General features: G+C 39.3%; 4 protein-coding genes across 4 annotated transcripts; 2 read left to right on the top strand and 2 right to left on the bottom strand.

Annotated features, from left to right (window-relative positions):
* The first annotated feature begins 20569 nt into the window (after positions 1-20569).
* LOC131292867 (nardilysin-like) lies at positions 20570-33164 on the top strand. The gene is made up of 11 exons (XM_058320959.1): positions 20570-20789; positions 28591-28846; positions 28947-29337; positions 29411-29995; positions 30081-30166; positions 30238-30704; positions 30798-30925; positions 31370-31506; positions 31575-31859; positions 31929-32148; positions 32222-33164. The coding sequence occupies exons 1-11, from the start codon at positions 20570-20572 to the stop codon at positions 33014-33016; spliced, it is 3570 nt and encodes a 1189-aa protein (XP_058176942.1). The 3' UTR covers positions 33017-33164.
* On the bottom strand, positions 31940-34585 carry LOC131292892 (GPN-loop GTPase 1). The gene is made up of 4 exons (XM_058320986.1): positions 34307-34585; positions 33645-34239; positions 33327-33553; positions 31940-33156 (listed from the first exon to the last, which is right to left on the bottom strand). Exons 1-4 carry the CDS (start codon positions 34509-34511, stop codon positions 33065-33067), a joined length of 1119 nt encoding a protein of 372 aa, XP_058176969.1. The 5' UTR covers positions 34512-34585; the 3' UTR covers positions 31940-33064.
* Positions 34586-47597: 13012 nt separating this feature from the next.
* LOC131292874 (calumenin-B) lies at positions 47598-48823 on the top strand. The gene is made up of 3 exons (XM_058320967.1): positions 47598-47877; positions 47940-48461; positions 48528-48823. Exons 1-3 carry the CDS (start codon positions 47654-47656, stop codon positions 48751-48753), a joined length of 972 nt encoding a protein of 323 aa, XP_058176950.1. The 5' UTR covers positions 47598-47653; the 3' UTR covers positions 48754-48823.
* Positions 48824-50350: 1527 nt separating this feature from the next.
* LOC131292866 (rhombotin-2-like) lies at positions 50351-60673 on the bottom strand. The gene is made up of 4 exons (XM_058320958.1): positions 60662-60673; positions 57569-58026; positions 57348-57489; positions 50351-50574 (listed from the first exon to the last, which is right to left on the bottom strand). The coding sequence occupies exons 1-4, from the start codon at positions 60671-60673 to the stop codon at positions 50362-50364; spliced, it is 825 nt and encodes a 274-aa protein (XP_058176941.1). The 3' UTR covers positions 50351-50361.
* Between the last annotated feature and the right edge of the window lie 5780 nt (positions 60674-66453).

Here is a 66453-nt window from a genome sequence, read left to right as displayed (position 1 = left end):
CCATGGTTTATTATACTGCTCGAAACTTTTACCCGCAGAACCCTAGGGTGCGTGACAATCGTTTGTTTAGTTTTAAACCCCGCTAGGCAATTTCGAGCAAATCGTCCTCAAAAACGTCCTCCATGACACAAACATCGAGCAGTTTTGTATGGTGAGGAGGACAAGGAGGACGATTGCTCGAAAAACGTCCTCCTTTTGTTTCATCCCCATACAAAAATGGAGGACGTTTGTTCGCGCGGAGGACGTTTTGAGAACGATATTTCGAGCTGCCTAGCGGGACCATGGTTTAATTTGACACAAATGAATGACAAATGAACGCGGTTCATCCAAAATGAACGCTAGACGGCAGATTAAACCATGGTTAAATAAACAAATCCGTATGCGATTCCACCTATTATTTGATCGTATCGTTGATCAATATTTTTATTTATTGATGATGAAATAATGGTAAAATAAAATTTAATCGTTATTGTGTACTTGTGTGAGTGATCTAGTTACCGGCAAGTACTTGCCTGCAGTGCGAACGGCTACTTGCCACTTGCCTGCTTACTTGCCACTTGCACTTGCCGACGTGCGAATCAGCCTTAATGCTAACAATAATATGATAATAATGATACAATAATGATTACACTAAAACATTTGCAATTCCTAAATTATGTTTCCTACTCCCTATTATAATGCTAACTAATACTGACTATACTAATGCTAACACTAATAATAACACAAAAACAAAAAATATTAACCTATCTTACCTATCTCTAACCTCATAAAAATAAACCTTTCTTACTTCTATACCCTTATCTTTCTATAATTTATCCTAAAACATTATCTAACTTTACTACACTATTCTACACATTTATTAAAAAACAAATCTGCCTCTTCCTCAATGACTTCAAAAATACGTCTTATAACTCTAGTTCGATGTTGGAACGGAAAATTTTCCAAATCCCTGGCAATATGCCTTCCAATGTCTGTACAATTGTTTTGTGGTGGAGCTTCAGGTGGTTTGTCAAGTTTTTCTATCATGTTCACCGACATTTTGTCCACTTCTGATAGACCCTGTGCCTGGGATTTGCGTTTTTTTCGTCGTGGCTCCACGCTTTCTTCATTTTCTACATCTGGCATAGATATAGCTTGCGATGGTTCCAAGGAAGATGATGGCAACAATTCATCCACATCTTTTATAACTTCTTCCAGGGACTGTTCGATTTGGACAGTCTGATTTTCTTCCGGAAGCTTAAATACACAAAATATTAATGTTGATAAGCTAACACTAAAATTTATTTCATTTTCTTATATTTAGCTTCCCAACACTGCGGCAGAGTGGCGAAAGATTGCAGAACAGTTCGAAACAAGATGGAACTTTCCCCATGTTATCGGGGCGATAGACGGAAAGCATGTGCAAATTATAGCTCCACGACACAGTGGCACAGAATACTATAACTATAAAGGAACATATAGCATTGTACTTCTGGCTATAGTGGATGCAAACTATAATTTCATATTTGCGGACGTTGGCTGCCAAGGAAAAGTGTCAGATGGTGGTGTTTTCATAAACAGTCCCATTAAACAAAAGTTTGAGAGCCGTGCTCTTAATATACCTGAACCGGCGATATTAAGGCCTCCTTATTCCATGAGGGTTCCATATGCCCTTCTTGGTGATAAAGCATTTCCTCTGACAGAATACTGTCTGAGGCCATTTGGGGGGTATCCAGCCGAAAGATCCCATCAAAGAATATTTAACGCCAGACACTCGAGAGCACGACGAGTAGTCGAAAATGTGTTTGGCATACTCAGTAATAGATTTAGAGTGCTGAGAAAGCCAATGGAGTTAAGGCCAGAAAAGGGTGAAAAAGTTGTGATGGCAGCAGTTTGCCTACATAACTTTTTGAGAACACGTTCTTCGGCAGAATCATATTCTCCTTCGAATATGACGGACCGAATGGAAAACAACAGCATAATAACTGGTTCGTGGGGATCCAACCATCCCACATCTGCTATGCTGCCATTACGTGAGATACGATCACGATCCACAAGATATATGCAAGAAGTTCGGTTACATTTGGCCAAAGATTTTGCAATAAACAATCATCTCTACTAAATTTGTTTTTACTATTATTGTGTTATTAATAACTACCGAATTTATACCGAATTAAAAATTAATATTTACCGAATTTAATGTTTTTCTTGGTTTATTAATATTTTTCATGAACTCCATCGATTTATATGCGAACCACGATGGTCGGCTAGTATCGGTTGCACCTGTTAAAAAATCCAATACTTTTATATTTAAAAATAAAAATATACAAATCTAGCCTTACATGATCCAGTAGATTTGCTTTTCGACACATCATCACGCAATTTGCTATAATATGTTTTAAGGCATTTCCATTTTTTTATAGCCACCGTAGAGGTGGTGCCGAATTGTTTTGAAATTTCTGCCCAGCAATCGTTTTTAATTACATTATTCTTATATGCCTTGTCCCTTTCGTTCCACAAGCATGAATGCGATTGGACAAGGTCAATAAAAATTAGAACATCTTCATCATCATCTATTGGCTGCAAAAAAAAAAAACAAAACAAAATATGACAATAGAACCACATACTAGTTGTCGAATCCCCATAAATCGACGAATGGAGTTGTGCCAGGACAGTGCCAGCCGAGTGATCCGATGCCAGTATAACACTGTTTTGCATTCCGATAAACAACAGAATAGATGTTCGGAGTAGCAATGCTTTTAAAATGTAATTGTTCAAACATTTTTTCTATTTAAATAATAGAATGTTTGAAGATACGCAAAATAAGACAGTAACACGTTAAGTGCTACGTCGGCTCCGTAATTGTACAAACATTTTTCTATTCAAATAATAGAATGTTTGAACACGTTAAGCGCTACGTCGGTCCCGTGGGATCGACATCGTTCTTTCGCGTATCCCGGCGTTGGTCCGCTCGGACAGACCGAGCCCGTTAGGTAGGCCGGCGTTTCTACGAATCGCCGGCAGAACGGAAAGCATAGCGCTTAACGTGTTAAACAGCATCTCACAACACAAGCCACTGCACTATTTTCGAAAAAACATCCATTTCTGATGCACACGCATAAAACGGTGATTTCAAAATGACCGGATGTATGAATACTTACTTTACTCTTGTTAATTTGAGAGCTCATCCTGCTTGAAATGAAAAAAAATTCGAGTATTCGATTTCCTGGTTTTTCGAATAATATTCGTCCAATTCGACGGTACGGTGCCAGCTATCGCAATAAAACTGACGATGTTTTCAGTTTGCTTTGATTGTTTCGTGAACAAGTTGTCAAGTGTTGGCGACAATATTTTCTCAACGAGCAACTTTTGGTTGCGCTAGCCATCACTAGTAGTCGCTAGTGTAGAATCGCTAGCGAGTAGCGTATTGGCGGTAAGTACTTGGCGGTAATATTGGCGTAGTCTGTAGTGCACTTAAGACACCAACACTTCTTTTTTTTCTTCTACCACTTTCGCGAGGATTTACTACCGGACGGTTCTTGAATCCAACGTCCTGGGCTTTCGTAAGCCAACCTGGAGATGGCCATATGTCCGTTTTTCTGAAAACACTACACAAAATCACAATTTTTACTGTTCAAAACGCGCGACCGAACTGTAAGTTCACAGACTGCACAAGTTAGAAAATTAGATTGCGCTGCAAAGCCTGCTTTGGCAGTTTTTTACTCGCGCCGATCGACCCAAAGTACGCGGTTCTTCTGTATTTGTCCCGCAGAATTCAACTCATCGTTCGATTCTCTCTCGTGCAGGCAAACTTTTGCTCACCTCACCGCGCTTCCCCACGTTTCAGCCTACCGCAACGTACCCTTCGCCTAAGAAAGTACACTCTCTTTGCTTGCCGGGATGTTTTGCTGCGCTAGCGATCGCTAACGATCCATGTCCATGTAGTCCATACAAAAGTGTACTAGATATATATTATACCTTTAGCGCGCCTTTTTCAATCAAGAGCTCCGGTCTAGTGGTTAGCGTACACAGACCGGAGTTAGAGAGGTTGGGTTCGAAACCTGCTGTGTGCTCGAGGCGTGAGAGTGTAGAAAACAGAAGAGAAGAGAGGGCCCAACAGGGTTCCCTCCTCTTTTTCGTTTTTGCTGGTTTTGTTTCGAATGAATTCAATCGTTTAGAAAACCGGCTTCCATTTTGTATGGAGAAATGTTCATCTTGTGTTGGTCTAGGTAAAACGGCCCGGTTACACGGCCCAGTTACAGGACCCATTTTACAGGACCCATTTTACAGGACCCGGTAAGTGGGCCAGTTTACAGAGCCTAGTAACACGGCCCGTTTAAAGGGCCCGTTTACAGGACCCGGTTACATGGCCGGGTAACACGGTCAATTTACAGGGCCCGGTTAATGGACCCGTTTACAGGGCCCTGTAACACGATCCGTTTATAGGGCCCGGTTACAGTGGCCGTTTACAGGACCCAGTTTATAGGGCCCGTTGACAGATCCCGGTTACAGGGCCCGGTAACACGGCCCGCTTGCAGGGTCTAACCTTGTAGATGAAGTTTTACTGTTAATTTTTTTCTGCGTTGGTTCATCACGTTGAAGCACCACCTTTTTCCCAAGAGTCAATGCAATGTTCGATTCGAAATTGTCCCCAAAATTACGAAAACGTTTCATTTCCCTCCTATTACAAACTTTGAATGACACTGTGTCTGCAGATTTCCGCTTTGTTTTGTTTTATTTTCTGCCATAGTAACCATCGATAATCAATGTAACCATCGACTACCAAAATCTCGCTCATCAAATCGTTCAGCCGATCAGAGCGCAACAAAAATTTTCCCTTCATCCTTAGTATCCTTAGCAAAAGCAGAACGCGTGGGATAACCGGTATGCTGTAGTGCATCTTACTTTCGCGCTCGCTTCGCTCGTTCGTTGCTATATTGCTATCTAAGCGTAAGAAAAGCGTGAGATCAGTGCATCTCGCTCGCTTCACTCAACCGTACTGTCTAATGGAACCACTCACCCAAGCGCCACAAGCTTCGGGTTGAGGCTGGAAATCAATGGGCAAGAGCGAGATGGTGATATCCTTGTCTCTTTTACACCAACGCAGAAATTTCCCCGTCCCGCCAGCGCCAGAAATCTCTCCTTACCGCACCCATCTGTTGCCGCGGCAGCCGATCCGAACTAAAAAATCGAGGTTTGTGATTGGCTAGCCGTACCCTCATGTGTGAAGTCGCAAAGTGCGCATGCGCAATGCAATACAGTACGAAGTTTAAATGCCCTGCGCGATCGGGTCTTCGAAAACCCAGCGCGAGCGATCGAAAACCCAGCGCGAGCAATCGTTGACCAGTCGAATACCCAGCGCGGACGTACGGGTACCCGTACGGGTATACCCAGCGCGAGCGGTCATTCATTCATACGTACGCAGCGCAAGCGATCGCTAAATGAAGAGCAAAAACCGAAACGCGGTGGCCATATGAATTCGCTCCGCGAGAGGTTTAAATGGCTAGAGCGGGTTGAGCGTATACCGATGCATTCCCATACAGTCCATACAAACGACTACACAGTAGATATATATTGGGCCTTTAGCACACCGTTCTCAACAAAGAGCGACGGTCTTGCGGTAGGTGCGCAGAGACCGGAGTGGAAACAACGCGGTTCAATTCCGCGTAACAGCTCGAGACATGAGAATGTGTAGAAGGAAGAGAAGAGAAAAAGAGCGAGGGCCCCGAAAGGGGCCTCCATTTTTCGTTTTTGTCGTGGCAACTTCGGTTTTGCTTCGGCAATTTCCAACCCTACCAGCCATAGCTTCGGGTGGAGATAGGGAATTCAATGGGCCAGAGCGAGATGGTGATATTCTTGTCTCTTTTACACCAACGCAGAAATTCCCCCGTCCCGCCACTGCCAGAAATCTCTCCTTACCACGCCCATCTGTTGCCGCGGCAGCTGATCCGAACTGAAAAATCGAGGTTTGTGCATCAAAGTGCGCATGCGCAATGCAATACGGTACGAAGTTTAAATGCCCTGCGCGATCGGGTCTTCGAAGACCCAGCGCGAGCAATCGAAAACCCAGCGCGAGCAATCGTACCGGGGATGCAGACGACGTGTGCGCGTTCTTCGGGCCCGACGGACGCGCAGACGAAGTGTGCGGGCTAGCGAAACTCCTCCCCGAAAGAAATTCCTGCAGCGAGAGTGAACAGCAATATACTGCCTTTCTTTGCAACCTTACAGGAACCAACGAAAAATCCGAGCTGCGCGTCGGACTTCATTATATTTACCCACACAATCTTAAAAATGCCGTACATCCCTAGATATGCAACTTTGGTTTTTCTCTGGAACAAATTAACTGCCAAGCCTATTTTGTGACATTATTAGTTAACGATGCACGTACCGACGTAATTTATGCATTTGTTCGTTGTCAGTTCCTACGAGCTGACGCAGCGTGATCGGAAAGTTTACTGTTAGTCCTTACGGACTGACATGCCGGGAAATGTGTTAGCCATAAAGAAAATTTAGAAATTATGGTAGTCGTTTTTCTTGTAGATCCAACAGAAGAAAGAACAAGCATTGGGTGACTGTCCAAACCAAAAACTTCCGAAAGGAAGTTTTGAAACGAACTGAATTTCAATTTGTTGCTTTCTCTGGTCTCTTCACGATGCTCTCTTGATGGTAGTTTCCTACGGTGTTTTCTTTCCTTCGAAAGAAAAACTTTATTTATATCCAAACTAGAGGAGTTAGACTTTTAGTACCATAAATGAGTAACACTCAAAACATCTTATGGAAAGGAAATACCAAATTAAAAGTTGGTACCCTTATAACACGTTGGTTGAAGGACAACACAATCCATGGCAATCATTACGTTGGACTTAAGACTCATCAGATTACGAACGGTTGAGCAAACACTTTCTCTATACCGTGAGAAGAACACAGCAGCTTTCAACAGAGGTTTGCGAATTTTGTGCTTCTAATACTCATTCCTTGCCTGATCCACCAACAGTAACACAAAATCTTGACAGCAGCGAGATTGGGAGGTCCGAAAAGCCGAACATATTCCTATCCTGTCCAACTTATGATAAACAATGGACTACACGAAGGATTCCGAAACCAGGCCGAAAATTTCCGAGCGATTTTTCTCACTACCACTGCTTTGATTTGTGTACGTACACGAAACGACAAAATCGTTACTTCTCCCTTTTTCCCACAAAAATTTTTGTTCTTCCTTCTCTCTCGAAACTGTTAAATCGGCTGATGTTTCAGTACTTCGTGTTTTTTGCATGTGCCGAACATACATCGGAGAGGGAAGGAAGAACCAAAATTTTCGGTGGAAAAAAGGAGAAGTAATGAGTTTTACGTTTTGTGTACGTACACAAATCAAAGCAGTGGTAGTGAGAAAAACCCCTCGGAAATGTTCGGCCCGCTTTCGGAAACCATCGTGTCGTCCATTGTTTACCATAGGTTCGACAGGATAGGAATATGTTCGGCTTTTCGGCACTCTCACTCCCACTGCCACCAAGATTTCATGTTACTTTTGGCAACAGAGATGTGGAAAAAGTATGGAAATTGGTTAAGTACTTGTTTCTCAATGTTGCGACCTTTATAGCTAAAACCACTGTTGGGTGATCGTCGGAACTGAGATGAATCGCATGTGCAGAGCTACGGAGCTGAACGGTAAAGTAGGCAAAATAATTTCGTGGTGGAAGTTCTGAAAAGAACTGATTTTACTTTTGCTGCTTTCTCTGAATAACGTTGTTCTCTCGTTGGTGGTTTCCTTCGTTGTGTTTCCTTCTTCCGAAGGAAACACTCATTTTATACAAAACTAGGCGAGTTACGCTTTTTTTCTACCCTAAATTTGGCGAGTTAGACCAATCTACTATGAGTACCCTATCATTCTCCCTTTCCAGGCGAGTTATTATTTCTAGACGAGCTACGAGTGTCATCTCTCGTGTCACTCAATAACAACTATTTTGTTTGAGAATGATTTATACTTTATCCTATGTTTTATTAGTTTCAGTATGTACATGTAGATTCTAGATAGTTATCATTGTTGGAAATAGACACAAAAATTGTCCCTTACTTCAGATGCTTTTGGTGAATCTTCAAATTCCTCATACACTGAATTTAAGGGAATGTCTTGTTCCTCAACTGAGTCAAAATCACTGCATGTCGAGGTCCTTCTTAAAAAGTTGTGTATGTAACATGCAGCTAAAACTATCTGCGAAGCCTTTTCCGGTTGAAGTTTCATGGGCTGCTGAAGTACTCCAAATCGGCTAGCGATGATACCAAATGCGTTTTCGACAACCACTCGAGCCTTGGACAACCGATAGTTGAAGTGACTCTTTTCGGGGGTTATTGAAGCTACGCTATATGGCTTCAACATGTTAGGATGTAGCGCAAAAGCTTCATCTCCAACAAATACAAATGGCGCCATAATGTTGCTTCCTGGTAAGCATTGGGCGGGTGGCAAGTCCAGCATTCCTTCGTAAAACTCTCTGCCAAATTGGGATCTACGAAGAACTCCTCCGTCTGAAATCCGTCCATTTGTGCCTACCGAAACCATGAGAAACTCATAGTTAAAATTTACAACGGCCAGAAGTACGATGCTGTATCTCCCCTTATAGTTGATGAAGTTTGACTCGGAGTTCGCTGGTTTTCTAATCAGGATGTGCTTCCCGTCAATAGCACCGAGACAATGCGGAAAGTTGCACTTCACGTTGAACCCATCGGACACTGTTTTCCACTCTTCACCCGTTTGAGGAAGCTGGAAGAAAAAAATATGTTTGTATTATAGCTCAATAAGCTATTTATAGGTCTGAACAATAAAAAAACATTATATACTTACAGAAATATATTCAGCTAACGAATCATTTATTGCCAAACACGTTTCGTGAACTATTTCAGCAATGCAACGTTCAGATATTCTCATTGTAGAAGATAGATCTTTGAATGATCTGCCAGTAGCCATGTATCGTAGAAACACTATTAAGCGATCCCTGGAAGAAACACTTAAGCGCATATTTGTGTCTTTTTTCTCGATTAAGAGTTTCACTTTTTCATGCAAAAGTTCAAAACACTCAATGTTCATTCGCACCAATTGTTGAAACCGTACTTCTTCTCCTCTGATTATCCCCAATTGTTGAATCATTGTTATTTCTGAATCTGCAAATCCTCTTTGTAGTAAATAATCTGAGGACCAAATACGAGGTTTTCGATGCACCTGCTGCACTTCTGAGGTTGTAGTGGCATTTGAATCATCCATTTCAATAAAACTATGAAACGATACTTTCAGTAGGCAACAAACACACACCAATAACTTAAGACACCACTATGACGTTGGAGAAAATGAAATAATTTTTAGTTTAGCTCTGAAAAGAGCAGTTTTTTTTGCTATTTTATCAAGATCGTTGTTCTCTCGTTGTGAGCTGCCTACGTAATAACAAGGCTCGTCAAGAAACGCTCTTTTTATACCCTTTTAAGGCGAGTTCCCCAATTACTTTTAATGTACCTGTATTTTGGTGAGTTCTCTTAAAAATTTGTCAAGCATATTTTAAAACGTTATAAATACGCATGTTTTTTTTGCAGAGCTATCAGTTCCACAGTGCCCGTAAAGCTTGGTGTACGCTAAAGGTGTTCTATGAAAATGACAGAAATCGATGATTCTGAACAAGCTTTTGTAGAAGCTGTGAGTAACTATCCAGAAATATGGGATCCGCAGTGTGCAAACTACAAAAATAAATACGCAAGAAAGCGAGCATTTGAAAAATTGGCAGATATTCTTAAAACATCGGACGTTAGTGCTAATGAAGTAGTAGCAAGAAAAAAATTTACCTCGATGCGCAGTAGATACTTAAGGGAATTAAATAGACATAAAAAATCCCTGCGATCAGGTGCTGCCACGAGTTCAGTTTACATTTCCAAGTTGTGGTATTATGACAGTTTTAGTTTCTTGGACGACAGTAAAAAAGTTATGAATGAAGTTAGCAGTATGCCGAAGAACCGAACAACATCTGTTAGAGACAATACCACAGAAAATGCCGTCAACTCTTCTAGTTCTGCTGATGAATGTTCGACTATAGGCTTGATGATAACCGGCATGCTGAGACAACTGGAACATAATGAAAGGAGGCAATTCGTTAGTAGCGTGTTGGCATTATTTCATCACCGCTACTCAACAGCTGCTCCTTTTTTGATTTCTGGCCCATTTGCAACATTATCAACCATTAGCCCTGGCGAACCATCACACATGAATACAGACGAAAGATTGCTTCAAAATTCACCCAGAAATACAACAGAAATAGTCCAGCCTTCATTTACTACTGAGGAGCTACATGTCAACGCAGATAGACAAGGCCAGGGTTCTTCATTATTAATAGATGCAGACAATTCAGCACAACCAGGGTCGAACCAAAAAAAGTCGCATAAACCTGTAATTGCAAGAGAAGAACAACTTCGGGAAAGTGATCATACAAATATACCTTTCGTGCCATCTAGCACTTCAACTCCGGCAAAATCCATGGAACCTCCACCATTGATTTATTTTTATGAAAAATAAAAATATGATTCGAACTATGCAACATATTTGTTGATTATTTCTTGCGGAAATTTTAAAGAAAGGCAACAGCAGCTCCTCTAGGGATGTACGACATTTGTTAAGCAGTGTGCGTAAATATTTGGGTTTTGCATTGCTTCCCGTAGGGTTGCAAAAGAAAGCAACATATTGCTAGTCAGTCTTGCTGCAGGATTTTTTTTCCGGTTTTGCCGAAGCTAACCCGCACACTTCGTCTGCGCGTTAGCCGCGCCCGAAGAACGCGCAGACGACGTGTGCACACCCCTGTAGACCAGTCGAATACCCAGCGCGGTCGAATACGGACGTACGGGTACCCGCACGGGTATACCCAGCGCGGTCGAATACGTACGTACGGGTACCCGTACGAGTATACCCAGCGCGAGCGGTCATTCATTCTTACGTACGCAGCGCAAGCGATCGCTAAATGAAGAGCAAAAACCGAAACGCGGTGGCCATATGAATTCGCTCCGCGAGAGGTTTAAATGGCTAGAGCGGGTTGAGCGCGAACGATGCATTCCCATACAGTCCATACAAACGACTACGCAGTAGATATATATTGGGCCTTTAGCACACCGTTCTCAACAAAGAGCGACGGTCTTGCGGTAGGTGCGCAGAGGCCGGAGTGGAAACAACGCGGTTCAATTCCGCGTAACAGCTCGAGACATGAGAATGTGTAGAAGGAAGAGAAGAGAAAAAGAGCGAGGGCCCCGAAAGGGGCCACCATTTTTCGTTTTTGCCGCGGCAACTTCGGTTTTGCTTCGGCAATTTCCAACCAAATCTTTCTGAATATTCGTGTCCCGATTTGGCCACAATTTGGCTGGCTTTACTTCGTGCAGTGTTTCGGGGGAACCAAATCTTTCTGAATATTCGTGTCCCGATTGAGCCACAATTTGGCTGGCTTTACTTCGTGCAGTGTTTCGGGGGGGATGATGATGTACCTCCTCGCTTCCTGTCGCATCTTGTCCCTCTTTGTTGTTGCGATCGTTTGTATGATAGTAAGAGAAATGCAATCAGGGCTAGCAAACATGTTGTGCTTAATGACACACCACCGAATAAACTCCATTTCCAGATATTGTGGTAGTACTGTTGTAGGTAAACGTGGCTCAATCGATCTCGGTTTTGTAACGTTACGTTGGTAATCTGTTCGATGTCGTGCAATTTCTGTAACTGCCTGTTGATTACCAGGTTGTGAAAAGCGCCTTCAATAATTTGGAGTTCAACGGAAATTTCGTTAGAAGTGAACTCTTGGCTTTTGAATATCACAGTGCAGTTTGAGAACGTTAACAGAAAATTGCCTGTCAATGGTCTATTATCTGGACCGCAGTTGGTTTCTAACAAATCACCTTTTGCATTCGTGATCAAAATTTGGTTATCATTGACCAGTTTTACCTCTGTTGTTGTATCTAGTCTTGTAGCGCATAGACTATGTCTGCCGTTGATTAGAGGGTTAATGCATCTGTCTTTAAACTCTTCTATGAAACTGCTTACTTGAATGTATTGTTCAGGGTGTAGCGTAGTAAACGTTTGCTCGCCGTTTTTTATCAAAAAGCCGGATGATCTGCTATAACGGTGTCGTTATGTGTGAGAGCAAAAATTCTTAGTATGATTGCTTCTATTTTGCTCAGTATAGGTACACTTAAAATGTACAGTATAGCATCATTGTTTCGAGCTATTTTTGGCGTTACGTAAGACATTGCTTCTTCTGGGATGTGAATTTCGAACCCTTGTGTCTTCAACAAGTCTATTATGTTGTTGATTTCCTTGAGGTCAAGCAACTTTCCGCTGGCTTTGCCCATTTTCGACAAGGTTATCGTTTCATCAATATCTAGTAGTACATCGTTCATGATATCTAAGTGCAATATCAGTGCCATTGTATCGATTTCGTTGAGAGCCATTTGATTCATGTTATAATTTTCTGTCAAGTGGTTTACCGTCTCGCTAAGCTGTTTCATTTTTTTGTTGAGGTTTTCGTTGATTGCATATTGGTAGTTGTTTTCGTCTATCAACCGATTCATTGTAGTATTTATAATTCGAAGGTCCTCAGCATCTGGATTCCCTGCTATGAATTTCCATGCAGTGCCTAACAGATCCCATCTCTTGACCCTAGCTAATGGTTTGATTTTGTATAGATTATTATACGCTGTTCTAACTTTATGCAACATTATACCTGTTATTGGGTTTACGATTTTTGAGTTTTCAACGTATGCTACATTTGCAATTGAATTGATTGCTATTTCTATCTCGGTCATATTAATAGGATGTATTACTTTAGTATACCCTGACTGTATTTTGCAGGTTCCTACTTTTAACATTATTATAGGATCATTGTTGAGATTTTTTATCCCTAAACTCTGACTCTGAGTGGGTCCTACAACCGCGAGTAATAATAATAATATTATGAACTGCATGCTTAGCATCTTTCCTGAAATGATGGAGGAAGAAAAACAGTAAAAGAATTATAATTCGTTTCTTTTCCTATTTTGTTTTCATTTGATCCGTTTTTTTTTAATTCCAGTTCCTTTTTAGAAAGTTCCTGTTCCTTTCTTCTGTTGATCCTTGAGACTTCTCTGATACCTTCTTGCTTTCCTGGAACGAGAAATAAAGTATTAGTATCTTATTGTTTAAAATTTCTTAACCGTTTAAGTTTGTTTTTATTTCTCTTCACGTTTCTATTGATCGTTACGGTACGATCGTTTGATTTTAGGCATTTAGATTCATTGTATCTTCGATCCAGTTTTTTTCTTGTACCTTTTTTTATATAGACATTCTCGTCTGGTTTTACTTCTGGGGGTTGCTCTTTACCCTTGTGGTGATTCACCATGTTTGTTTGAGCTTTAGTAAGGTTTTGTTGACCCTTTATGAAAATGTTCTGTGCTGCTTGTACTACATAATTTGGGTCTAGAACATTCATTTGATTGAAAACAATTTCTTTTGGCTTGTAGCAAGTTGCAGAATGAACGGTGTCATTGTATAACGCTACAACTATTGCCATTATTTCTGTAGATTCTAGGTCGGAAAATTTATGCTTGTTAGTGTTGTACATCTCGATGATTGTACAATGAGTTTATTCAATTTGACCATTGGATTCTGATGATGAAGCAAACTCTAGTTTTATGTTAAGATCAGATAGAAAACTCTTCAATTGTAGACTTGTAAATGAAGCTTCGTGATCACAAACAATAGTCTTGGGAGTGCAAAAGCTTAGAAAATATTGAGAGAGAGCTTTTTGTATATCGATAATATTCCTTGTTTTAATCTCTACAAGGTGTAAATGTTTGGAAAAGGCACAAATTAGTGACAAGTAATTGTGTTTGTCCATTCCAAAAATATCCATGTGCACTCTATCAAACGGTGCTTTTTCGATAGGTCTAGGAGATATTTTTATATTATATGGTTTTCTTTCGTATTTATGCTGTGCACAAATAGAACATGCATTTGTATATTTACGAATTTTCTTCACCATTCTAGGGAAAAAATACGATCTTTTTATTTGCCTTTCGACTTCTTGTATACCACGGTGGGCACGCTCATGTTCATTTTTAATGATTTGGTCTTGTCTTTCTTCAGCGGTTATATCTTTAACTATGTTTTGTGCTATCACAAAATGTATTTTCGAATCAACAAAATGTTCTTTGTAGACATCTTGTATTAATTGAAACATTTTTTCTGGAGCATGAATAGCAGTTTGGTTTCCATTGTGATAACGCTTTAAAGCATCACTAATGCTTTGCTTATCAAATGATTGTTGGCAAATAATAGTTCTTTTATAGTTTTGGAACGGGGGTCCGCGACAGCCGAGCGGTAGCGCCGGTTAGAAAATCGTCCCATGAGCGCCGGGGCTCACCACCTCGACGGCGTGGGTTCGAATCCCAACCGAGACCGGACCCTCCCTTGTACGAGAGGACTGACTATCCACGTACAACAGGGAAACAAGTCTCGTAAGCCCTTAAACGGGCAGGCATGACCAAGAGGTCGTTACGCCAAGAAGAAGAAGATAGTTTTGGAAAATCTCTTCAGAGCTTGTTGAACTAGTATTTGATTCACGGAATATAATTTGATTCCTAAAGTTATTTATGGGTCTTTTGGTAAAGTGTACGTAATAATCTTTGGATGTGTTCCCAGAGTGTATTGTTTCTGGCACAGTTTCATTAGGGTTATTGACCTGTGAATCTTTCGATGATGGTGGTCTACCTGTTTCGTTCACGTTAATATCAGCTTTTCTACTTAAAGCATTGGCTACAACGTTGATCTTGCCAGTTTTGTAAATGACGTCATAGTCATAGTTTTCCAAATCTAATCTCCATCGAATAATCTTCTGATTTTTATTTGAGCTTTTTATGAAGGTCAGAGGCTTATGATCAGTAATAAGCGTGAACTTACTTCCATAAAGATGAGGTTTAAATTTTTCCACATCCCACATTATTGCAAGGGCTTCTTTTTCAGATGTGGAATAATTGATTTCGTGTTTATTTAGTGTACGCGAAGCAAAAGCTATTGGGTGGTCTTTCGAGTCATGTATTTGAGACAAAACCGCTCCCAATGCATAATTTGAGGCGTCTGTTGTTAAAACGAAGGGTTTTGCAAAATCGGGGTATCTCAGAATAGGATCTGAGATAAGAATATGCTTACATTTTTCAAACGCTGCTATGTATTCTGGATCATTAATATTGATGCTTGTTTCTTTTTTTAAGAATCTTGTCATAGATTTGGTAAGTTTAGCGAAGTCTTTTATGAACTTCCTATAATAACCTAAGAACTTTTTGATTTGTTTTTCTGATGTTGGCAGTTTCCAATTTTGTATTTCCTTTATTTTGTCGGGATTCGGTTTTATGCCGTGTTGAGTAATGATATGGCCTAAAAATTCTGTTTCTTTTTTCATGAATTTACATTTGTCTAATTGAATTTTTAGATTAAAATTGGAAAGCCATTTTAGAATTTTATTGAGGTTTTTGGCATGAGTATTTAAACATTTTCCCAATACAATTATGTCATCCAAGTAGACGTAACAGATGGTACCAATGTACTCTGCCAAAATGTTGTTCATCGCTCGTTGAAATGTCGCTGGGGCATTTTTGAGTCCAAAAGGCATTCTAGTGAACTCAAAATGGCCTAGCGCCGAGGAGAACGCTGTTTTCGGTCTGTGATCGGGGTCCATTTCAATTTGGTGGAATCCTGCCTTGAGATCCAATGTGGTAAAATATTCGGATTTTCCTAAATTTGCAAGGATGTCTTCAATTTCAGGAATAGGGAATTTATCGTTTACAGTTTTATCATTTAATTTCCTGTAGTCGATTACTACTCTTATTTTACGCGTTCCTGAAGCGTCTACTTTTTTAGGCACGACCCAAATGGGTGAGGAGTAAGGACTTTTAGATGGCGAGATTATACCATTTTCTAACATTTCTTTTATCTCTTGCTCCACTTCATTCTTCAAGTGGTGTGGATACCTGTATGATTTGGTATAAACTGGTTCTTCATCTTTTGTAATGATTTTATGTTTGATTAAGCTAGTGCTTGTCAATTTTTCATTAGTTTTCAAAAGGACAGAGTGATTGTTAAGAATTGTTGTAATAAGAACTTCTCGCTCTAGTGGAGATAAATGGTCTGTTCTTATTAATTCCTGTATTAACGATTTACTGGGGGGTTCCCCTTCATTTATCGGTATCGGAGAGATAGTGTCGAAATTATTTACTACCAACTCTAACTTTGGTATGATTGGTGCCTGTTTGTTTGTAGAAATTATATTAAAGGTGGTCTTATTTTCAGACGATCGATAGAGTCCTGGTTGTATTACAGTATCTTCGATAAGGTTTTGAAATTCCGGTACAAACCAATCACCATTTTTGTCAGTTTCTACTGTTATTGTATGGTTGAAATACTTTTTGTTAGGGTAGTATTTATTATAATACGTTTTGATTCCCTGTATTGTAATAGAGTCATCAAAGTAATCAATCTTTGTGTTAGTTTCAGACATAAATTCTGACCCAATGCTTTATGTTTGGTCCGAGAAGTTTGCAGGTTACTATCTCATCAGCTTTATGCACACCAAACATGTTTCGCACTGTACATTCCTGTTTAATGTGTGAATGTTTTAGAATTCCGTTTGCTATAATGTTTTTGTTCGCACCCGTGTCTATCAACATACGGATGTGCCGTTTTTGCGACTCATCAAAAATCAACAAATACGGAAAATCACACTTCCCATTTATGTTAGATTTGGTTGTTTTTCGATTATCCGAAAATTTCCGTTGCTGTTGTCGTTGCTCGTTGCGTGCAGTTCGACATGATTTATTTGTTTTTTATTAAATGTATGACCGCTTGTAATTGAAGGGTCAACTTCCATAGGCGTATCCCGACTCATATTTTTTGCATATTTAGGATTGCCAAAATGGTTCTTTTTGGAGCCTTCCGCGTGTGGAGGTGAACGAATACTGTTTTCGTTTTTATTATGAAAGTTGAATTTGTTGCTGTGTGCTGGCTTAAATCGGTTTTGCTGCTGTGATAAGTCAGCTGATTTTGCCATGCTTACACTTTTCCTTTGAATAGTTGACGTTGTAGATTCCCTAGATTGGAATTTACAAATAAATGCATAAGCATCTTCAATATCTTTCGGGCGCGCTGCTTGGACGTGGCCAAAGTATGGTTCTTTCAGTCCAGCAATAAAAGCGGCAAGTCCATCCTCATCAATAAATTTATTGATGCCAACCCAATGTTGGTTGTAGATTTCGGACTGTTTGGCAAGAGTCTTGATTTTTTGAACAATTTCTTTTGTTCGTTGGTAATACTTATGGACGCCGTGATGCTCGGTCATCCTGTTCTCCCACAATTGGCACTTATAGGTAGACAATTCTTGTCTGTCACCTAAAGCATTTATTAGCACAATTTTCATATCTTCAAAACTCTGTGGGTTTCCAGCGAGGCATAAAATGTCTTTCGCTTTCCCTTCAATTTTGTTCGCGATTTCCTGCACATAAAAGGAAAACGCTTGCTCACTTACTAACGGTTCGAAAATTGACAATGTATTTTCGACCATCGTTAGCCATGAGTTAAGTTGTTTGCGGTTCCCATCGTATCTCGGTATACCCTTGATCGGGTCCGGAATGCGGAACGCATCAAGTTGCAACTTAGGTGTTTCTTGCGACGACAAAACTTGTGCGGCGGACTGTTCATGAGACGGGGGGGTACTCGGGTTTCCGATCTGAGCGGCAATGCTCGCGAGCGTCGCGTCATACTGCGCCTGCTTGGTAGTCATCGCATTTAATGCAAGAGTCAGCTTATTAAGCTGCTCTGACACTTGTTGGATAAAATTGTTGTTTTCGTGAGCCATTTGTTCCGAAAAATCTACGCTGTTCTCACTTGAGTCGTCTTCACTGCTAATCAGACGGTTTGAGAATAGGGCTTCAGCAAGTTTCCTACTCATTAAAAAAGTATATACACAGTACACTTTTTTTTTTTAACCCCAAAGGTTTGAATCTCCGGAAGGTAGTGCGGAATTAAATATTGGAAGCTCACACAAACGGTTGTACTTCCCTACCTGACTATTACAGGACGTGAACAAATTTTCACACTAACTTAGCTAAATACCTGTTATTTAAAGCGTCTATCTGGTAGTGCGCTATAGTTAATTGTAAATAGCAGTTGTGTTAAAATTTGTCACGATTTTTTTTTAAGTTGAGTGCCGTGGGCCCTATCTGGTAGTTCTCCCGACGGCAAGATAAAAATACTCCTATCTGGTAGTAAGTACTTTTCTGCTTAAGAAACCCAAGAAGTGCTTCTTAAGGACGTAAGCACTTTAATTTTACTGCACTTAAGAGAAAATAAAAATTACTTACGATTTGGTTTCGCTGTCGTGTCGCGGGTTCGTAAATCGACGATGCTGGTAGTCCAGGTGAGTGCATACGTGGGGGATCCTCAATTCCTCGGCGGAGTTTGCTATAAACTCCTTTGCTGATCCGGATGCCGTAGCGGGAACTCTTTACTGGAAGTTTATTATTCTAACAGTTTTCCACTTTTTACGTTACACTACACTCGATTCACACCGGACGGCTGCGCCAATACACCTTTTACCACTGTTTAGCGCGATGGCCAAGGCCTATAGTGACACCGTCCAAAACATTAATACGATCGCCGGAGCTATTAAGACAGCGCGAGCGCCGTTTAGCGACTCCGTCCAAACCGTAACGAAGATGGCAGACCCTTCTAAGATAATGGGAGCACCCTTTGCGCGTTGCCCGCACCTATTAGACCGTTCGCCGCACCTTTTAGCGGCAGTCATTTAAAGTTAAAGTTAAAGTTTAGCTGGAAAGTTCTTTAAAATGTCTCGGGAAATTTTTTCTATAAATTGGAAATGAAAATATTAATTTCCATAAAGAGCTTTAATATTTATTTTCGTAAAGGGCGCCTTTTCAAAAACATTCTTATTTACATTTGTATTGTGTTTGGTCCATATTTACTCCACAATTGCTTCCTTTCTGAGGCATTTTGTGATATATGACCACATATTGCACATATAGCCTGCACAATCAGATGGAGTAATTAACGAAGCTGCTCCTGCGATGGCGTTCATCAGCTCCGCTTCGTTCTGTGGATTGGACCGTCGAGTAATTTGCTTCAACGTCAATCGAATACTCACTTGAATGACACTTTTTCCTAAAGGAAAGTAGTGCCTCACTTGAGATCAAGAAACATCTCGATAGCCCGCGCTATGAACCGTAATACGTAGGTTGGCTTTTAAGTTTCGGGATTTGAAAAAACTGGTGATGCAATCTACCAACTAACAATTTTATCGTAAGGTTTAACGTTTTTGAGGTTATACATACTCAGAACGTTTTGACATACGACCGCTATTTGTGTTGTTAAAAAAATTTTGAAAGTGTCAATGTCCGCCAAATTGTGGAATTGGGTCGTAGACATTTTCGTGCGATTATTTTTTGCAACTTTCGACGTGAATTGACACAGCAGTAGTGCATGAATGAACTTAATTCAACTTTTGGTGATAAAGCTCCATCAATGATCAGTATTTATCGATGGTTTGGAAAATTAAATCGTGGTCGGTGTTCACTCCAAGATGAATTTCGTGAAGGTCGTCCAAAATCAGTTGTCGTTCCGAAAACAATTGATGCTGTGCGTGAACGGATGTAGCAAGATCGTCATGAGACTTTTTGTGAGATAGAGACAACCTTAGGTATTACTGGGACCAGCATATACTTAATATTTCATAAACATTTAACTGTCAAAAAAATTTGTTGATGTTGGATTCCACAAAATTTGTCAATCTCTCAAAAAAAGACTCGTGTCGATTGGTCGGAAGAAATGCTCGAAAAATACGATTGCGGTGCTTCAAAACTCGTCTTTAATATCGTGACAGGTGATGAGCCGTGGATTTACGCGAATGATCCCGTAACTAAACTGCAATCGACTGTATGGGTGTTTCAAGATGAGGCGAATCCAACCAAAGTTGTTCACGCACGAAGCACTTCTAAGCAAAGGGTCGCACGTTTTTTCGGAAAAACTGGATATATCGCAACCAAACCTCTAGAACAACGCAGAACAATCTATTCTGAGTGGTACACAACAATTTGTTTGCCAGTTGCCTTCCAACTAATCAGGAAATTCAACCGCTGTCGACGGATCACCCGTCATCACGACAATGCGAGCTCTCACGCATCGGCTCAAACAACTGCATTTTTGAGTACTCAAAACATCGATTTGATGAGTCATCCGCCATATAGTCCTGGATCTAGCACCAAATGACTTCTTTTAATTCCCGTACGTAAAAAATAAACTAAGATTTCAACGTTTTTCAACACCTGAAGAAGCGAAGATCTCTCAAAAAAGACTGATCTCGATTGAAACTTTAAACTTTTTTTTAACAACACAAATAGCGCTCGTATGTTAAAACGTTCTGAGTACGGATAACCTCAAAAACGTCAAACTTTACGATAAAATTGTTAATTAACAGATTGCCTCACCAGTTTTTCCAAATCCCGAAACTTAAAAGGCAACCCTCGTAGTATCATTCATTACTCGATGAAAACAAGAGCCTTCAATCGAGAATTGTTTCTCGAATTCATCGAAGAACTGAACGAAAAGCTGAGCAGCCACAACGTGAACCACAGTGTGAGCATTATGGACAACGTAAGATTTCACAAGGGTGAAGCCGTGCAGAATGCCGTAGAGCAAGGCGGACATGAGCTGTTATTCCTTTCTCCGTACCCGCCATTCCTCAACCCGATTGAGAATTTGTTCAGTCAGTGGAAGCAAATTACTCGACGGTCCAATCCACAGAACGAAGCGGAGTTGATGAACGCCATCGCAGAAGCAGCTTCGTTAATTACTCCATCTGATTGTGCAGGCTATATGTGCAATATGTGGTCATATATCACAAAATGCCTCAGAAAGGAAGCAATTGTGGAGTAAATATGCACCAAACACAATGCAAATGTAAATAAGAATGTTTTTGAAAAGGCGCCGTTTATGAAAATAAATATTAAAGCTCTTTATGGAAATTAATATTTTCATTTCCAATTTATAGAAAAAATTTCCCGAGACATTTTAAAGAACTTTCCAGCTAAACAAAAAATATTCTAAAATATTGATACGTAACGGAAAATTCAAACCACAAAATGAAGCGTCCACCTCTACAATCGACTCTTTGAACAAAAGCGCTCACAAAAGGCTCGGAAAAATGACTGCCGCTAAAAGGTGCGGCGAACGGTCTAATAGGTGCGGGCAACGCGCAAAGGGTGCTCCCATTATCTTAGAAGGGTCTGCCATCTTCGTTACGGTTTGGACGGAGTCGCTAAACGGCGCTCGCGCTGTCTTAATAGCTCCGGCGATCGTATTAATGTTTTGGACGGTGTCACTATAGGCCTTGGCCATCGAGCTAAACAGTGGTAAAAGGTGTAATGAGTTGGACGCCGAGTTAATAAAATAAAACTAATTTTTATTCTACTTCATTAACTACTGAGGCGCGTCCTCACTCGTTGAGTTCTAACTTAAAACTAATCTTCTGCCCGACCCACTAGGTTGACTGTTCTAACCATCTCCTATTTTGTTTGCGCTAGCTAGCTCCTATTACGTTGCATTCTTTCCCACGCTCACGCTGGAATCTGCTGACGCGATGTTGTATTTGGAGTCTGGCTGGGTCACTGTCATAACTATATATTGGGCCTTTAGCACACCGTTCTCAACAAAGAGCGACGGTCTTGCGGTAGGTGCGCAGAGACCGGAGTGGAAACAACGCGGTTCAATTCCGCGTAACAGCTCGAGACATGAGAATGTGTAGAAGGAATAGAAGAAAATAAGAGGGAGGGCCCCGAAAGGGGCCTCCCCCCCGAAACACTGCACGAAGTAAAGCCAGCCAAATTGTGGCCAAATCGGGACACGAATATTCAGAAAGATTTGGTTGGAAATTTCCGAAGCAAAACCGAAGTTGCCGCGGCAAAAACGAAAAATGGAGGCCCCTTTCGGGGCCCTCCCTCTTTTTCTCTTCTCTTCCTTCTACACATTCTCATGTCTCGAGCTGTTACGCGGAATTGAACCGCGTTGTTTCCACTCCGGCCTCTGCGCACCTACCGCAAGACCGTCGCTCTTTGTTGAGAACGGTGTGCTAAAGGCCCAATATATATCTACTGCGTAGTCGTTTGTATGGACTGTATGGGAATGCATCGTTCGCGCTCAACCCGCTCTAGCCATTTAAACCTCTCGCGGAGCGAATTCATATGGCCACCGCGTTTCGGTTTTTGCTCTTCATTTAGCGATCGCTTGCGCTGCGTACGTATGCATGAATGACCGCTCGCGCTGGGTATACTCGTACGGGTACCCGTACGCACGTATTCGACCGCGCTGGGTATACCCGTGCGGGTACCCGTACGTCCGTATTCGACCGCGCTGGGTATTCGACTGGTCTACGATTGCTCGCGCTGGGTTTTCGATCGCTCGCGCTGGATCTTCGAAGACCCGATCGCGCAGGGCATTTAAACTTCGTACCGTATTGCATTGCGCATGCGCACTTTGATGCACAAACCTCGATTTTTCAGTTCGGATCAGCTGCCGCGGCAACAGATAGGCGCGGTAAGGAGAGATTTCTGGCGGTGGCGGGACGGGAGAATTTCTGCGTTGGTGTAAAAGAGACAAGAATATCACCATCTCGCTCTTGCCCATTGAATTCCCTATCTCCACCCGAAGCTAGTGATGGTAGGGCCATTTTTCGTTTTTGTCGTGGCAACTTCGGTTTTTATCTTCGGCTCGAGCTGGATATGATCTGACTATACTGGCGAGAATCCAGTTTTTACCCAGCGGCGTTTTACAAGGCGCAGTGATTCTAGGGCATCAAAGTGCGCATGCGCGTTGCAATACGATACGAAGTTGAAATGCCCTGCACGAAGACCCCCTACCAGCCATAGCTTCGGGTGGAGATAGGGAATTCAATGGGCCAGAGCGAGATGGTGATATTCTTGTCTCTTTTACACCAACGCAGAAACTCCCCCGTCCCGCCACCGCCAGAAATCTATCCTTACCGCGCCCATCTGTTGCCGCGGCAGCTGATCCGAACTGAAAAACCGAGGTTTGTGATGAATTCGCTCCGCGAGAGGTTGAAATGGTTAGAGCGGGTTGAGCGTATACCGATGCATTCCCATACAGTCCATACAAACGGCTACGCAGTAGATATAGGGGTAGATGGGGTAATACGCACCCCTTAAGGAAAACTATAAAATTTTCTAACAACTTGGCTCTTGATTGTTGATTTTATCACTGAATAGGGTTCATAAAGGTTCAAACTATATACCAGTTCAGGAATGTTTGCTTTTTTTGCTAAGAAAAACGTAATTTTTTCAGTTTTGAAAAAGTTTAATTTTTGATCGATCTGTATCTGGTTGAGGCAAAACGCACCTTTGCTAGGGGTAATACGCACCACAACAAAGGGGCAATACGCACCACAACAAAGGGGCAATACGCACCATAACAAAGAGGCAATACGCACCACAACATAGAGGCAACATCTACTGTCAAATAAAGATAGTTTGTTTACAAACCGGTGCATTTTACCCCGACATACTGGGTGCATATTGCCCCCATTCATAGTTGAACACATTTTAGACTAAAATATGAGTAAATCTGCATACTTTTCGCAATTTTCATGAACAATCTCAAGCACTGATTCTCAATTCACTAAATTTCGCATTCCTCGTGGGTAAATATAGGTTTTTGCACTTAATATTCCTTAGCGGAATAGTACATCACATTATAACAAAAACTGTCTGACCGTCCGTCCACACGGCGCTGCGACAATTCTGCGACCGGGGTTTCTGCGACCGATTTGTGCTCACCGGAAGTGTCAAAGTAATCAAAAGTAGCCCAAGTCGGCCATCTTGCATGTCAAAAGTGTCGCAGAAACTCCCGCCGGCACTGGGTCGCAGCGTTGGACAATCTGGCCAACGTTTTCGTCGCAACTTTCTGCGACATTACAAAAAGACCGTTATTCGTATGTAAAAATGGTCATTGTCGTGGTTTATTCGACGAGAATGAGTTTTGATATAGTAAATAAATATACTGGCGTGCTAATTCATGTTTTTAATGCGTTTTCTTATTTAACTATTGTGTTAAAATGAAAGAATGTAAATAATAATTTTAATGTAAATGCATATTGCATATTTTTATTATTCTAGAAAGTCAACAGCATTAAAGTAAAAACAAGTAACGCCGGTTTGTTCGACGAAAAGGAGCTTTAATATAGTAAATAAATATACTGACGTATTAATTCATGTTTTTAATCCGTTTTTTAATTTAACTATTGTATTAAAATGTATGCTTGTTTTTACATTAATGTTTTTGACTTTCTAAAATGCTTATCCATGTAATGATTCCCCAAAATATGCCATAGGGCGCATTTACATTAAAGTTATTATTTACATTCATACATTTTAATACAATAGTTGAATTAAAAAACGGATTAAAAACATGAATTAATACGTCAGTATATTTATTTACTATATTAAAGCTCCTTTTCGTCGAACAAACCGGCGTTACTTGTTTTTACTTTAATGCTGTTGACTTTCTAGAATAATAAAAATATGCAATATGCATTTACATTAAAATTATTATTTACATTCTTTCATTTTAACACAATAGTTAAATAAGAAAACGCATTAAAAACATGAATTAGCACGCCAGTATATTTATTTACTATATCAAAACTCATTCTCGTCGAATAAACCACGACAATGACCATTTTTACATACGAATAACGGTCTTTTTGTAATGTCGCAGAAAGTTGCGACGAAAACGTTGGCCAGATTGTCCAACGCTGCGACCCAGTGCCGGCGGGAGTTTCTGCGACACTTTTGACATGCAAGATGGCCGACTTGGGCTACTTTTGATTACTTTGACACTTCCGGTGAGCACAAATCGGTCGCAGAAACCCCGGTCGCAGAATTGTCGCAGCGCCGTGTGGACGGACGGTGAGCTGAGAATAAGTTTGTTTTACGTTTATTTCGCGTTTCTCTTGATGTAGAGATATCAAACTTACAGGGTGACCATATTATAGTTTGATCTTACAGGGTGACTACTTTTTACGCGTCCAAAACTCGTTTTTCAAGGGAAATGGGGAAAGGTGCGTATTGCCTCAGGGGTGCGTATTACCCCAGCCACCCCTACATTGGGCCTTTAGCACACCGTTCTCAAGAGACCGGAGTGGAAACAACGCGGTTCAAGTCCGCGTAACAGCTCGAGACATGAGAATGTGTAGAAGGAAGAGAAGAGAAAAAGAGCTAAGGCCCCAAAAGGGGCCTCCATTTTTCGTTTTTGTCGTGGCAACTTCGGTTTTTATCTTCGGCTTTTGCTGGATATTACCAGAATATGCACACGATTATGCGTTAAATATACAGCGTCGGCCCCATAGCGCTTCGTTCCATGGGATATTTAACACGTTCCGTACCGCGTCACCCAAATATGGGAAGGAAGAAATTAATGGGCAAGAGCGAGATGGCGATATCCTTGTCTCTTTTACACCAACGCAGAAACTCCCCCGTCCCGCCACCGCCAGAAATTTCACCTTCCCGCGCCCATCCATTCGCTCGGGTTTGTTCCAGTGCGACCGATCGCTATATGAAGAGCAAAAACTGAAACGCGTTGGCCATACGAATTCGCTCCGCGAGAGGTTCAAATGCCTCCTCTCTGGTCGAGTTTGTTTTGTTCTCCATCCGTTCAAACAGCTGTGCACTTAACTGCGCAATACGATACGAAGAAGTGATTTGAATCCCGGCCCCAAAAGGGACTTGATCCGACCGATCCGTCTTGAGATCGATCCTCCGAATCCGATCCGAATCCTTGTTGACTATAAAAAAGTTCATGCGAACGGTTTTGCTCGAATCAGTTCATTTTACAGGCTAGGGGTAGAGAGAATCCCACCTCCGCGACCCTCTACTGTGGACAAGAACAAGATAACTGCTATTGTTGCTATGCCCTGACTCTTTCTTCCTCATTGAGTCATGCATTTGCTGTTAACGTGGAATAAAAACCGGTTGATGGTGTGCGTGAAGCGAAAGGCATATGCATTGTATGCGTGTTGCGGAGTCTCTTTCAATGCTTTCTGCTGTGGGCAAAAAGAGCATGCCTCAAATGTGCTATCTCTTTCACTCTTATTGGACCTGTGTTTGTTTGTATGTGTTAGGATTTTTTTCTGTTATTGGCACAGCTGATTGCTGAGCAATGTAGCGGTCTCCAGATTTACAAACGTTCGAAATTGGTAGCAATCGCCGTACGGTTCTGTAAGTTTCAATAATGTGAATGACGATTATTAACCAAAGACTTTGGCTCACTTCTTTGAACCGAAATCTGATGAACCTTTACTCAAGCTGACACGTGCATACGTAAATTGAATTTACCTTAATCAACCCGTAAAATATGCATACAGCGATCAAAGGCATTATTGCGGTTGTTGTGTTAATGTGATAACGCGTTGCTACTATATTTCAAACCATTGCAATTAAAAAATGTTCAATTCTATAGTAAAACGTACGAAGAACAAAGAAGATGAAGAAGTAAAACGACAAATAAAGAAATTACTTAGTTTCATGCATGCAATTTCATTCCATTAGCTTGACGCAATTTCATTCCACAATCAAAACAATACCCCGCGTATGCATCGAACACATACACCATTCGTATCATTGACTGCGCCGTGATGGGAGAGAGAATGGAACGTCATGGAAAACTATGTCCATTCCTCTTAAATTACAGCCGCTACCGGCCAGCTCTGTCGTACGCTACGCGAACTTTGTCTTGTAAGCCCGATCGTTGGCTTCTGTGCCAATACGTTCAGCTTTCGCTCCGATTCGCTCGTCTTGTTCGTTGCTGAACAAAGTGACTAAACCAAGCTAAACAACTCGCGAAGGTTTATAGAACATCAAAGTCAAGGTGTATAGTTTTGGTGTCAAAAAAATAAAAAAATAATGGCCGTCGTAATGGCAGTAGAATTGATCGAAGTAATAATTTTCATACGCTTCATTAATCACTTGAAAAAATCTTTATCAAATACACAATTTGGTCAATTCTACTGCCATTACGACGGTCTTTGGTTTTTTATTTGTTTGATACCAAAACTATACACCTTGACTTCGATGCTCTATAAACCTTCGCCAGTTGTTTAGCTTGGTTTAGTCACCTTGTTCAGCAACGAACAAGACGAGCGAATCGGAGCGAAAGCTGAACGTATTGGCACAGAAGCCAACGATCGGGCTTACAAGACAAAGTTCGAGGAGCGTACGACAGAGCTGGCCGGTAGCGGCTGTATCTTGGCAGGCATTGCTCAGGTGTGCAAGAGTTTTTAGACTCCGTCAGATGGGATTCGAATCTTTGGAATCCGTTTAACGATTGAATGTTGGAATCTTCGGAATACTGATTCTGCCAACACTAGAACGTACGAATGTCAATGATAAACACGCCGCCGTGTTCGAGGATAAATAAGTGGAGCTTGCATGCTTCAATTGTTTCCCGAGCTGGAGTATCTATTGGTTGCATCGATTGCAGTTATTGATCACGCTACCATACGAAGGTATACCAAGCTATTAGTTATGTATTTTGCTAGTATGAAGAACTACATTTAAAAAAATGGAAAAAAGAGAAAGTGAAATCAAGAGAGTAACATTAAGGATTAGAGCGATTACCAGAGAGTTTCATGGGGGAAAGTGGTGATAAAACTAGTTTCTGTCATTGATAAAATGCTATTACCGTGTGCAGTAACAGGATAGACATAATTTGAATTCGATTTTAATTCATTCCAGTCCTAGCGCCGTAGTTCGGTTTGTCTCTAACCTTCCTGTCCGATGTGTAAATTGTAGTTGAATCCGTTTTTTAAAGGATATAAGAATATCCTTAGGATATAGGGATATTAGTTATACTATATGTTATATTAGTTATTGTTTATGTAGTCATAAGCATGTGAGCGAATAAATATAATAAGCTAATATTTGTGCAATAACTAAAGTTGTAATAATCCCATCATAGGCGAAAGAGTTACTTGAAATACGTAGGAAATGTGCAAACCGTTCATCAGATAAGTGCACATCAATATAGGTTATGCCGAATGTTTTGTTTCTTCTTTGAATTGTGTTTGAGCCAGTGACACTATCAAAAACAGATTCGAAACGGGTCAAAAGTGAAAATAAACAAGGTTCCGTGTGAAGCTATAAAGACAGCGTGGTATGATTTGAATTTGTCCAATTATTCATTTGATAGTGTTTTGTATTGAAGTCACCAGCAACAATAGCAGTAGCCGCTTGGTAAAGCAACATAGTTGTGCAGATAGTCGGTAAAGTCTAAAACCCCAGTCGGTCAAGTAGCGCGCTAATTAGTTAGATTCACAATAACCGTGAATTTGCTGTGGACCATTATTTTATCAGTTTTTGATTCGTTCCTTCAAAGATGCAGCGGTGTTCGTGGTGTAGAAAATGTGCGAAAATGTCGATTCTTTTCAAAACTTAGTTTTTAAATCATATTACTTATAAGTAGCAAAGACACATTTGCTAATTCTACTTTTTTGTTTGCAGGTCATGTGTTTATGTTTGTAGCATTTATCCTATTGTTTGCACGTGTAGCCAGCCGCAATCCCAGAGGATCGTTGATGACTCGGAAGCGTCCTGCACCAGAAGTAGGATTCATGAATCCATCTAGCAAAATGCCAACGAGAGAATGTTCAGTAGTTGATGTCCAAGCCAACGCGGATGCAAACAACACCAGTAGCATTCCTTCGGTGCGCTACCTCCCAGCTCCGGATCAATCGTTTTCCGACCGTAAGCAGTACAGGTAATGTACAGCATAAGACGAATCAAAACTCTTTGGTAGCATGTGAGATTTTCAATACTGTACTACTAACTCAATGTCACTTTTCCCTTTTCTTATACAGATCGATTCTGTTAGCAAATGGTTTGCATGCATTGTTAATAGCCGATCCAACAGAGAATCAAATCATGCGAGATGCTAACATAACGCAACGAAATGACGGCGTGTCCACGACGTCATCAGACACCGAGGAAGAATCAGACGGTGACGATAATAACGGACGGTCAAAAAGCGAAACCAGTGAAGAAGATTACATTAGTGATAGCAGTGCTAATGAACCGACGTCGATTGCCGAAGCCGAAGGAGAAAAGCTTGCGGCTGCTGCCCTTTGTGTTGGTGTTGGCTCCTTTAGTGACCCTAGGCATGTACAAGGCCTGGCGCACTTTTTAGAGCATATGATTTTCATGGGAAGCAAGGCATATCCTCAAGAAAACGAATATGATTCTTACATAAGTGTGAGTTGTGGAAATTATGTGCACAATTATCCGCAATCATTTGTTTGCTTCATTCTCTTATTCTTGTTTCCAGAAATGTGGTGGATTCGACAATGCTATAACAGATTTGGAGGAAACGACTTTTTACTTCGAAATCGACGAAGCTCATCTCGAAGGAGCTTTGGACCGTTTTGCTAGCCTTTTCACAGACCCATTGATGTTGCGTGATTCTGTATGTCGTGAGCGGGATGCGGTTGAGAGCGAATTTCAAACGAACAAAAATCGATTTTCTTCCGCTCGTGAGCAATTAATGGCATCGTTAGGACGTGACGATCATCCGTGCAGCTTGTTTTCGTGGGGAAATTTAGAAACTCTCAAACATAATATTACGGACGACGAATTGTACAAGACTCTGCACGAATTTCAACGCAAACACTACTCCGCGCATCGGATGCAGTTCGCCGTGCAAGCTCGCATGAGCTTGGACGATTTGGAAGCTCTTACTGTTAGGTATTTTTCGAAAATCCCCTGCAATGGTTTGCTAGCAGAAGATTTGTCGAAAGTCTACAACGAAAAAAATGCATTCCGAGATGAATTTTATAGCAAATTGTTCATAGTCAAGCCGATATCCGATGTGTGTCAATTGGATATTACATGGTGCTTACCACCCAGTGTAAAGGTATTTTAACACGTTGGTGAAGGTGTTATTAACATTAACTTGGAAAGCGAGCAGTTGATAACAAAATTTAATGATTTTTTTGCAGGATTATCAAGTGAAGGCCATTGATTACATTGCTTACGTTATGGGCTATGAAGGGAAACATAGTTTAACAAGCTACTTGCGGAAACAGTAAGAAGAGGAAGTCGACGAAAAAATTACCACGTGACACTGATTGTTTTTTCTTTTATTATATTCCATAGTTCGTTGGCATTGGATGTGCACACAGGTGCAAGTTCTGGGTTTGAGAAAAACTCGCTGTACACACTGTTTAGCGTTTCAATAGTAATGACGGATCACGGGCTGGAAAATGTTGAACAAATTCTCGATGCCGTCTATTCATTTGTCCGATTACTGAAACGCGAGGGTCCAGTTGAATGGATTTTCAATGAACTGCGAGACCTTGAAGCCACTTCATTTCGTTTTCGCAAGGAGAAGGAAGCAAGCGATAACGTAGAAGAGTTGGTAGTCAACATGCGTTATTATCCACCAAAAGATATCATTACTGGATCCGAACTATACTTCAAATATGATCCTGATGAGATACAAAAGGTGATTGATAATTTAAATGAGCCACGGTTCAACCTCATGATATCATCTACGAAGCCGTATCGAAATGTGACTTATAATCGAACTGAGCGATGGTTTGAAACCGAATACACAGAGATGGGTAAGAGCGTGAGATGCAGAAATAATTATTAACTAGTCTCGCTGACATTTATGTCGCTAATTCATAAATTTGTTATCAAATGTTGTTTCTTAGACATACCCGACCAATGGCAACGTTTATGGGACGCATCTCAACCAATCTCAGAAATAAAGCTTCAGGAGAAAAATCCGTACATTTCAACAAACTTCACCATTCTCGCAGATGAAGATCATACATTGCAGGTAATGCACCATGTGAACTTAAGTACTAATTGCATTATTTCTTCTGGAGAACACGAAGAATTTCTATTTCAATTAGTGTGCGATCGCTCATACGTGAGAAGTATACATTCCTAAATATTAAAACAAATTGCATTCCGAGCATTGGAATAATTAGAGTTGTTCGGAATGTTTAATTGTTTTTTCATTATGACCACAAAGGAATGATTTGATCCTACGCCGCCTATAGTATGATCCAGCGCTTGTGGGTTGATTTTCTAACTGATTTAGTTGCGCGGTTGCCCCGAGACTATCAAAAAAGATTATTGATCGATTAATTAAACGATACGAACGGTAGCAAAATCATCCACACAATATGAAGCCAACTTGCTGTCAATAGAAAAAGATTGGCCTGACAATACAAGAAATAGCATAATAAATAATGTATAACTTGTATACTCGCTACAGATACCACCATATCCAGAGAAACTATTTGCTGACGATGTATGCGAAATATGGTTTCGGCAGGATGCAAAATTTCGGCTGCCTTCCGCCCTAATGTATTTCTACATCATATCTCCTCTACCGTTCAATGATGCTAGAAGGTAAAGTATTTTATTTTTAATGTAGTAGATTGCACTATACGAGGCATTTTTTATAATTTTTTTTTAAGTTCTGCTTTAACTGGGTTCTTTGCTTCAATGGTAAAGTTTCAAATAGCAGAGGAACTATACCCGGCAGAAGTTGCTGGGTTAAACTATGAATTGTATTCGGCCGAGAAAGGGCTTTTGTTCAAAGTCGATGGGTATAGCGAAAAGTTGCCTTTCATTGTGGATGAAATTACTGCCAAGTTGGGACGTTTTGCGGCCATGTTCAGCGAAAGTGTGTTTGATGTGATCAAAGCTAAACTAGAAAAGGCTTACTACAATGAACTGATGAAGCCTAGTAAATTAAACAGGTACACGTACATTATCGTTTATGATGCATAGAAAATGTGTTAGTTTTGTATATTTTCTCACATTTACAGAGATGCCCGTTTGAAGGTTGTAAGTCCAAATCATTGGACGACGTGGGAAAAATTTGAACATTTGAAAAAGTTCACTCCTGACGATGTACGGCAGTTTGCAGGAAATTTTTTCAAAGGTATCAAAATACAGGCACTCGTGCAAGGTAACGTAAACAATGAAGCTGTTAAATCGACGATGCATAAGTTGTTACAAAATCTGAATGGAACATCCATCACCGACGTGAGTATGGATATTACAACTAACAACTATTGTCCGTTCGAATACATAAATATCTCCAATACCCTCGTTACAGATGCAAAGTATCGAAGCAAAAGCAAGAGAAATGCCAATTGGGGAAAACTACTTGAGGATAAGAAATTTTCGCGAAGCAGACGTGAATTCGGTTACTACTACATTTTACCAAGCCGGCCCAGTAACGCCTTTTTTAAACGCTTGCTTGGAGCTTCTAGTGTCGCTGTTAGAAGAACCATTGTTTGATATCTTACGGACAAAGGAACAACTGGGCTACGATGTTTCTACTTCACTGCGTGATAATGCCGGTATCCTCGGTTTCTCGATAACAGTACATTCGCAGGAGAACAAGTTCAGTTACGAGCACATCGACGAACGGATTGAGCTGTTTAATCGCCACTTTGTCGAGACGTTGCAGAATATGAAAGATAAAGACTTTGTTCTCGTTAAAACTTCATTGATTCATCGTAAGCAAGTGGTTGATACAGAACTTAAGAATGAAGCAAGCCGTCATTGGGGAGAGATCACGGCTGAGGAGTATATATTCAACCGGAACAAGCTAGAAGTGGAACACATTGAGGGTTTGTCCAAGTCAGACGTGATAGAGTTGTTTAGAAAAATGGTAATTGATCCATCAACCAGAAGAAAACTATGCGTACAGGTTGTCGGTAACAGTGGTCAACCTGTTGCAAATGATCCGCCAATAACAGTCACTGACTCGTGTAGTGAATTTAAATTGAATTATTTGTTACCAAACGTTTCACAGAACCATCAGTCCCACATACATGATATAGGAAAGTTTGTCAGTACGTTGCACGTTTATCCGTTTACAAAAATTAATTTTAATCGCGTTTAGTTAAAGTTCATTCAGCAAATGTTGATGCACTATGTACGGTGTCCCAAATTATTTGTTTTGCTTCAGTTGTTTCTCATTCTGCTGGCGACGGTGTTGTTCGATGAAACTGTTAAAATTCATATCCTCTACTTCGTCATCGCCTGAAAGAAAAGAGAAAACAAAGGATATGTGTTTGTCTCGTGTACGGTATCCAAATAAATTAATGTTTTTCGCCTTATTTAAAGTTATTTTTTCCATTTACATTCATCCGACAAATGCATATCATAAATATGTCAAATAATCGTGAAAGTGGAACAAATTTGGAAATTACCTGCTGTTACGAATGCTCCATCACATTCCTGCCCTTCATCATCATCAGAACTTTCGTTGGCAGGATGCCTTAAATATATTCTTTCGGTGTGTACAGTGGGTATATCCGAATTGTTTCCAAGTGGTATTTCTTCACCGATGTTGCCGCGTTGGGATAACTTTTCCAATTCCTTTTCCTTCATCTTTTCTTTTTCTATGCGCAGCTTTTCATATTCCTGTTTATAATCACTGTAACGGTTGTTGAGAGGAAACATAATGCTCGTCCAAGAACGATAGATGTTTTGTTATATAATATAGGTTTCTTCTCTATGAAGCTCACCTGTCGTATTCTTTAACTGCTTCACCGACCAGTTCAAAAAACCGTGCAAAGCCGATTCCGGTGATTGACGAGACGCCGCACGATTTCAGGTTTTGATAGAATTCGTCCAGTGTCAAGGACATTGTTCTTGTTAGATTACTCACATAGGCAGTTTCGTTTTCAAGCGCTTCTTGGAACGCCTCGAAATCTTGCATCCATTGCGTGGCGAACTCGCATTCCTGTACATCTATCTTATTCATGACTATCACAAAGGGAAGTCGCGATTTGTACAAAATCGAACAGGCGTACAACATGTTTGACATGAACGTAGTCGGGCTGGTCGATCGGACGATGTCCATAACATAAACGACGATGGTCGGAAAGGCAGTTGCCAAGGCTTCCGTTATTATTGTGCCTGATGCGGACCAAGTAAAGACTTCAATTTGGCCTGGAGTGTCCAGCACACAGTACTGATGCTTGTCTTTTGCTTTTTCAATCAGTTCCGTGACCTTACCAAACTTAGTGGAGAACAGATTCAGCGCTGTCACGATAGCCCCGTTTGGTCCGAGCTTATAGCGATTCATAACTTCCTTGTATTTTATCGTATCGCGAATGTCTGAAAAAGGTAATCTTGAGAAATTTTACTATTTTTTTTTACTAAAAACTGAAAATTGATTACACACCAACGTTTACAGGATACGGGGTTTCCCGGCAGGCAGGATCAAGATTGATAAGGTAAGGCAATGAGCCATTTGCGTGTCGATATTGAGCGAGTTTCTTTACAAATGTAGTTTTGCCTGATCCAGCCATACCTAGCACAATCAGACACACTGGCTTGCCACATTCGGGTTTAGACGACCCTGCTTCTCGTTGTGTTACAGAAGCCATATTTTAAACACGCGGTAAATGCTTTGTTTTCTTGCTTACAAACAAACTTGAATAATCCCCAACAAGGTGACAGCCAAGCGCCCAAACAGCGCTATTTATGAAGCATTCACAGAAAATCGGGTAGTCTTTTGTCTCCTAGCAAACGGCGGAACACTGAAAATCGAGCAATTTTTTGCCTTTTTCTGTCGGACCCCAAGATCGGGTACACGCTGGCAGCTCGAAATATCGGGCTTAAAAAGTCCTACTCGCGAACAAATGTCCTACTTTTTTATATGGGGATGAAACAAATGTCGAACGTTTTTCGTGCTACTTCGTTCTATCCCTGCGAACGGTTTTGCTCGAATCAGTTCATTTTACAGGCGAGGGGTAGGGAGAATCCCATCGCCACGACCCTCTACTGTGGACAAGATCGAGATAGCCGCTATTGATGCTATGCCCTGACTCTTTCTTCCTCATTGGGTCATGCATTTGCTGTTAATGCGGAATAAAAACCGGTTGACGGTGTGCCTGAAGCGGAAGGCATGTGCATTGTATGCGTGTTGAGGATTCTCTTTCAATGCTTTCTGCTGTGTGCAAAAAGAGCATGTCTCAAATGTGCTATCTCTTTCACTCTAATTGGACCTTTGTTTGTTTGTATGTGTTATGATTTTTTTTTCTATGTTATTGGCACAGCTGATTGCTGAGCAAGGTGGAGGTCTCCAGATTTACAAGCGTTCGAAATTGGTAGCAATCGCCGTACGGTTCTGTTTGTTTCAATAATGTGAATGACGATTATTAACCAAAGGCTATGCCTCACTTCTTTGAACCGAAATCTGATGAACCTTTACTCAAGCTGACACGAGCATACGTAAATTGAATTTACCTTAATCAACTCGTACAACATGCATACCGCGGCATTATTGAGGTTGGTGTGCTAATGTGATAAGGCATTACTACCATATTTCAACCCATTGCAAATCATAAATTTTTAATCTTTTTTTAATGTAGTTCTTTCATTCGTTCAATTCTATAGTAAAACGTACGAAGAACAAAGAAAATGAACAAGTAAAACGACAAATAAAGAAATTACACCTGAGCGGAGCAAAGTCGTGCGCCGTGATGGGAGAGAGAATGGCACGTCATGGAAATCGATGTCCATTCCTCGTAGTTTAATATTGGATGTTAAACCTCGGGCATCGACAACTGACTAATAGCCCAGAGTGATTATTGTACTGACTTATCCTATCGAGACAACATGAAGACAAAATAGTCGAAAAAGACGCATTGGTGAGAATTGAAGACGAGCTGGGAGAAAGAGTGGGGCTGGGCATAGTAGAGAGCGGAATACAAGAGCAATTATGTTTTTGCTCTTTTTTTGCCTGGCGCGCTTGGTGTGCGTGCCACCTCTGACTCAATGTTGTGTGCGTGTAATCCGACCCCCCGTTATACCCTTATTAGACGAGGAATTTATCTGTCATATTTTCCCAGACTTTTACTGCCAAAGTAGGCCCTGGCAGGGCGTTTGACATAAAAATGATGTCCGCTCGTGTAATAACTCAAAAGTTGGCTGTAAACGTCACATATCAATCTGTGCAGATCTTTGACGTCTACAGATTTCCTTTGTTCTCTCGTACCCATCGTCCGTCAAACATCCCTCCAGATATCCCGAATATCTCGAGGGATGTTGGAAAGAGCTAAGGAAAGGCTGTAGACGTCAAACATCTGTGCAGATTAATATGTAACGTCTACGGCTTGCTAAAGATCCAAAAAATGTGTTTTGCAGTTAATTGACCATTTGCATGTTTGAATTTAGCGTATTCTTCATCCTTGAGTAACGTACAAAATCCGGTGCAAACTACAAAGCAAACAGTAAACAAACCGCCACTTTGACATATAAATTCCACCCGGTTGACAAAAATTCAAATTTTTTGCAGCTGTCATGTAGTACCAGCAAGTTTTTCCATGGCAGATTGCTGGGACTCTTGCTGGAACTACATAGTACCAGCAACAATGTCAATTTCTGTCAACCGGACAGTCGAAAGAAAATCGGAACCGGTCGTACCTGATTCCGATTTTGAGGAAGGAGTGTATCTGTCAAACGCGTTTGGCAGAAAATTTCTGGAAAAATATGGCAGATACATTCCTCGTCTAATAAGGGTATTAAGCGGAAATCTGGGGGTCCGAAAGAAAAAGGCAAAAAACTGCTCGATTTACAGTGTACCGTCGTTCGCTGGGTAATTATGACAGATTACCCGTTCCCACATGGCTATTTGGGTTGGTTTGGTATGTCAGAAGGATGTTGTTTACTAATAATCTAGAATGCAGTTATCGAAAATCGTGTCTCGCAGCTAGTTTTTTAGTTGAGTAGAAGTGATTTACATAATTTTCCATGGTAAATGTATTAAACGTGCGTTTTTACGATTTAAAACTAAAAACGGTAAGAGCCAAACACAAATTTGTTTTGTTTTGTAACTTTAAATAGAAAAACTTATAATACTGCTGATAGTTACGTATGTCTGCACTTCTAAATTTCAATGAATTTAAGAAACTTTTAATTTGTAAGAGGCAAGTGGCAAGCAATGTGCACTGGAATTTCGAATGTTCAACAGCAAGAATCGGTTTATGCTTACGCATCATCTCTCGTATGATGTGGCTTTGCACCGGTATAATATAGAGTAGAGTTATAAATAGAACTCCGCATAGTTACACTAAACTGTGGAACCTTGCACTGGACAACTTGTTGGGGTTAGCAGGGATGCCTTTTTAAGGCAAAAAGAAAAATAATGTTATGGTATTTTGGTAGCTGTTTGGATAAACTTATCATTCACCAAACCATAGTTACAAATTCTGACTCCGTGTATTTTTCAATTACAAATGCAGAAACGGTGAAATTTACACATTAATTTCATTGGTTGATTTGATTTCATCTCTTTTGGGTTTTGAATAATTATCTTTTTTTACCACGAAATACCATTTTGACTTGTCAGCAATTAGGCTTATACACATGCGCCAGAGACAAATAATTAGCATGTTTTAGAGCTGTCATTGCCTTTTCTGGATTATTTTAAACTAATCTTAAAATTCTGTTTGTTTTTTTGTATATTAAACTTATTATAACACTGACAGGAATGTTAAGGATGTGCTGCTAAAAGAATGTTTCAACTGACAATACCTATTGATACCTGTGTTCGAAAACCAACCGAGACCGGACCCTCCGCTGTACGAGAGGACTGACTCTCCACGTACACATAGGGAAAAAGTCTCGTAAGCCCTTAACTGGCAGGCATAACCAACATGGTCGTTACGCCACGAAGAAGAAGAAAACCTTTTGATACCTATTTTAACTTGAACTGCATTAGACAAACATATTGATTATATGTAAAAACATTACAACACACGCTGTCGCTATCAATAATACTTTCATACAATCAGATAGTAAGGAGCATTAACATTATTAAAGCATGAACAACAATACAAAAGAGATGAGGAAAATCGTTCTATTATGCTTATGTCAGAACATGGCTTAATCCTGCTAGGCAGCTAGCAATATCGTTCTAGAAACGTCCTACGCGTGAACAAACGTCCTATTTTTTTGTATGGGGACGTTTTTTTTAAACAAATGTAGGACGTTTTTCGAGCAGACGTCCTACTTCGTTCTACTCACCATACAAAATTGGCTGATGTTTGTGTCACGTAGGACGTTTTTAAGGATGAATTTCTCGAAATCGTCTAGCTGGATGTTACTCCTATTCGGTTGCGTGAAGTCATGTCCCAGAGACGGCATCATTATCGACACCCCGCGATGCGGTTTATTTGTGGCACATGGTTTTTCAATCTCCAGGTTACGCGTGGAACACCCTAGGCACATACTACAAAGTTGCTTTCATTTTTGTTGTTGTGGAAGATCCATACATATGTTCACCCATATTGTTACATACATTTCATTTCATTTTCGTTTGAATTGAACGAGAGAAGGGTGAATATTGTATGTGTGTTGTACTAAATATTTAGTACAATACAAAAATTATTCGAATTTCAATGCGTGAAGAATAAACTTTATTGCTTCGAATGACTTTTAAAATCCGTTTTGCGCTGCAATAATAATAGGTCTAGTGCTTATGCTTTCTAAACTAAATCATCACTACATGCCAATTCGTTGTTTGTAATCTGATTTAATTTGTTTTTCATGACTCGGGGTTGTGTTCTATGATAAGAAAGCCAGCCCGACAGAAAAATATGCCCTAATCACATAATTTATCTCTGCAGCAGTAATTGCCTGGTCCTCAAGATGTGGTTCCGGTAGTAATGTTTCCAGTAATGTTCTAACGCGTCAATTTCAGTATCGCTTGGCGTAACGTGGCTAAATAAAGTCCACGCAAGCCGTCTGCTGGACAGTTTATGTGACTGGACTGCTGCTCTTCTTATTCTATTATTCTTTTTTCCCTCTCGATGAAACATAAGACATATGTACAGTTTACGCCTCCTCGCATGATCGCGTACTTGAACCGATGGGTTCAGTTTCTGCCTGGAATACGTCCGATGCACATCACGGAGTTTGTTTCGAAAACTAGGCTGCAAACACAAATTTATTTTTGGTCTGCTTGGTATCGTTTGGACCATTAATATAGTCAAAAGTGTGTGATCAGCAAAGCATTGGATATAGCTGAGGTTTGTTGGAATTCAGGGAGTGCATGTAAAATTGCATTTAAAACAAATAAGTGGTTGATAAATGGAGCAGAAAGTTGATACATCGATTATAAACTTGTTATGTGTGTACTAAAAAGAAACAGACTCGCGAAAAAAAACCAAACTTCTTTACCAATGAATGGATTTCATGAGTAGTGCGTAAATTATTCATAATTTATTGAAGCGACAACTTCTAATTCACGGTGCAGTCTGGAAAGCGTGTAAGACGAAGACTCAATTAAAATGGCTTCCATTCTAGTTCCCATATCTGTTGGCCGCGCCTTTATGAGTGTCAGTTTTTTGCGAATATTTTAAAACGGTACAGTGCATACATACGTCAAAAACTTAATTCAATTTTTAACATTTAGCTTAAGAAGAATTTACCTAAAACTATATATTATATACTGTGCCACTTTATTCGGATTTAGTGACCAAAATATAGTTTAAAAGTATTATCAGGCCGGAATTAATTAACAGACCGACACAGATGCGGAAAGAAACTTTCCAAGAAGCTTTATGCATCGAAGTTTGTTGAAATTAGGCCAGTAAAAAATGTATACTGCTACGATATCAGTAGCGATATAATTTTCTCAGCTTGAAACACCGCAACTTGAAATCAAAGCAGTACTATGCGCTGCATACATACTGGTGCATAACAAGCACGTTATCGATAAGAGCAATGGTACTTAGACATGGAGCACAGATTTAAATATTTTCGGAATTAAAATTATACTTTTGAAATGCCTGTTGCTGTTCTGTTGCTATGGCATTTTAAAATGGCAATTGGTTTGGATCCAATTTATTCAATTTATACAAAAATATTGAGGATGTGAATCCATATGGTGATTAACGCCAATATACACAGTTTCTTTGAGCCGTTTAACCAGTGATCACAGCTTTCCGCAACCGCATGCGGTTGCGTTTTTGATCTGTCAAACGAGCACAGCTTTTTGCCAAAAAAAATTCTTTAATGTTTGAATATACCACTTATATGAGCATACAATCTCATTAAAGTCTACTAGGAACAATGTTTACTGTTGACATATAAAAACGCAAGTGTCTGCGGCAAGAATCAAACTCGTTTGATTTTTTAGTACAGAAACCGCAAGGTCTTGCGTCTGCGGTGACAGCCAATGAAAGCTCCTATCTCTCCCATGGGATAAAACGCAACCGCATGCGGTTGCGCAAAGCTGTGACCAGGGGTTTAATGTTACTTAAATCTGGCTTAACACTAGAATACATTGCTTTGGAAACTTGCCCGAATGCTTTTTAGGGGTCATTTTGACCCCTATTTTGAAAACGCTATAACTTCACTATTTTTGAAGATTTTTCAAATCCGTAAACTGTTACGTTTTAGTATATTTATTGACTATCTTTTGGCGTTTTTAATTTTTTGATATACCACTTCACCATTTCGCTAGCTCGGTGTATAGCAAAAAAGATCGTTATGAGTCGAATTTGAATCCTTTTCAACTTTTATTCTTTGAAAACGTATCATGTAAATTCAAAAAAAAAATTGTGCGCTATGATGTTGATATATTAGGCCACCTTTGAAAAATAACTTCATATTTTTAACTTAACAAATAACGCCACAAATTGATCTTGAAGATGTGGATTTTAACATTTTCCATAGGAAGTTTCCGTTCTGCACTTTGTTCTGTTATTCCGTACGCGAGCGTTTCGAAGCGTTATGCGCGATGCGTTACTATGGGAATTGGCGTTATTTTTAATCTTTGCGGCCAATTTATGGAGTCATTTGTAATGGCAAAAATACCAATTTATTTTTGAAATGTTGCTCAACATACTAGCTTTCTAGCGCACACTTTTTTTCTAGATTGACATCAAAGATTTTGAATGAATAAAAGTGATGAAAAAATGAAAAAAACGCAATTTCGACCTTTTTTGCTATACACCGAGCTAGCGGAATTATGAAGAAATTCATCGTAAAAGCAAAAACGTCAAAAGATAGTTAACAAATAAACTAAAAAGTACCAGTTTACGGATTTGAAAAATTTTCAAAAATAGTGAAGTTATAGCGTTTTACAAGTAGGGGTCAAAATGACCCCTAAAAAGCATTCTAGGTATAGCCACGTTGGTTCTCGGAACTGGTCAAACAGAAAAATCTGAAATTTTTGTTTTAGATATAGCTTTGGATTTTAAGAAAAGCCTTTTTTTTTTTTTGTAAAAATATTCAGCCGTTTTCGAGATATTAAAATCGAAAACTGCGTTGGGGTCAAAATGACCCCAGTTTGGATTCTAGTGTTAAGGATCGGAGTTAAACGATGCGCTCAACGAGTACCGTTATTCGCTACTCACCACAAAAGGGTGTAGAGTCGCTATTACCTGTCAATGTAAGGTTATCTCTATTGAAAAACAATTGTACTGGTGAGATGAGCTACAGCAGGTTAAAAATAAGGTAAAGTGGGGCAACATGCCCCCCTTAACCGTAAAACATGCTTCGCTTCTCCTCCATTCATTAGAAACATTCTAATTTTTTATAAGAAAATACAGTTCAAAGTTATCAATTTCTTGTTAAATAAGGTTTTCGAAGGACCTTTTGGTTTTGACTTTGTTGACAATATTGGGGCAAGATGGCCCGAACGGTGGGGCAGCTTGCACTCCGGCGTAAACATGGGGCAAGCCGACAACAACAGGAGGACCAAGTTTGGTTGTTGAAAGGTTAGTCTATGCAGAGGCACAAGTAAACAGTCCGATATTGAACCCGTATAAGCCACAATGGTTTGAATGTTGTGGTCTCGCTAGAAATTTCCTAACGTTTTCTTTCAAAACTCTTCAGCGGAAACAAAAAAACTCGTTTTTTTGCCGCAAACTAAAAAACTTGTATGGGCCGAGGCCACCTGAAACAAAAAAAAATTTTTTTTTTTCGACCAACAGCTCCTAATTTTGTTTCAGCCCACCTCGGCCAAATTACAAAAAAGGTTCATCCAGACGATGGCAATCTTTTCGTCAATCTTTCGCACACATTCAAACATGGTTGTCAGCCATGTGCAAAAATGGCGGATTCTGTCCATACGATGGCAATCAATGTTCATCAATGTTTCCAACAATGTTCAAGGTTTCTAGACATTTTTCATGGCATGTAGTTATCTTGGTGAAATATGTATTAATAGATAATAACAACAAATGGTAACTAGTTAACATCACAAAAGTGAATTTGATTAGTGGCATGATAGAAAAAGTGAACCAACACTTGCCCAAATGAAACTGACTCGTTCTAATTAATAATGTACTTAAGGGTCGTACAGGATATAGCTTAGCTTCGTTACCTTGTTGAATGCCAAACGGATCGCTGTCAACATTGCTCGTCAATGTTTCTAGCTTATCCATCGACCCATGGATAGCTCGTCAATTCGTTCGTCAATGTTGCTTGGCACACACATACAGTCAACGAAGTCGTGTACGAATACGATAAACGTCAACATTGCCGAGAAACATTGCTGTCGTTTGGATGAACCTAAAGTCAAAGTTTGACGTTTTCTAATCCAGATGATCTGTGATATGAAAACACAGTTGACCGCGTGACTACATCAAGCGTACCATACCAAAAAACTGGTGTCAAAAATCGATTTTTCTCTTTCTAGCGCACCATCGTCACTGGCACGGTGTCACTAGACTGTACCAGCCCGCTAGGCGATTTTGAGCAATCGTCCTAAAAACGTTCTAAAATAAAACAAACATTGAGCAGTTTTCTATGGGAAGTAGGATGACTGCTTGAAAACGTCCTGCATTTAAATGTTTAAACAATTGTTTCACCCCCATACAAAATACCCAGCGAACGGCGGTACACTGAATATCGAGCAGTTTTTTGCCTTTTTCTTTCGGACCCAGCGATATCCGCTTAACGGGGGGTCGGATTACACACACACATTACGGATTGCTCTGGGCTATTTGTCAGTTGCCGATGCCCGAGGTTTAACATCCAATATTAACCTACCTCGGGGTCCACACTACAGCGCGACGTCCCGTCACGAAACGCGACGTCGCCTGACAGGCGGCCGAACTCCATACAAAAAAAATGTCGCACAAATCGCGCTAGTGTAGAGACAGATATTTGTTTAGCTACGTATTTTATGCACCCTGAGTGAGTTTGGCGCTTCTACATTTGAAATTCACTGAGAAACAAACTTAAACAGACTACGACGATATTTTGCCCCACCGTAGGAGGTACAGTCTGGCCTTGGTTTTCGTCACCAAACGGGACTTTGACAGCGACGAAAACCGAGGCTAGTGGACTACAGTTCTTACGTTTATAATACCTACTCCTGCCTTAACTGACACAAAACAAACATTGGATGTGTACATTCTTCTCGTCTGAATTTTAAGTGGTTGATATGAAGGTGTTCTTCAAACTATAACAAAGTTTGTGTATTTAATCATCAAATCAATGGCCATCAACCTTTTTATATTCCATTTTTCTTCTTTGGTTTCCATGCCGTGTAGGTTTACAATAATACATTCAGTGCTTCAATTGGAAGATATTTTTGATTAAGCAAAGTAGTCGGAAGCAAAAAACATGTACAGTAGATATCCGACATACGCGGTACTCGATATACGCGGATTCGGAAATACGCGGTTTTCAAAATTTGACAGTAGATTGGGTTTATAACATCGATGTAAATTCTTGAGATGTACGACCACACGAATAAATATGTAAATTACACATTTACATAACTTACGCATTTTATTTCGTTTATTGCAATGTTGTTTGAATACGCTTGCATTCCATTCATATTAATGGACAAAGTAAAATTTTGAATATTCTATGATACATGTACACAAGACCTCGATCTCGTAACTCCTAGTATAACCTATGTGCCAAGCAATATTCGAGATACGCGGATTTCTCTGGTCCCCACTATCCGCGTAAGTCGGATACTGACTGTACTACTTGTTTATGAGTCCATGTTCGGATCTTCTGTCATACAAAATGCATTGAATCATATGAGTAAAGAACAAAGCACGCTACTATAAACCAGCTTCGAACGATTTGTCAAACGACGAAAACCGAGGCTGACGAAAACCGGGGCCAGACTGTATATATTTTTCCGTCATCTCCTACTTGTTGAAGAGCAGTTTGTTTACGTTTCTACCCTTATTAGACGAGGGCTTTTTCTGTCATCTTGGCCCAGTATTTTTCTGCCAACATTAGCTTTTGACATAAAAATGCTGTCCGCTCGTGTAATAACTCAAAGATCCACAAAATGTGTTTTGCAGTTAATTGATCATTTCCATGTTTGAATTTAGCGTATTGTTCAACCTAGAGTAACGAAAAAAATCTGTTGCAAACAACAGAGCAAAAAGTAAACAAATCGACACATTGACATAAAAATACTAGTCGAAAGAAAATCGGAACAGGTCGTGTCCGGATCCGATTTTCTGACAGCAATATTGCTGTCAATGGCCATTTTACACTATCTTCCAAAAGTCGACGGACAGAAATATTCCTCGAAATTCCTCAATATTCCTTCTCGAATATTGCTTGACACATAGTTTATACTAGGAGTTAAGACATCGAGCTCTTGTGTACATGTATCATAGAATATTCAAAATTTTTCTTTGTCCATTAATATGAATGCACTGCAAGCATATTCAAACAACATAAATTGCAACAAACGAAATAAAAAGCGTAAGTTATGCAAATGTGTAATTTACATATTTATTAGTGTGGTTGTACATTTCAGGAATTTAAATCGATGTAAAAACTCTTGCACACCTGAGCAATACCTGCCAAGGTAAAACCAAAGCAATCCTTGACAACCTCTGTTTTTCTGTCAGAATAGCTTGCCTTGGCATTGCTCATGTGTGAAGTATCAGCGCAAGTTGTCGACAAGTTGGCGACGACAACATTGTTTTCAATTACATTCTATACTCGTTTTTACATTAAAAATAAACAACACCAGTTGTGTTTGAATGCGAATGGTTGTTTACGCTTGGTATACTGGTTTGTTTACCATTTCTGTACTAGGTAATATTGAATTGTTAAACATTGGCGAGGTTGCAACCAACATTTTTTGTTTGAGCAAGATTTGGTTGCAAATTTTTCCGACAGATGGCGATACCATAGAATCTGCATATTGGCAGTGAAAGTTGGCGCCATAACATTGGCAATGTGTGCAAGAACTTTAATAAACCCAATCTACTGTCAAATTTTGAAAACCGCGTATCTCCGAATCCGCGTATGTCGAGTACCGCGTATGTCGGATATCTACTGTATATCAATTAAAACGTAGTTTCATAACCGAATTACATTAATGAAGGCTAGAAATAAGTAGTACAACGAAAAATCCGATGTTTCGTGTAGAATATCGCTTGTTTTGTTCGCGTTTGTGTTTCGGGTTTTTTACGTTTTGTCCAGCTGTTGGAATGTTTACGTTTCAAATTGACATTTGACAAGAGTTAAGCAAGTCGTAGACGTTAAGCAAGCCGTAAGCTGGCTGTAGACGTCACATATTAATCTGTGCAGATCTTTGACGATGGGTACGAGAGAACAAAGGAAATCTGTAGACGTCAAAGATCTGCACAGATTAATATGTGACGTCTACAGCCAGCTTTACATATTAATCTGTACAGATCTTTGACGTCTACAGCTTTTCCTTAGCTCTTTCCAACATCCCTCGAGATATTCGGGATATCTCGAGGGATGATTGACAGACGATCGGTACGAGAGAACAAAGGAAATCTGTAGACGTCAAAGATCTGCACAGATTAATATGTGACGTCTACGGGCTGCTTTAGCGCGACGTTGCGTTTTTCGCTGTTTCTACACCTACACCGCTGTCTAGCATGATTTGTGCGATAGTTTTTTTTGTATGGAGTTCAGCCGCCTGTCAAGCGACGTCGCGTTTCGTGACGGGACGTCACGCTGTAGTCTGTCAATAGTATGTCAATCAAAACCTAGTAAATGGGCAAGGTGTATAAATTAGAAGGTGAAGCCGGTCGTCTATAATTATACACCTTGGTCTATGTATATACACCTTGGTAAATGGGTGGATTCGTGCACCCAACTTTGACTCATCCCTGCGAACGGTTTTGCTAGAATCAGTTCATTTTACAGGCGAGGGGTAGGGAGAATCCCATCTCCACGACCCTCTACTGTGGACAAGATCGAGATAGCTGCTATTGATGCTATGCCCTGACTCTTTCTTCCTCATTGGGTCATGCATTTGCTGTTAACGCGGAATAAAAACTGGTTGATGGTGTGCGTGAAGCGGAAGGCATATGCATTGTATGCGTGTTGAGGATTCTCTTTCAATGCTTTCTGCTGTGTGCAAAAAGAGCATGCCTCAAATGTACTATCTCTTTCACTCTTATTGGACCTGTGTTTGTTTGTATGTGTTATGATTTTTTTTCTATGTTATTGGCACAGCTGATTGCTGAGCAATGTGGCGGTCTCCAGATTTACAAGCGTTCGAAATTGGTAGCAATCGCCGTACGGTTCTGTTTGTTACAATAATGTGAATGGGGATTATTAACCAAAGGCTTTGGCTCACTTCTTTGAACCGAAATCCGATGAACTCAAGCTGACACGAGCATACGTAAATTGATTTTACCTTAATCAACCCCTACAACATGCATACAGCGATTAACGGCATTATTGTGGTTTTTGTGTTAATGTGATAACGCGTTGCTACCATATTTCAACCCATTGCAATTCATAAATTTTCAATCGTTATTTTAATGTACTTCATTCATTCATTCAATGCGATTGTAAAACGTACGAAGAACAAAAACAAATGAAGAAGCAAAACGACAAATAAAGAAATTTCTTTTTTCATGCATGCAATTTCATTCCATTCACGCAATTTCATTCCGCAATCAAAACAATCCCCATGATGCATCGAACACATACACCATTGACTACGACCAGCTGTGAGCGAAACCATCCGTGCTTACACCTGAGCGGAGCAAAGTAGTGCGCCATGATGGAAGAGAGAATGGAACGTCATGGAAAACGATGTCCAGTCCTCCTAGGTTAATATTGGATGTTAAACCTCGGGCATCGCCAATTCAGCTAAAAACATGCTGGTGCATCTTATCCCACCTTGCCCCATCTTGCCCCACTTTCCCCTACATATTGTTCTTCTGTTAGCTGTGCTTTGTTGCCGTTGAGGCGATCGCTGATATACTATACGATGTATTTGGTCAAGATTATTACAAGGAAGGAGTTGGGTCCAGTTACTGCAAAAGTTCTAGCAAACAACAAGATGCTAAATAAAATGAAAATATCTCCTTTGGTGGAGAAAGTGGTACCTTTTTTGTGCCAGTACGGAATTATCTCTTTTGAACACGACGGCAACAGTTGTTCAAATAAAGTTACAACGGCTCCTCTCATTTGTTGATATACATTTTATATCGATAAATCTATAAGTGGCTGTACATATATTTTTTCTTTCAGATTTTCTTCGACTGAAGGTTGATTGAAGGAAGTAAAGATTTGTTAAACTATCTGCAAAACCATGATTCTTGTCCATGCAATATGCATTTGTTTGCTATTTAACTATGCAGTGTCGGGCATCCCAAAGCCCGATGAAAAACGAGTACTGGATCATGATACACTAAGTCACGTTCAACATTACCAAAACGACGAGCACAATAAACAGTACGATCATGAAGCATTCCTAGGCGAAGATGCCAAAACGTTTGATCAACTTGAAGCCGACGAAAGTAGAAGACGCTTGGGGTAAGCCGTTTTTCTTATTTACGTAAAAAGATATTTTAATCTCTAAAGTGTTTCTCTTGCAGACTGATCGTTGATAAAATAGATGGTGACAAAGATGGTTTCGTAAATCTATCCGAGTTAAAATCGTGGATTCAATATACACAGCGACGTTACATAGATGATGATGTTAACAGACAATGGAAAACCCACAACCCCAACAATACCGACAAGATTCACTGGGACATATATCGAAAGAATGTGTATGGGTTTTTGGACGATTTCGCTTCGCAAGAATCGGAAAATATGGGAGAAGAACACTTTTCTTATCGTGCCATGCTTAAAAGAGATCGCCGGCGATGGAGCAACGCCGATCGTGATGGAGACGATCAGTTATCGCGGGAAGAGTTTACTGATTTTTTGCACCCAGAAGAGAGTAGTCACATGCGTGATGTTGTCGTGACTGAAACAATTGAGGACATTGATAAAGATAAGGATGGAAAGGTGTCGGTTGAAGAGTACATTGGGGATATGTACAGGCAATCGGAGGACAACGAGGAAGAACCAGACTGGGTAAAGCACGAGCGAGAAACTTTCTCGAACTTTCGGTGAGTTTTACTTATCGTTTATGAAACAAAGAAATTTTATCAATCAATTGTCAATTAAATATGCAGTGACAAAGACAAGAATGGCTTCATGGATGAACAAGAGGTGAAGGATTGGATAACACCAGCAGACTTTGACCACGCTGAAGCGGAAGCGCGCCATCTCATCTACGAAGCTGACTCAGATGCAGATGAAAAACTAACGAAGGATGAGATCATCGAGAAATATGATCTTTTTGTAGGATCACAGGCTACGGATTTTGGTGAGGCGCTAACAAGGCACGACGAATTCTAAATACATAAGGTATAAGGTGGACCACAATGAAACTCGAAACAACGCGCCCTTCAGTTAAAGAACGATTTCAGGTTCCTTCTTTTTCATGAGTCACTCATTTGTGGGTTCTTATCGATATGTTCGACTGCACGAGTAATTCATAACCTTATTTGGCATGTTAAAATGTGGTCACTTTATGTGTTTTAACCCATGTGTGCTAACAACGTTTAGTTGTTACCAATAACTCGTACCCTGCAACTCATGAAATGATATTATTTACCCTTGAGAAGATACCCATCCTCTACTTACATATTTGGTATAAAAATTTATCAATAAATAAAACTACTACTAACTACTTGAATAAAAACTAAAGTAAAAGAGTAAATGAGGCCCTGGCCGCCATATTTTCGATCGTGGTTACACCTCTTGTGGACGTTTAAACTGATATGTATGTGATACATTAATTCGTAAAATTCAACTTACGAGTATTTGAACCGTAGTTTGTACCGTTAATTTCGGCTACGCAATCAACCTAATGGTGCGGTATGAGGGGGGCCCACGGGCCCCCCCTTATTTCTTAAAACTATAACAAACTCTCTTTTTCGGTAGACCTAGCGCAGTCCGCTCGCTGCGGGCGCGCCGCCGTTTCCAAATCATTTCTTCGGGTAAACTCATTGTTTCATGCTGTCCATCATGTGTGGTATAGTTTAGTTACTAGTAACTTACAGTAACTTAACATGTAAAAGTATATTAACCCGCATTCAACCTCCACTGCGTGATTAGTTTAAACCGTTATGTTCTTTTAAGCGAACCGCGAGCGATCAAATATTTGAAAAGTATGCATGCGTCGCGCTTTGCATAGCTTCAGGCGCATAATGTGAACCAGTAGGAAGAGGAGAATCTAACCCGGGGCCTCATTTACTCTTTTACTATGGTGGCAAGAGCATAACTAATGCAATGAAATGAAAGGGTGACTAATTAAATTAAAGATCCAATCCTTGTTTACACATATTTCATAAGTCTGTTCTATTTCGACTCCAACTGTCTTGTTAGTAAGAAGCAAGCTCTCGAAAAAAAAAAATTTCTGTTTCAGAAACATCTTGTAATAAACACATTCTTCTGCCATGAATCATGTGCGAGTAAAATGTATTGACATGTAGTAGAATGTGACTACTTAGCCAAGTTAGCTTTCCGTATTGTTATCCATATTGCTCATATTCATAAAGAATGTCTAAAAATAGAAAAGCTTTTGCACGTTCTTGGTTTAGACCTAATTGTTTTTTTTTTCTTTTCTGGCAAAACCGTCGTCTTCGGTTTTGGCGGCCCTTACATGGGAAAAAAGGAAAAAAGGAAAAAAAATTGAAAAGATCTGGTGTAGTATATCGTGGATTCTGTACTGGAAGTTCTGATAAACAGTCTTCGAGAATAAAAAATACAATAATAACAAGTAGTATTTTGTAAAACAGCTTTCTTTCCTTCTGTGGTTTCTTTAATAATAGATTCAACCAACATAGTATCTGACTGTTTAGATGTTGTTCGTGGAGGCTTTTATTATTGACGCATAAGAACAATTCCATGGAGCTTTTTCAATCAGCGACGCGTTTTGAGCATTCATGCATTTCACGGGCGTCATTGGTTGTTTGGCGTTTCGAATGTTTCCGAATCAGGACTGCCATATCCGCTGGATCCATCGTCTCGGTTAAGTCCTAGGTTGCTTGGACGCTGCTGGTGCTGATGCTGCTGTTGAGATGCAGGATTGTGCAGGTGTGGATTGTTGTTTTCGGTTTGATGTTTTATGAGAGGTTGTGTTTTACCCGATGATGTGGCTGGACAAGGCGATGACTTGATGGATTGTACATACGAGGATGGCGCTGGTATGGCCGGCGCTTCCGTCATTTGTATCGTTGCAGCAACATGTTGATGACATGGTTGGAGTAGGTTCTGATTTGCTGCAATACTGCTTTTCTCCGTTACGTATGAAGATCGATTAGGGTATGCTGGTGGGAAACGTCCACCGTCGACAGTACCGGAGGGGTTATTTTCTTCGATTGACTGAACTTTTCAATTTTTGTTCAATGCCGGAGAATTCATTAAGCAAGAAAGAAATTTATTTAAAAAAATATTAACCAAAAGTACATTTTTTCAGTTTATTAAAAAATATAGGAAAAAAGTTACAGAAAATAGGCTAATCATTACATTGCATTAAAAAAGTTTTTCAAACATTACAGATTAAACTGATCAAGAGCATCCAAATGGTTTGAATAACAAAATATGTATGGAAATGCATTCTAAGGTGAGTGAGTGAATTTATCGTTTTGGACATTGTATACATTGTATTTTGGACATTGTATTGTAGTAGTGGCGGTGGATAAACTGAGGGCAGCTATTTTGTATCACTTCCAGTGGAAAGGGCAAGCTACCGTATTTCACTGTTCTAAGACTCTCACTAATCTTCCGAACGCATAGGCAAATTATATCATTTTAACTTTCATCAGAAAAAATTAAAAGACTATCAAGATGTATATTGGATGGGAAGAGATTAACACCAGTTGTTTTCTAGATAAAATCAAAACTTATTTTTAAAAGCGTGTCAGCTTTAAATAAAGAATAAAATACGAGCTTATGAAATAAACAAAATTATTAATTGAATAATAAATATCAAGTATAGCGTTTCAAAACTAAGGAGTAAAAGTGCGCGCTCCATTTAACATTCTTCTATTTGTCCTCTAAGTGGCGATGTTGTTCATAGTTAGAAACATATTTTTATTCTAAAAACTATTGTTCTGTTTTCTATATTTTCAAAACTAAAACATGAATTAATGTCAAAATGACAGATCAAATTTTCAAGTTTTAATGCGTAAAAATGAAAATAAATTAATTGACCTCCAAATGCTACAAACTATAGCATCCAAATAGAAATCATCTTATTTTAACATTCCCGATGAGTTTTGTATTTATCTATTTGATCGATAAATAGTGTATTTAAACATTTTATACACATTCTCGAGTAAAAAAGCCTTATAGTAAAACAACATATTTGTAACACATTAGCTCTAACTAAATCTGTTTTTTTTTTAAGATTCCCAGCATTGTTTGCACAATTAATACAAATCATCATTAGCAAATTTTTTTTTTATATTCCATCGGAGTATTTTTAAGTTAGCAACTCTCACAGTATATATTTTCCCAAAATATCAGACAAAACCAAAAATGATTTCATATAGGCATATAACTTCTTGAGTTGCAATAACGAATTAATTTTATTAAATGCCCACGATGCTGACATCAGAAAGGCAATTTATTTATTTATTTATTTATGTATTTATTTATTTATTTATTTTATATGAGCAATTGATCTCGAAATGCTACAAGTATGGTGAAATTTATTAAGTAAAAGAGTATTAGCGAAAGTACTTTAACTAGTAATACTGATTTTAAGCCAATTAGTGGAACTAGAAGCAATGAAACATTCAATATGTATTCTGTAGTTAAAAAGTGAGAAAGGTAAACAAAACACTTGAAAAAACTAGCGAAAAACATTGCGTACAAAAACATAAAAAACGAACCAGCTTGTATGTATAGATACCACTATATTAGTATTTGGTGCTGTTTTGGTTGTTGATCTTGTAGCTGCATTTCATACTCAACTTATCATCTTTCATACACAACTTATCAGTGCACCAATATCTTACGGCGTCTTTGCGCGTGTTGCATAGAAATGAAATTTCCGTGATGGTGGTTTGAGCGAACGTTTAGCCACAAATGAATAACTCAACGAAAGTTGGTCTTCGTGTACGGCCATTGTTGAAAATAAAGAATAGGTCCGCTGCCGTAGTATGCTAGCTTAAAATGTGTAACTGCATTGTTATCTATGATTAAGATCGTGTTATGTTTTTTAGCACAAAGAACCACAAATCGCGGCAACTATTTTCATATCGACATCATATTCTCTACAAAACCTAATTCACCCTGAGGAGAATCCTCGTAAAGTTTGCGGCCTTGCATCATACACATTTTTCGTTCAACACAACCTTATTCCTCGCATTCACGTGGCGTCAAAGTGATTGACCATGTGAGTTTCATAGCGCTAGGCTGTTCAATGTTTAACGTTATGCCGTTACCACGTTGGTCCTTTTCGGCGACTGAGCGGTGTCAAACGAGACTATCATGGGGATTACTTACTGATTTCGGGGATATACCAAGTTATTGGACACAGCCTTATTGGCTTATTAATTTTAATGTTCAGGTTTTCATAAAAGGCAGAAATCTCACTTTTCAGGCGAAAAACACATGCAGTTTATATATGGACTATATTTAATATCCATGATATTTTAACTGCCAGTCGTGTAATTTATCGGAATTTTCTAAATCGATTATATGAATTCAAAAATATTCAGCTTTGTTTGTTTCAGGTTTCAGTACATATTTCTCGGTGTTAAATTTTGCTTTGATTTATACATAACATACAATATACATTTCATCGTAGAAAGCAGTAAAGTATTGTTATGGGCTAAGGTGTTGAAAAGCAGTATTTTTATCGACCCTCACCTCTCTGTAATCGCTGCTGCTGCAGCTGTTATTTATTTTCCATTACTACCCCGGTTTGCGGCAAGTCGCGACAAAATTACTGTGACAAGTTATTCGTGATGCACCATTTAATGTCACATGCGTGATATTGAACTCATAACTGAATTTTACGGGTAACTGATATGGTTGTAAAAACAACACCCACACATTTTCTCTTACCATTATATCAGCTTGGCATACGTCATTTGACGTAAAGCTTTAGAAAATCTAGTGAAAAATTCAGCCACAGAAATCAACATTTATTCAGGACGTAATTGTACGTGACTGTTCCATTTACAATTATCAAAAAAAAAAAAGACTTTTCAAAAGCTGTAAAACTTAACCCAACCTCAGGTGTAAGAAGATAGTTCTTGTTACCACTTTCCCTATTCTTAGGGTTTTATTGTACACATCTCCCGCTGGCAGTTCAATAGGCAATATTCTCGGGGATAAATTATTTTTCCAATCCTATTTCTTAGTTATCATTTAAGACAACTCTGCTCGTTACATCTTCCTTTAAATATTATTTCCATTCTTGAACGTACGGGTTAAGATTAGTGAAGGACACCTTTTTTGTAAGCATCTAATCGCCATTCACTTTTTGGACCCCTATATCTGGAAGAACAATTGAGGAGCAGATATAATGACGTGCTCTACGAGTTATACGAAGACTTCACTGTCGTACAGCAAATTAAGCTCATCACATTCTGGTGGGCTGATTATTCATACGAATTGAACCATACGATCCAGCCCGTAAAGCTGTTTTAGATTTTTACGAAGGACAGAGAAGACGTGGTAGGCCTAGATTGTGGCGAAGGATGACGTAGACGAACCCGCTAACAAATCCGGGATGTGAAATTGGACCAGTTTGGCGAGCGACCATAAGCGGTTTCGGTTGGAGCTTCGTCAGACCAAGACCGCAAAGCGCTTATAACGACAATTAAGAAACTAAGTCGCTATCCGCGATTTCATCTATGAAACACATGGCATTTCATGTTTGCATATTTCTGGCAGGATTATCTTATTCAAATAACCTTATGCAATGTAATGGCAATATTTAAAAAATAACAGCGAAAATGAAATCAACTGGTTAGAATCTGGAATGTTTAAACCTGTATAATTGAACAGGTTTTCATATAGTGTCCGTTAAGGTAACAAAAACGTATACTACTTGTATGTTTAGAATACATAATCTTTTAAAGACATTCATCATACATGTGTTCTTCTTTGGCGTAACGACTGTCTTCGGTTATTCCTACCCTTAGTGGGATTAATAGACCTTTTCACATTGCGTATGTGGATACGGATTCGAACCCACGCTGTCGAGGGAGAACCTTTCTAACCGGCGTTACCGGCGACCAGTACCGGCGGGTAGTCACGGACCCCCCAAATTAAGGCAAAATGTAAGAAACAACAAAATCTAGAAACAACGCTTATAAAGAATTCTAGTCAGATAAATCTTGATGTTTTCAGTAAACTACAAACATGTTGTGTGTTATAAGTTAATATTTTTCTGTTCAATGTGTATGTTATTCGAAATTGGTCGTGAGTCGATTCTTTCTTCTTCTTGGCGTAACGATCTTGTTGGTCATGCCTGCCCCGTTAAGGGCTTACGAGACTTTTTACCCTATGTGTATGTGGATAGTCAGTCCTCTCGTACAGGGGAGGGTTCGGTCTCGGTTGCGATTCGAACCCACGCTGTCGAGGTGGTGAGCCTCGGCGCTCATGGGCCGATTTTCTAACCGGCGCTACCGCTCGGCTGTCGCGGACCCCCTATACAAAAATTGTATTAAAAAGATACTTATGCGAAGTTTGGTTTTATCAATTGGAGTAAATCTGCATAGATATGCCGATGAACATGAGTTCGAATTCTCACAACATCTATCCTCTAGGAGAGGTGGTACGTAAGCGAACGAGAAATGTATAGTAAATTTGTGATAGCTAGGTCAAAAACGGCTGTTACGCTAAAGAAGAGGAAAAGAAGATTAATACATTTTAAAAGTATAGGTTGTGCTGTTGTACTCTGAGCTAAAATGGAGCTGCTAATACTTCATTTAAATATTATGTTTAGACGTATGTTCAGTAGTTTCATGTGTTTGTGCTTAGCCAACCCTTTGGGCGACTTCATAATTGCTCGTATGTGTAGAACATAAATGTTTTGTTTGTTAAGTTTGTGCAGCTCATGCAATCAATTTCTACTGAAGGTTAAGCATGCATTTGTTTCTCAATTGCGCTAGAGTAAATATTTTGCTCGAAGTTTGATAATGGAATAACATATGCACAGAGACGGATCAATCTATTTCGGGGTCCCAAGCGGAGGAATAATCCGGGACTCTTCAGACATTTCCAATAGGAATAAATTCTGCGAAGTATGCTCTTATTTCTGCTAACTTTGTTATATATGTTATAACATAACATGAACATATTCATACTTATTTTTGTTGAATTTTGAGCTCTTTCAAAAAATAAATAATGGTTTGTTGTACTGCTAATTTTATTAAATTGTACTTGAAATTAATCATCTACTCAAATTATTCATTATTTGCAATATCAATTACAGATCAATTATGCATTAACGATAGAAAAAGCCTAAGAAAAAGTATATGAGGTTATTACCTATACCTCGTTCAACAATTTCATTCTTCATTTTTGGCAAATAAACAAGCGTGACATCGTGAACAAATCCGATAAGAATTGAGATGGGGTTTTCGTATGTAGCACCAAACCAGTTTTGTCCGCGGGTCGGACATTGTTGACCCCTGGCTTCGAGCTTTGATTTCTTTACAATTTCCGATCGGATTCCGATTCAGATTCGATTACCAAATGTTTAAATCAATTCATGAAGTGATAGGTAATTCACATTTCTTGTTAATATGTTCTTTTAAAAATTTGACGTAATCTTTTCTATCTTTTCTATATCTATAAAAATGAATGTTTGTATGTTCGTGATGCTAAAACTCAAAATCGGCTGGACCAATCTTGATGACGTCTTTGTATGATTTTTTTCTGTTTACCCAAGAAAGGGTTAAGAAAAAAGAGAATTTGAAAATTCCCAAGGAAAAGCCGGAAAATGGGAAAATTCGGTAAAAACGGCTGTTCATTATGGTCTCCATATATGGAAATATCCAACGACGAAACAGGCATGGTAATGTTGCGTTGTTAACAACTCTTCAATTGGATTCAATTGAATTGCGACGAGGCAAATAAATTGTATGGATAACAATACACACGCATGCACTTTTGAGTCAAACAGAAAATTTTACCGAAACAACGTATATGAAAACATATTCCGCGCTCACCTAGCAACCCCGGCAGTGTACGTAGAACATCAAGAATGCTAGCCTACTGTAAAGTAATTGATGTTGAATCGTCAAACTTTCAAATTGCAAGACAAACGGGTCAAGTAGAAAATTCATCACTTTTTAGGATCTACCAAAATGATAGCTAGCGGTTGAATGTTTGTAGTAGAGACGACCAGTTGAAAGGTAAAGTAGGCTATGACCGCTTTTTCGCATCAGGAAACGAGCGCGAATCACAACAATCCTCGCAAAAGTATCTCTTCGACCGGAAAGCAATTTTACCCCACTTTTACCTGCACCCCTCGACTGGTCGTGTTAACTACAAACATCCATGCGACAACTATCATTCTGGTAGATCCTAGAAAGCGACGAATTGTCTACTTACCCGTTTGTGTTGCCATTTGGAGGTTTGACGATTCAACAACAATTACTTTACAGTAGGCTAGCATTCTTGATGTTCTACGTACACTGCCGGGGTTGCTAGGTAAGATGTAAAACGCTGTAAGAACACTAATACAATTTATAAAACGGAAAATATAAGTGATAAATAATGTCGGTGGTTTCTTTTTCGATCTTAAGTTTTTAGTCCGGGTCCCCAGAGGCTCAGTCCACTCATAGGCAGATCCGCCTATGCATATAGAAACAGATTTGTCAACTACATATATTAAAAGCAGTGAACATAGAATTTGGCAACGGAATAATGAAATTTCAACAAAATTAAACGCAAACAGAAACTATTGATGCTTTTACCTGTAAAGTACTAACTTGCCTCCGTATATGTGCTATACTAGATGGATTACATGCCATATTGGCAAAAACAAGCCGCTCCTCGTAATCGTATTCGCATAAAATTTTATTATCACATAAATAGAAACGATCGCCTACGCAGAATCTGTAATTAAACGAAAAAAAAATCTTCCGTTGAATTATGAGACAAATGGAAAGACACAGGCCAGTTGCTTCAATTTTACCTATGATTGCATTGTTGGCATGCGAAGCACTCCAGATGATAAACATTGTTTTTTGCTCGCATCACCATCTCGAACGCTGGTATCACCTTATTGCATGCCGCACAGTAACCAGTCGTGCCGAATAGTCTAAGGTAGTCTCTCTTACATAGTATAAGGTTTGCTTTAGTATACAAAGTTGAGCCAACTTCACCGAGCCGGCAATCACAGCAGCCACACTTCAGACAATCCTCATGCCAAAAGAGATCCAGTGCCTTCAACATGAAGCGTTCGGTTATATGTTTCCCGCATCCAGCGCAATCCTTTGACAGCCCAGTTGTACCAACCAGGTTCGGTGCGGAAGAAATCGAGGATTGTATAGCTGGTGTGTTTGGTGTAACAGTGGTGTGCCCCATGGTTTCCACCGTGCTTCCAGCGCAGACACTTCTTCTATATTGTACATTGACCGTGGGGTCGATAAGCTACACTGCAAATTAAAAACAAAAACGTAGACGTGTTCATTAGTTATGTTAGATACTTAAGGTACAGTGAATGTTTTTCAAGAGCATCTAAAATAAACATATTTAAAAATCTAGCAACTCATATTTAAACTGTTTTAAGATTGGATTGTTGTATTCTTATAATATTTTAAAATCGCTTGTTTTATATTAGTGTTTGGCAGTGGCGTCTCGTCCACCTGAGTAACCTGTGCACTGCACAGTCATGAATTTTTAAAATGAACCACAAAATTAATTGTTTAATTATGGTATTGTAATTTCCATCTGCAACAGTTGCGTTCAAAATCTACTTAACGCTTTACAATGCTGCGCTGGGGACTTCTGCTGGTGCACCGCTGCTACAGACGTGCATCTTTAATCAAATAAGAACAGTTTTCCTAACCACATTCTCATGTGGTTCATTCGGTCTTCACATTCGGTGAAGAAGCGTTAGTTTTCTTATTAGCAAGAATAAAAACCCAGTTGGAAAGTCAAAAAGTTTTGTTTATGGGTGGGCACTTCAGCGAGTGCACCAGCAAATCGTATATGTACACATTAGTTCTCTCGTGAATGTGTCGAATGCGTCCATGTGAAATTGTCGATGTATAGGTGCCTTTCCTGTGCACATTACATTGTACCCAGGCCGGACCCGAAGGGAGTCTAACTTGCCAAATAAGAAGTTGATTCTCAGGCATTGACTAACCGCGGATATATTTATCGAGTAGATATTGACGTTCGTGAAGTAAATTCGGAAGAAAATAAAACTTTGGAATAAAATCGAAGAAACAAACACGCAAATATGGCCAACAATTTTAAGCTAATTAAAAAATGTCTAAGCAGGCACGCTGGACTGGGCAATACTGCTGGTGCACACAGTTTCATTAGAAAGGTTTTTCATGCAATTGTTCTATTTAGCGTGAAATTACCAGTCAATTTATACATCAACATTGAGCAGGACATGGTAGATGAGCTATTAAACTAGTTTTTCATGTAGATCCATTTAGTAGCAATTAAAGATTGCAGATCTAAATAGACCATTCACGGTTCCTCAAACTATTCTTTCACTTAACATCCTGACCAAATTCGTCTTGGTGTGTCGTGTCGTTCTGGTTCTAATAAACCACGTTATATGGTTTACGTAAGAAGGTATTACTTTTTTTGAAGGTGCACAACCATCTCATTTTCTCACGAGACGCCACTGTAAAATACTATTTATTTTATGATTCGAGAACGACTTTTACCGCTTAGTGAGTTTATAATTCACGTTTGTTGAATGGCAAATGGTAATGGAAGTGGTAGCTTAGATTTACAACTGAAGCACGGTATTTGTTTTTTAAGATAATTTTCCAGCTATGTTGTACAAACGGTGTTTTCAAAAGAATTCAGTTAAAACTTTTAACAGAAGACTGAAATAAAACGAGAAACAAGAAAACATAATAGCTACAGGCATATCGCGACGGAACAGAAGCGATGGAGCATTGCGTGCAATACAAAACGCATGATGAATACCTATGGATTTGCAAAGCATTGATTAACAATAATAAAACATGTTGGATTTTAGCCAAATCCTCTTTCATTTGCAAACACGGATGTCTGAGATAAGATTGTTCAAGATATATTTATTCCTGTTGCAAATGGTAGATAAATTTTAAATGAAAACAAAAAAAAATCAACCATCAGGAACACAACGAATGCACAGTATGAGCATATATAAATGAGGGATTAATGTGTAATATCTGGTATGTGTATGATGTTGGTTATTGGTAAATTATAATATTTGGAACAATAATAAATTATTGAAAACTGATAATTTTGTTCAATTTAAAAAACAAAATATTTTTTTTTAAACACATGAATATGTGTATGTTTTGACTTTACTTAGTTTGTAAATTGTGTGGAAAATCTACATCTGAATATTGTGCTGAATACAAGTAGGTCCTATCGATCTTAACAGGTCCTTTTTCACTCCTGCATAGTAGTTACGGCATAATCAATGTTATAACGTATAATACAAGTGTTTCACCAGGATGTTACTTCGTCATTGAAGATTTAGCTGAATAGTTGAATTTAAGAAATAAATTTGCCTGAAACTGTAGTATATCTTCATAACGGCGTATATGAAAAAATGCAAAGCTTGAGAAAGACAATGGTATGGTGAGGAGATGTTTTTGCAAAACACTGATAATCCGGTCCTTTTGTAGACCATTTTTGCAAAAGAGGGTAATACGGTTAATCAAACGCATCTGACTTGCCACGAATTATCTAATTAAGTTTTCGTTTAATTATTTCTCCCTTGTTTGGAGCGTGAGTCGGTAGCTGTTACGAATGCGGAGCTAAGTTACAGTGTGGAAAAAGATGGCAAAGGAAAGCGGTAAACATTATTACGTTGATGTTTACATTGCAGATTTATTAAATTAATTTCATTCTCTGAGAAAATGATGAAATTTCGACTGGCATACTGCAAGGCCAGGAATAAGAGGAAGAGTCGTAAGGATTAGAAGAATAGAAGACACTAAAAGATGTGGAGCACTAATGTTGTTCTGTCTCGCTTTTGTCGGTCGAGCTTCATGGAATAGTTCGCAAAGGAAACGCTTAATAATTAAAAGGACAAATGACTTACTGGGAGTGACATGGTGAGATGAAAATTTTGTCACGCAAAATAACGCCGCATACTCGAAATGCGTTGGTGCTTTTTAGAGTAACTCAATTTGCCATGAAGTGTCATATCTGTTTCTAAGTCGGCGTCATATGAGACTTACTATATACATTGGCCGTACATTGCTCGTTCATCTATACGTATGCATAAAGCAAATCGTATAACATTCTTATTCGTATAAAAATATCAATTGCTCGTGCATTGTCTATGCAAATATATGATTCCGATTCGAAGTATACTAATTTGCGATTAAATTTATACAACTCTTACGACTTCGTGTTTTGTGAGATGCCTGTTAACTTTATCTCTTCTGCCACCACAAGTAAAACGAGCAAAAGTGAGCATCTGATATGGTAATGAACTGCACTAGTTCTGATCCACTTTTAATTGCTTTCAAAATGTTTATGATACAAACTGTAACTAATGTAACAAATAATATCATACATTTTGGCATACGACCGGTTCTGAACATTATGCAACGTTATACAACCCGCTTAACTATTTATGTTCCTTGAATTAAGTTTTTAGTACTTTGTTCCGCAGCAAAAAAACTCTCATTTTCGGTAATTATTAAATCAGTTAATAGTTAGAGTTTTCATGGTTATAAATAAAATACAACGATTTAGACATAGTTGATTACACATGTAGTCAGTGGCGGATTTAACGGTGCGCGGACTGAGCGACCGCGGGGGGCCCCGAGCTTGCAAGGGGCCCCGAACCTTCAGCGGCCAAGTTTGCCAATACCATTTTAATAAAAATTCTTTATTGCATAAGACTAGCATAAGAAAGACTACAGAGTCTTTATTGCATACGAGTTAAACAACATAGATAGAACTTTGAGGAGTCAGCCAGAAAACTTTTTGAGATTATTTGATTTTATTGAAAAGCATATAAACAAGACGAAAATCTGTCACTTTTTACGGTAGTGCGGGGGCCCCATTCATTTTACCGCTTAGGGTCCCCAAGAGTGTAAATCCGCCGCTACATGTATAACTACCACTAGAAACTTACACTATTAAGAGGGTCAACTTTAACGTATATAAAAATAGCACTCAAAACTAAAAACTCCAAAACTTTGTGATTGAAGACTTAGTGAAAACGTTGAGTTATTTTATAACAACCACTGAATAACTCCTTCGCTCAAATTGTCCTCCTATGTACAATCATTTAGAACATTCGACATGGTGTCGCGCATGAATCCAAAAAACGAAAATGGAAAGTTCATCAAGACATGGTTGATCAATATAATTCACTTTTTCGGTTCAGTGACAGTTTTGAATTGGGTTTTTCATCTCTGCTTATTCGGCCCTAGTATGAAAATATTCAATTTACCAACTCTAACAAAATCCCTGCCCGCACCATTCATCTTCTAATACATCGATCCATCCATTTGTTCTTATGACTATTTGTGTGTCATCTCGTGGGTTATTTCATCGATTGCCTCACCTGGTGTACTTCCTGCGTGTTGGTAGTTTTAGATCGGTACTAAGGACGTGTGACTGAATGATGTGGCGAAGAATCAATCTGCATTCTTTTGCTTCCGTTATATTCGTTTTGGAGCATTGACTATTGTTCTCAGAAGTTGGCTACAATCGGTCAGTTCCTCAAGCTGCCGCTGACGGTGGGGGTGAACCAAATGGGGTAACATCGATGGAGAGAAATTTGCACCTTAAATTTGCGTTACCGTTGGTAGTTTTTTTTTAAATTTTTATTGTTAGGTTTTGGAACAGTTTAACTTTTAAACGAGGCACTTAATGATTATTTCCAAAACATTTAAATCTTCGAACTAGTTTTATATCAAATATTTGATTCCGTAGCCTGGTATCAAATGAATTCATGTTTCGAACAAATACAATTTAAGTTGATTCAACTTAATTTCAACCACTGTCCAATTACATAGGAAATACTACGGAGTTAATCTATGTTTACATTGTTCTAGTTCTTGTGCTGGCATATTGATCGTTGTATTGTTAAGTCTCGGAATACATTAGAAAAGTACAGACAAATTTGCACAACGTAACGCAAACATTGTTGACAATGCTAATACATTTAAGTTCTGATTAAGATTTTATATAATATTGTAATATCGCGTATTGCGAATTCGCGTATATCGAGCATAGCGGCTGCGAGGACCTACTGTACCCTTTGAGGTTCATTGGTGTTTGTTGATCAGATTACAAGCAATCGCATTGGCTTGCCGCATGCTATTAACAGGGCTTCGACAATTCATCATACACCAGAAAATGCATTTGAAGTGTAACACTACCCAAGTAACATTTTAAGTTTTATCATGGTTCTAACGATGTTGTTCATGCTCATCATTAAATCTCATCTTAAAAGTAAAATATCTTAAAGGCTGTGATAAAACCTTCATAAACCCGTTTTAAGTGTAAGAGGGCCCACTCTACAGAATGTTGCTAAAACCATCCCTTAAAACCTTTTCTAGACCAAAATTATTCTTAGCGAAAGTACTTAACATACCCCGTAGAACCTCCTTAAGTGCACAATAAAACCATTCGTAAACACCAAAGTAATTGTTGTTATTGAGAGATTTCGGGAAAAGTTTCTTTTTCCAAGTATACATTGTGCATTTGTTTTCGGTGACGGTCATGGCAAACTATTATAAATTCTACAATCGTTCATCATGTCTTTAGTTATCGGAAAATTAAATTGTCATATCGATTGCATTGATGAAATATAAGATGATTCGAAATATGACAAAGCGCCGCCATAATATGCCAAATTATTGGGACCCAAATGTTTTGCAAAATAATTATTAATTCATCAAACGGACCGAATTGGCTCCAAATACTTATTAAAAAGCCTACACTTTATTTTCCATGATACAAAAAGCGTGTTTAGGTCTTATAATATTCAATTATGCATATGAATAATAGAAAGCTCGATTAAAACATCAATATGGCTGACCAATACCTGGATCAAAAATAAAAATTTATGTCAATAAAAATGGTTTCCATTGGCTTAAGTCCTAAAGATCTTATGGTCCGACGGTATAAGATCGTTTGGAGTTAAGCAAACATAATTAAAACCTCTTTAAAACTTCTAGCTCTTTGTGCTACTGCTCAGAAGCCTCATTAAGTGCAAATAGTTTTAACACGGCGTAACCAAACACCTTAAGGCCTAAAAGTCTTCACAAAGCCGGGAAAAGTGTCAGAACGCCGGGGTAGATAATTCGAGCGATGACTTCTTCATCGGCTGCAGCGGTTGAGAGGCGTACTGCTTAGCACAACGCCAGAATGCCGGGATAGCCATCCGGCATAGCACTGCCCCGAAATTCCCGGAAAGGTGATACGGGAGCTGACTTCTAGATCACTATCCGCAAACGCGGCTGTTATTCCTTAATTCCACCTAGTATAGCTTTATTCCACATAAATAACTGCACCGATCACGACAAGAGCACTAAATCACTCATCCAACATTGAAAGTCCAACAGCGTATTCACAGACTCTTCAAGACTACTAAGATTTTAGACTTAATGATCGGTTTTATAGCTATCCTCAAAAGGTTTTAAGGATGTTAAAATTATTAAAACTATTTTTCCTGCTGAGAAACCTCTATAAAACCAATTGGACTTAGTACACCCATGTTAAAACATTGTTAAAACTTGTTAAAGTCTATTAGGTCTTGGAAATGTTACTTAATGGGTAATTACACCATTGCGTCAATTTGAAAAAAATATAACAATACAAAAAATAACATTACTGTGCTAGGTGAAAAGGAAAAAGAACGGGCAATAAAAATTTCCCGGAGAGGAGATGATGATTGACTAGTCATATGGTCAAACAAAAACAGTTCGCTGGCAATAGCCGATAGTTAGTCAAAGAAAAAGATGAAACTACTTAGCAACAGTTTGCAGAGTTGGCTTTTCGCGAAAGTATTATTAATTAGCAAGATCAATCAAAAGACAGGTCGGGTCAAAGCTATTTTTTGATCCGCCATTGTTGTGACAGTTGGTTGAAAAAGTATTTACAAAAATGTCTAGCATACAGGGTTTACCATTTGATAGGACAAAATAATCAGATGATACCACAAACGCAGTAGATGATTCCACAAACGTGACAGATGACAAGCCAAGTGAGGCATGTATACAACAATCGTGGCAGATGATATCACAATTGTGGAAGATGACGTACGATGGTGTCAGTGAAGTACAAAATCGCGCGTATAAACGAAAGTCAACGCGGATCAACAAGTCTGTCGAATCGCTGTGGATTCGTTTATACGCGCGATTGACAGACCATCCGTACCGGCTTGTGCTATCATCTCCTACAATTGTGATATCATCTGCCACGATTGTTGTACACATGCCTCACTTGGCTTGTCATCTGTCACGTTTGTGGAATCATCTACTGCATTTGTGGTATCATCTGATGATTTTGTGCTATCAAATGGAAAACCCTGTAATTGTGTGAGATCTCCGCCAAAATCTGCGCGAAATAGGTAATTGATAATTCTAGATCACAGTACCCATGATCTCACGGATAGAAACTGCTCTTCTGTGTGAAGTCATGGGATATCGATCCTTTCGCTCGCCGTGATTACCGAAATTAAGTGTGTTGGTCTGCCTTATACGCAGCCTTCTTCCAGAACATATTTCGAACGCCTCAATTCCTTGTTCTGTTGATGAAACATACCAAATTTGCAGCTTTTAGTCACTTTCGTGGCTGCTCGTGAAGCAGCCCGTAGACGTCACATATTAATCTGTGCAGATCTTTGACGTCTACAGATTTCCTTTGTTCTCTCGTACCCATCGTCTGTCAAACATCCCTCGAGATATCCCGAATATCTCGAGGGATGTTGGAAAGAGCTAAGGAAAAGCTGTAGACGTCAAAGATCTGCACAGATTAATATGTGACGTCTACGGGCTGCTTGAGAGATTTCAACTAACTGTCAAAAAATTTCCCACGGTTTTTCTCTAGTTACATGGTATGCTGCGACCTCTTTTCCATTGACTTTGTTAATTAGCTAACCAGCCTGAGATGAGATTCCTCAGAATATATTTTTGATTTATGAGCATGGACACCATTATTAGCAATTGTACTTTGAGAAAATATCCATTGTCTTATATTCCAGCACCAAATGAAATCACCATATTCCATCAACCATTTGACCCATCCTTATATGTCTTAATTTACATTTAAGCAAGCCGTAGACGTTGCATATTAATCTGCACAGATGTTTGACGTCTACAGATTTCCTTTGTTCTCTCGTACCCATCGTCTGTCAAACATCCCTCAAGATATCCCAAATATCTCGAGGGATGTTGGAAAGAGCTAAGGAAAGGCTGTAGACGTCAAACATCTGTGCAGATTAATATGTAACGTCTACGGCTTGCTTTACATGCCATTGTTTTATGCCTACTATATGTTTATAAGTTTATTTTTTTTTCTATGCAATTGTTATCATGATTCAGATGTGTTTACTCATCCTACACTCAACTTAAGGTACTGCCTTTTTGGCCATGACTGCCCCAGTAAGGGCTTACAAAACTTTTTCCCTTGCGTGGATAGTCAGTCCTCTCGTACAGGAAAGCATTATTATCAAGGCCAAATAAAAACATATTCAAAAACTGGATAGAAACTGAAGTTGCACGCATTTATATGCACAATTGACTCATTTATGTAACAAAATGCGCTGTAATGCTTTGTTTGATGTTTCCGTAATCTTCTTCTTGGAATAACGACCTCTTGGTCATGTCTATCCGTTAAGGGCTTACGAGACTTGTTACCCTCTTG

This window comes from Anopheles ziemanni, unplaced genomic scaffold (genome assembly GCF_943734765.1).
Source record: "Anopheles ziemanni unplaced genomic scaffold, idAnoZiCoDA_A2_x.2 scaffold_12_ctg1, whole genome shotgun sequence".
Classification (NCBI taxonomy): Eukaryota; Metazoa; Arthropoda; class Insecta; order Diptera; family Culicidae; genus Anopheles; species Anopheles ziemanni.
The sequence above is the reverse complement of the archived record's forward strand: the minus strand, read 5'-3'. Positions and strand labels throughout refer to the sequence as shown.

Excerpts from the sequence above, each read along its gene's own strand:
- LOC131292867 (XM_058320959.1), top strand. The coding sequence starts at position 20,570 with ATGAAAACAAGAGCCTTCAATCGAGAATTGTTTCTCGAATTCATCGAA. Across the intron at positions 30,705-30,797 it reads AACCGAATACACAGAGATGG|ACATACCCGACCAATGGCAA; the intron begins GTAAGAGCGTGA and ends GTTGTTTCTTAG. Across the intron at positions 31,860-31,928 it reads AAGCCTAGTAAATTAAACAG|AGATGCCCGTTTGAAGGTTG; the intron begins GTACACGTACAT and ends TCACATTTACAG.
- LOC131292892 (XM_058320986.1), bottom strand. The coding sequence starts at position 34,511 with ATGGCTTCTGTAACACAACGAGAAGCAGGGTCGTCTAAACCCGAATGT. Across the intron at positions 33,554-33,644 it reads GCAGTTAAAGAATACGACAG|TGATTATAAACAGGAATATG; the intron begins GTGAGCTTCATA and ends CAACCGTTACAG. Across the intron at positions 33,157-33,326 it reads TGGAGCATTCGTAACAGCAG|GCGATGACGAAGTAGAGGAT; the intron begins GTAATTTCCAAA and ends CTTTTCTTTCAG.
- LOC131292874 (XM_058320967.1), top strand. The coding sequence starts at position 47,654 with ATGATTCTTGTCCATGCAATATGCATTTGTTTGCTATTTAACTATGCA. Across the intron at positions 47,878-47,939 it reads GAAAGTAGAAGACGCTTGGG|ACTGATCGTTGATAAAATAG; the intron begins GTAAGCCGTTTT and ends TTTCTCTTGCAG. Across the intron at positions 48,462-48,527 it reads GAAACTTTCTCGAACTTTCG|TGACAAAGACAAGAATGGCT; the intron begins GTGAGTTTTACT and ends TTAAATATGCAG.
- LOC131292866 (XM_058320958.1), bottom strand. Across the intron at positions 57,490-57,568 it reads TGCCAACAATGCAATCATAG|ATTCTGCGTAGGCGATCGTT; the intron begins GTAAAATTGAAG and ends GTTTAATTACAG. Across the intron at positions 50,575-57,347 it reads GGCAAGTTAGTACTTTACAG|TCATCGCCTTGTCCAGCCAC; the intron begins GTAAAAGCATCA and ends CAATCCATCAAG.